Source organism: Budorcas taxicolor, chromosome 16 (assembly GCF_023091745.1).
Source record: "Budorcas taxicolor isolate Tak-1 chromosome 16, Takin1.1, whole genome shotgun sequence".
Lineage (NCBI taxonomy): Eukaryota > Metazoa > Chordata > Mammalia > Artiodactyla > Bovidae > Budorcas > Budorcas taxicolor.
This window is the reverse complement of record NC_068925.1, coordinates 79,325,117-79,397,205: the sequence shown is the minus strand read 5'-3', so window position 1 is coordinate 79,397,205 and position 72,089 is coordinate 79,325,117.

The window sequence follows — 72,089 nt, the reverse complement described above, 5'->3', positions numbered from 1 at the left end:
CAGAAAAAGCCTTTGAGAAAATTCATCACCTATTTATGTTTAAAACTCTTCAAAAAAATGGGCATAGAAGGAACCTACCTCAACATAGTAAAGGCCATATATGATAAGCCTACAGCAAACATTATTCTCAATGATGAAAAACTGAAAGCATTCCCACTGAGATCAGGAACAAGGTAAGGGTGTCCACTTTCACCACTGTTATTCAACATAGTTCTGGAAGTCCTAGCTCCAACAATCACAGAAGGAAAAGAAAAGGAATCCAGATTGGAAAAGAAGTAAAGCTCTCACTGCAGACGACATGATACTGTACCTAGAAAACCCTAAAGATAGTATCAGAAACTTACTAGAGCTAAGCAGTGAATTTAGCGAAGTTGTGGGATACAAAATCAATGCACAGAAATCACTTGCAGCTCTATGTACTAACAATGAAAAAATCATAAAGAGAAATTAAGGAATCAATCCCATTCACCATTACAACAAAAAGAATTAAATATCTAGAAATAAACTTACCTAAGGAGACAAAAGAACTGTCACACAGAAAATATAAGACACTAATGAAAGAAATCAAAGATGACATAAATAGATGGAGAGAGAGTCCATGTTCCTGGGTAGGAAGAATCAATATTGTGAAAATGACTATACTACCAAATGCAATCTACAGATTCAATGTGATCCCTATCAAATTACCAATGGCATTTTTCGCAGAACTAGGACAAAAATTTTCACAATTCATATGGAAACACAGAATACCTTGAATAGCCAGAGCAGTCTTGAAAAGGAAGAATGGAGCTGGAAGAATCAACCTTCCTGACTTCAGATTAGACTACAAAGCTACAATCATCAAAAAAGTATGGTACTTGCACAAAACCAAATATAGACCAATGGAACAACATAGAAAGCCTAGAAATAAACCCATGCACCAATGGGTATGTTATTTTTGACAAAGGAGGCAAGAATATACAATGGGGCAAAGACAGCCTCTTTAATAAATGGTGCTGGGAAAACTGGACAGCTACATGTAAAAGAATGAAATTAGAACACTTCCTAAAACCATATACAAAGATAAACTCAAAATGGATTAAAGACCTAAATGTAAGACCAGAAACTATAAAACTTAGAGGAAAACATAGGCAGAACACTTGATGATATAAATCAAAGCAAGATCCTCTATGACCCACCTCCTAGAGTAAAGGAAGTAAAAACAGAAGTAAACAAGTGGGCCCTGATTAAACTTGAAAGCTTTTGCACAGCAAAGGAAACTGTAAGCAAGGTGAAAAGACAACCCTCAGAATGGGAGAAAATAATAGCAAATGAAACAACTGACAAAGGCTTGATTTCCAAAATATATGAGTGACTCATATAACTTCAATGCCAGAGAAACAAAAAACCTGATCAAAAAGTGGGAAAAAGACCTAAACTGACATCTCTCCAAAGAAGACATACAAAGGGCTAACAAACACATGAAAAGATGCTCAACATCGCTCATTATTGCTACTGCTGCTGCTAAGTCACTTCAGTCGTGTCCGACTCTGTGCGACCCCATAGACGGGCTCCTACCAGGCTCCTCTGTCCCTGGGATTCTCCAGGCAAGAACACTGGAGTGGGTTGCCATTTCCTTCTCCAATGCATGAAAGTGAAAAGTGAAAGTGAAGTCGCTCAGTCGTGTCCTAGTGACCTCATGGACTGCAGCCTACCAGGCTCCTCCGTCCATGGGATTTTCTAGGCAAGAGTACTGGAGTGGGGTGCCATTGCCTTCTCCATCACTCATTATTAGAGAAATGCAAATCAAAACTACAATGAGATATCACCTCACATTGGTCAGAATGGCCATTATAAAAAAGTCTACAAACAATAAATATTGGAGAGGGTGTGGAGAAAAGGGAATGTTCTTGTGCTGTTGGTGGGAATGTAAATTGAAACAGCCACTATGGGAGACAGTATGGAGACTCCTTAAAAAACTAGGAATAAAACCACCATATGACCCAGCAATCCCGCTCCTAGACATATATCCTGAGGAAGCCAGCATTGAAAGGGACACATGTATCCCATTGTTCATTGCAGCACTATTTACAATAGCTAGAACATGGAAGCAACCTAGATGTCCATTGACAGGTGAATGGATGAAGAAGCTGTGGTACACATACACAATGGAATATTACTCAGCCATAAAGAGGAATGCCTTTGAGTCTGTTCTAATGAGGTGGATGAACTTAGAACCTATTATACAGTGTGAAGTGAGTCAGAAAGAGATAAATATTCCATTCTAACACATAAATACAGAATCTAGAAAAATGGTACTGAAGAATTTATTTACAGGGCAGCCATGGGGAAACAGAGAGAAAACAGTTATGGACATGGGGAGGGGGAGAAGAGGGTGAGATGTATGGAGAGAGTAACATGGAAACTTACATGCAGTTCAGTTCAGTTCAGTTCAGTCGCTCAGTCATGTTCGACTCTTTGTGACCCCATGAATCACAGCACGCCAGGCCTCCCTGTCCATCACCATCTCCCGGAGTTCACTCAGACTCACGTCCATTGAGTCCGTGATGCCATCCAGCCATCTCATCCTCCGTCGTCCCCTTCTCCTCCTGCCCCCAATCCCTCCCATCATCAGAGTCTTTTCCAATGAGTCAACTCTTCCCATGAGGTAGCCAAAGTACTGGAGCTTCAGCTTTAGCATCATTCCTTCCAAAGAAATCCCAGGGCTGATCTCCTTCAGAATGGACTGGTTGGATCTCCTTGCAGTCCAAGGGACTCTCAAGAGTCTTCTCCAACACCACAGTTCAAAAGCATCAATTCTTCGGCGTTCAGCCTTCTTCACAGTCCAACTCTCACATCCATACATGATCACAGGAAAAACCATAGCCTTGACTAGACGGACCTTAGTCGGCAAAGTAATGTCTCTGCTTTTGAATATACTATCTAGGTTGGTCATAACTTTTCTTCCAAGGAGTAAGTGTCTTCTAATTTCATGGCTGCAGTCACCATCTGCAGTGATTACCATATGTAAAATAGACAGCCAACCGGAATTTGCTGTCTGGCTCAGGAAACTCAAACAGGGGCTCTGTATCAACCTAGAGGGGTGGTACGGGGAGGGAGGGGGAGGGAGGTTCAAAAGGGAGGGGATATATGTATACCTGTGGCTGATTCATGTTGAGGTTTGGCAGAAAACAAAATTCTTTAAAGCAATTATCTTTCGATTAAAAAATCAATTAAAAAAAAGGAACAGAACACTTAAAGTCCTATAATCTCAAGAAATGGCTCTCAGTGGCTTGGTTTATTGGTTTCTAGGATAGATTCTGTACCTCAGTATCCCTTTAACACTGTTGGAAAGTGGGGATTATGCTTTTAATAACATGTACCATATTTAATTTTTAATAATTCTGAACTCTCTAATGTAAGCTCATCTCTGCAAGAATGACTGAACCCCTTTAACTATCCCACCTCTGGTACTCTGGGATGGTGTACAATTTCAGTCACTATCTTAGGAGGAGCAGCAATTCATATTTCTGTTCTTCCTATCTATATATTATTTCTAATATTCTTCTGAAGTATTACTTGAATATTTTATTTTTTAAGCTTAATTTTTGTTACAGGTGAAAATGATGGTATGAGTGCATTTTTTTGAATCATTGTGCAGACAGAAGATTTATTTAGTAACAAACTATCAGAACCATGAACTCTTCTTAGTCAGGATTCCTTTGTAATTAAAATCAGAATTGCTGCAGAGGTTTTAAACCTCTTTACTGGAGTTCAGGAGATGGTACTGTTGCCTATCTATTGGCCATATAATGTGCTACATTTATGATAAAATATTTGCTCAGTGATGACTGATATGTTGACTATAATATATGTAGATTTGCTTTTAAGTGTGTATTCTATCTGCTTGGTCAGTTTCTTAATATTTAATTATATTGAAAAACAGGCTAAGATAACCTTGACTCCAGATCAGAAGTGAAACAGTGAAACAAAATGGTCTTAGAATTCGGAGGCAGGAGATCTAGCTCTGGAATTTATTTTAACTGTTTACTGTGTTAACTTAGGTGAGTCACTTAATCGCTCCAGGCTTTAAAAAATAGAAATGATATAACATGTCCTTCACAGGGTTAAAATGAGGATCAGATGAGATCAAATAGGTTAACATAGAATTGGGATTCTTAGCGTGTATCCCATCAACGTTCTTTTCTGAAGGTCATAGGAATGGGTCCACAGGTACTGCAAGATGAGCATTCATGCCAGAAAGTTCTTTTAAATTCCACATTAGGGTCATTACATGCACTGTACTTCCTCTCCTTCTATGCTCCTGATGAACTCTTCAGCATATTAAACATGTATCATCTTTGACCCATATGCTGTTGCTAAAAAAACTATATGAAAATATTGGTTGTCATCTGGACGGGCATTGGAGTGTAAAGCCCAAATGAAAATCGGAGCCATGCCCTTTAAAAAATCTATGCAAAATAATGCCATATACCATGTACATACTGGTAACTCATTCCATGAAAATCAGAAAACAGCTGAAATATTTCAAAAAGTGTAACTATAAACATATATAGAAATGGAAGTGTTTTTTTCTTTTTCTTTGGACATGCTCTAAAGATGATTTAGAAAGATAAGTTCTGAGGAAGATGTGATAGGTAGAAAATTACAAAGAGATGTGTAACTGGAATGAGATGCTGAAGTTTTAAAGCATAACAGGGGTTGAGAACCTATAGATTATAGGGTAATTCCAGCCCACCATCTGTATTTTTTGCAGCTGGGAGCTAAGAATGGCATTTATGCTTTTATGCTTTTAAACAGTTGAAAGAATACAAAGAGAGGAATATTTTGTTTCATGTGCAATGTATATGAAATCCAGATTTCAGTGTCCCTAAGTAAAGAAATGTCCCTAAGTAAGGAAATGGCAATCCACTCCAGTATTTTTGCCTAGAAAATCTCATGGACAGAGGAGCCTGGTGGGCTACAGTCCATGGGGTCGCAAAAAGTCAGACACGACTAAGCGACTCATATTAAGTAAAGTTTTATTGGAACCCGGCCATGCTCAGTCTTACCATACTCTCTATGGTGGAGGGGTTACAATGGAGAATGTATTTGGCCCACGTAGCATAAAATATTTGCTATCTGCCACCCCCACCCCTTAAATAGAATCATGATGTATCTTTAAATATTTTTTAAAATTTATTTACTTTTGGCTGTGCTGGGTCTTTGCTGCTGCGTGAAGGCTTTCTCTAGGTGAAGTTCAAAAGCATCAGTTCTTCTATGCTCAACCTTTTTTATGGTCTAATTCCCACATCCATACATGACTACTGGAAAAACCGTAGGGCTTCTTTGTAGCTCAGACGGAATCTGCCTGCAATGCATGAGACCTGGATTCAACCCCCAAGTCAGGAAGATCTCCTGAGGAAGGGAATGGTAACCTCCTCCACTGTTCTTGCCTGGAGAACCCCATGGACAGAGGAGCCTGGTAGGCAACAGTCTGCGGGGTCACAGAGAGTCGGACATGACTGAGTAGCTACCAGTACTACAGCTACGTGACTATGCAGACCTTCGTTGGCAAAGTGATGTCTCTGCTTTTTAATATGCTGTCTAGGTTTGTCACAGCTGTTCTTCCAAGGAACAAATGTCTTTTACTTTCATGGCTGGGCTGCAGTCATCATCCACAGTGATTTTGGAGCCCAAGAAAATAAAGTCTGTCACTGTTTCCATTGTTTCCCCATCTATTTGTCATGAAGTGATGGGATCAGATGCCTTGATCTTAATGTTTTGAATGTCAAGCCAACTTTTTCACTCTCCTCTTTCACTTTCATCAAGAAGCTTTTTAGCTCCTCTTCACTTTCTGCCATAAGGGTGGTGTCATCTGCATATCTGAGGTTATTGATATTTCTCCCAGCAATCTTGATTCCAGCTTGTGCTTCATCCAACCCAGCGTTTCTCATGATGTACTCTGCATAGAAGTTAAATAAGCAGGGTGACAATGTACAGCCTTGACGTACTCCTTTTCCTATTTGGAACCAGTCTGTTGTTCCATGTCCAGTGTTGATTCCTGGAATGCAGAGTTGGATGACATCCTATAAGAAGTTCTTGGACTCAGTGAGATCTAGTTTAAGACATTATTGTTCAGATGCCAATTTTTCTTGTTTTTTTTATAGATATACTTACATAGCTTATTTTGAATTCATACAGCTGTATTTTTAAAATAATGTCTTGATGCAGTCTTCCTTGACATCATCTGTGACCATACAAATATTCGTATTTACATGAATCCAATAATTTAACAATAATGATCATAAGTATTACTTACTTAATAAATGCACGTAAAATAAAGATTGTTTTAGGGAACTGAGTTTAAATATTGAAGATTAGTTTATTCAGCAAAGAATTTACCAGCTTTTCTCTTAATCCATGCAGAAGCTCATCAGAGTACTCTTTTCTTGGTTCACTGCGTGTTTTATTATCCTTTTCTTTTCTCTGTACATGAATCTCCCCTTAGAGGATATACGTTGCTTCTTCTCAATCTGTTTTTTCTACTTCTTGTACCTTATCTGGACTTCCTTTTCTTTACTATTTTCTCTTTTGTTTAACCGAAGTACTTCCTTCCTTTCTGATGAGCTTTTTCTCGCTGTGAATAGAAACTTCAGTGTAAACTAGAAGAATGAGAAATTCACTATCTAAATCCAAAGGACTTTTGTACAGCCTGAGTAATCAATACTGGACAGATGAGGATAAATTAAATAAAAATAAGCTGAGGACACAGCTGTGTATGCAATTCTGTGTCTGAAGAAAAGGATTCTTTCAAGGTTTGTAAAACCAGGCTTGGCAGAGGGAGAAAAATAACCAGAATAGATTTACTGAGGGCAACACTTGGAAAAAAATGATTTGGGTATTGATCATTTTTAATCTTTTGCCTCGAACAACTGGGAGATGTATGATCGTTCGAGCTGCGACGGAAAGCCAGTGTGTTCTTTAACCGGCCCCAATTCACTCCGACATATTTTATATCCCAGGGGATTCGGCCACAAAGTCCATCAGAGGTCAGGAGGCAGTCAGGTCAAATCAACTGTGCAGGCTGCAGACGGGGTCCCCATCACTGATGGTGATTCACCCGCATTGTGGGAGAGGAGAGGAAAGGTTAAAGGGTGTGTTGCCATGAACACGTCTCATCTGTCTTGCAGGGTGCTGGTGATACCCAAACACTGCTTGAAGAGCGAGACGTGCAAATTCAAGTGGGATTTAGAGCCCTTGGGCAGTTCACACGATGTTGTTAATGATGCTTTAGAGGGTGTAAAAAGTACCCTGCTTGGAAGCAGAGATGAGAAAATGCCTTGTTCCTGGACAAACTTGGATAATGTTTCATTGTTGATGAGATGTATGCAAAGTATTATTGTTGCTCAGTTGTGTCCGACTCTGCGATTCCATGGATTATAGCCGCCAGACTACTCTGTCCATGGGATCTTCTGGGCAAGAATACTGGAGTGGGTTGCCATTTCCTTCTCCCTTCCAGACCAAGGGATCGAACCTGAGTCTCCTGGATTAACAGGTGGATTGTTTACCACTGAGCCGCCTGGGAGGTGAAGTCCTGGGAGATTCAGAGTACCTGGGGTAACTCACTTCCTGCCTGCCCCTCCCCCACCCCAGATTCCCTTCGCATTTAGTTCTTTCTGCAGCCAGGAGAGGTAACTAGTACATCTGTCATCTGGATTTGAGGCATAAATTTAGGTCCTAACAAGGAAGAAGAAATTGAATAAAAGGGTCACTTAAATTCAGTTGATTTCTTTATTTTCAAGAAGAGCTCCTGTTTTGAGGATGACTGAAAGTGTGTCAAGTAATATTCTCTGGTGAGCATCCATATAGTACAAGTGCATTCCTGATGCTCTTGGGAGAACTGACTCCAGCTCTTTACAGACCCTGCCCTGCTTTCTCATGCTCTCAGTTGCTTCTTGGTCTGTATTGGTGTGCCTGTCCGGAGGGTTTAATTGAGGTGCAAAGCTCACTTTGACTGCTTTGCAAAATGGGGATGAATTTAAAATACATGGGAAAAAAGATAGCCTCCTATTCTTCCTTTTTCTCTTAGGGTTTTCTTTCCTTAGTTTTTCTCTTGAGTTATATTTTCCACTATAAATTTCTTCCTGGAAAGCGAATAATTTTCAAGAAGATTATGTCTTGGTTAGAGAAAAGAATAGGATGTGAATGGGATTCCTTTTGTTCGGGAGTCCAGATACGACTAATCAAGAAAATGTTGGCCCCACGCAGTCTGTCCTTTCCAGCTCTTTATGTGCTTGTTTTTATTTAAGGACGGATGTGAAGAAACTGCGTCTATAGCAAGGTGGTGGGGTAATTCCCTTGGAGTAGAATTGCTCTGGTGATGGTTTAGATAAACAAGTGGTCTCATGGTACTGTAAATAATAATAAAGCAAAGGCCGCCTACAACGGTTTGCGTGACTCTTTTCAACAGCACACGTCTATGCTGTTGCTACAGACTAGGACTTCTGCTTCTCGGAGACTCTTGGTTCCCCTGTCTTCAAGGCTCCCGGTGACTCTGAAGACACGAAGTGAGGGGTAGGGACATGGCACGTGGCGAGGAACAGACACACAAAAGAAGGAAGCAGTGGAAAGTAATACCAGCTGTGCACAGCAACACAAAACAACCACTCACTGATGCTGAGGCTGAAGCTCCAGTACTTTGGCCACCTGATGCGAAGAACTGACTCATATGAAAAGACCCTGATGCTGGGAAAGATTGAAGGCGGGAAGAGAAGGGGCCGACAGAGGATGAGATGGTTGGATGGCATTACCGATTCAATGGACATGAGTTTGGGTAAACTCTGAGAGTTGGTGATGGACAGGGAGGCCTGGAGTGGTGGGGCGTGCTGGGGGTCCATGGGGTCACAGAGGGTCAGACATGACTGAGTAACTGAACTGAAGAACCAAAACTCTGGGCTTCCGTGGTGGCTCAGTGGTAAGGAATCTGCCTGCCAGTCCAGGAGATGCAGGTTCCATTCCTGGGTCAGGAAGATCCCCTGGAGAAGGAAATGGCAACCCGCTCCAGTATTCTAGCCTGGGGAATCTCATGGACAGAGGAGCCTGGGGGGCTACGGTCCATGGGGTGAAAAAGAGCTGGACATGGCTGAGCACACATTGCACAGAACCAGAACCCGAATTAGGCATTGCTAATAGTCACAGGCCAGGGATAAGGTTTCACTGGTTCCAAAATATAATAATGAATTTTTAAAAAATGAGGTCTGCTTTGATCACTGCACTTATAAACATACTGATAAATAACAAATTAGTAGAATTTCAAAACCACTGCTTGAGGCAATTGTTCTGACTTTGAGCTTGAAGGGCGGGAAACAAATTCATTTCAACTCTCAAATCAGAAAATAGTTTATGTATCTTTGGACAAAAAAGCTTTGAAACTTGCATCTGGCCTAAAATTTCGAGAGCCAAATTTGTGCCTGGTGTGATTTGCAGTGGATGAAACAGTTCTGGCAGTCATTGAATCCTCAGTAGAAATTGTGACTTGCTAGACTTTGAACAAATCAGGGTTGCAGAATAGAGTTTTTGTTAAATAATTTGTTGTTTGAAGAATATATCTAAGATGTCTGTTTTTTAGGAAACCCAAAATAATGGTTTTGGTTAGCCAAAGTGTCTGTTACTACTTATGTCCTTATTTTTGGCAAAACCAAAGGAGAAGAAAGGGCTGCTATGGTCTCTCCTGGGGAATTTAGGCAAATGATTAGAGGGTTAGAGAGAGAGATCTTTCTCAGGAGGGTTGAGCAGAGCGAGAAAGAGATGCTTTCTTAAATTTCTTGCAAGCTCTCTATTTTCACTTTTGGGAAATTTCCACCATAACATTTTTAGAAAACTGTAATTTGGAAGACAGATCCTACTCGTGATTATCTGTCTATCTGTAACTGATGAACTAAAACTCTTCCAGATTGTTGTAACTTGGATGAAGTGGTGGGAATGCCTGAATATCAGTATGGTTTCTTGGGGGAATGTGAAAATATTTCTGAGGAGTCAGGGCTTAGCTGTTAAGAAAGGGTGTCACAGCAGTGCACTGTGACGGTGACATCGCTATTTACAGGATTGAGAAACGCCGCCAGCATTCTGAATGAATGGGGCAGGTGGAACCTGCTACACGTAGGCACCAACACACCATCATTCTTTTCTTCCCTGTCCCTTGGGCGTGTGTGTGAGTGTGAGTGTGTCATGCAGGATCTCCGTTCCCCAACCAGGGATCAAACCCATGCCCCCTGCAGTGAAGCCCTGAGTCCTAACCCCTGAGCCCTTCCCTGTTCTTCCTTATGTCGCCTCATCAGAGGAGGCTCCTCGGACCCCCGCCCTACCTGAAGTAGCCCTGATTCTTCCACTGTCTATCCTCCCATGCTGCGTCATTTTTCTTCAGTGAACTCGCCAACTTCGGATATTTTGTTGTCTGTTTCCCCATTTTGGTTGTAAACTCTGTGCGAACAGGGGCTTTGTCCTGCCCTCAGCTATGTCCCCAGCACCTAGAGCAGCACCTGGCACCTACCAGGACTCAAGAAATATGGATATTTATCAAATAATGTGTAAATAAATTAATTTTATTCTTTTTTGTGAAAACAATATGGTGTGACTTGGTTGCTACTTTCTTGAGAACGTTTGGCCCAGAATAACTTTGAAAATGAAGTGTGAGTTGCTCGGTTGTGTCTGACTCTTTGGGCGTGGACGGTAGCCCGCCAGGCTCCTCCATCCATGGGATTCTCCAGGCAAGAATAGTGGAGTGGACAGCCATGCCCTTCTCCAGGGGATCTTCCCCACCCAAGAATTGAACCTACATCTCCTGCCTTGCAGGTGAATTCTTTACCACCTGAGCCACCAGGGAGACTCAGGATAACTTTGGTTGTTTCCAAATATCAGACTGTTAAAGGCAAAGACGGGATAGTAAAAATTCAACAAGTCCCCTATGTACGAACGTTCAAAGCTGTCAACATGCGTTCACATGTCCAATCATGTGAGCGAGCTCATGAGTCTGGAGTACATTGCCACGAGTGGGCATCCTCTACAAGCGGGCTTGTGTGTGCTTTCCCGTGCAGCACTGGATAGAGAATAGTAGTGTCATATTTGTCTTTCAAGCCCACAATATCCAGAAGCAAGTGTAAAAGCTGCGGTGATGTAGCCGGTATACTTTTCAAGGCGCTGCACTGTAAGATTAAAAACGTTTTCTCTATTTTTTGTGCATTTGTTTTTTAGATATTATTTGTGTAAAAAATAGTATAAACCTATTATAGGACAGTACTGTATAGCCAGTTGTTAGCTGGGTGTCTAGACTAACTTTGTTGGGCTTATGAACAAATTGGGCTTTGCTTTCAAAACAGAATTTGTTCATATGCAGCGGACTTACTGTAAACAGCATGCCACCTGCTTTAAGTGTTCTCGCGTGGAAGTTACCTTTATTATAATTATGCCATGGAAGCAGAGGGACAATGCATGATCAGGAATGGGTTGCAGCTTAAAAAGTGTTCCTTTGATGTTTTAGTTGTGCAACTATCTACTGAATCTAGAAAATTGGCAAGATATTGCATGTGTAAGTCGGAGGAGGCGTCTTTCCTTTCTAATCATATACCTCTTTCTACATAATTATCTCTTTTCATCATCACCCACATAAATCCTCTCTAACAAATCCAGGAAGGTGACGGTCAGGGAATCCATAGCAGGGAACATGATCCTTAAGTCAATAGAGAACTCTCAATTTCTAGTCAAAGGAGGGCCTCGTGTGAGGGTCTTTTCCTCCAATTAGTCCTCACCTTGCTGCTCCTACCTCTACTTTCTTTAACCAGAAACTTCCCTGCCTACCACCATGGCTCATCCTGTGTCCTGCTATGAACAAAAATGAACCCAAATAAGGGCTTCTGGTGCTCTCAGCCCTCAATACTTGACACTGTTCCCCCTCCTCTGCTTCTCAAACCAGCTGGAAGAATAGAGTCGTGGACATGAGGCCTTGCATAGTTGGCTCAGTGGTAAAAAATCCACCCACCAATGCAGGAGAGCAGGTTGGATCCCGGGGTCAAACATCCTGTGGAGGAGGAAGTGGCAACCCACTCCCCTCTTCTTGCCTGGAAAATCCCACGGACAGAGGGATCTGGTGGGCTACTGGCCGTGGGGTAATCGGACACGACGGAGAATGCACACACATAAAAAAGGCTTCGTATCATATTTGGGCTCCTGTCAAGTTATTTAATGACCTAAGCAAACTGGCAGTATCATAAAGAGGAAAGCTTATTTTGATGGGTTTAAATGAACAAGAGAATGTAATAATTGTAAATATATAATGCCCATGACATCAGAATGCCTGAATATATTCAGTTCAGTTCAGTCACTCAGTCGTATCCGACTCTTTGTGACCACATGAATTGCAGCACGCCAGGCCTCCCTGTCCATCACCAACTCCCGGAGTTCACTCAGACTCACGTCCATCAGTGATGCCATCCAGCCATCTCATCCTCTTTTGTCCCTTTCTCCTCCTGCCCTCAATTCCTCCCAGCATCAGAGTCTTTTCCAATGAGTCAGCTCTTCGCATGAGGTGGCCAAAGTACTGGAGTTTCAGCTTTGGCATCATTTCTTCCAAAGAAATCCCAGGGCTGATCTCCTGTAGAATGGACTGGCTGTATCTCCTTGCAGTCCAAGGGACTCTCAAGAGTCTTCTCCAACACCACAGTTCAAAAGCATCAATTCTTCGGCACTCAGCCTTCTTCACAGTCCAACTCTCACATCCATACATGACCACAGGAAAAACCATAGCCTTGACTAGATGGACCTTAGTTGGCAAAGTAATGTCTCTGCTTTTGAATATGCTATCTAGGTTGGTCATAACTTTTCTTCTAAGGAGTAAGTGTCTTTTAATTTCATGGCTGCAGTCACCATCTGCAGTGATTTTGGAGCCCAAAAAAGTAAAGTCTGACCCTGTTTCCACTGTTTCCCCATTTATTTCCCAGGAAGTGATGGGACCAGATGCCATGATCTTCGTTTTCTGAATGTTGAGCTTTAAGCCAACTTTTTCACTCTCCACTTTCACTTTCATCAAGAGGCTTTTTAGCTTCTCTTCAATATATTAAGCAAGTGCTAATAGAACTGAAGGGAGCATTAGACAACAATACAATAACAACATACAAAGATCATTTGCGTGTCTATATACAAACAACGGACTATATGAAAAAAAACTTTAAAAATCCTCCTTTAATAGCACTGTATGTACCCAAAAGAAATAAAAATATGGCTGCACAAGCTCAATTTCAGAAAAATAAATGACCCAATCAAAAAATGGGCCAAAGAACTAAATAGACATTTCTCCAAAGAAGACATACAGATGGCTAATAAACACATGAAAAGATGCTCAACATCACTCATTATCAGAGAAATGCAAATCAAAACCACAATGAGGTACCATTTCACACCAGTCAGAATGGTTGCGATCCAAAAGTCTACAAGCAATAAATGCTGGAGAGGGTGTGGAGAAAAGGGAACCCTCTTACACTCTTGGTGGGAATGCAAACTAGTACAGCCACTATGGAGAACAGTGTGGAGATTCCTTAGAAAACTGGAACTAGAACTGCCTTATGACCCAGCAATCCCACTGCTGGGCATACACACCGAGGAAACCAGAATTGAAAGAGACACATGTACCCCAATGTTCATTGCAGCACTGTTTATAATAGCCAGGACATGGAAGCAACCTAGATGTCCATCAGCAGACGAATGGATGAGAAAGCTGTGGTACATATACACAATGGAGTATTACTCAGCCATCAAAAAGAATACATTTGAATCAGTTCTAATGAGGTGGATGAAACTGGAGCTGATTATACAGAGTGAAGTAAGCCAGAAAGAAAAGCACCAATATAGTATACTAATGCATATATATGGAATTTAGAAAGATGGTAACGATAACCCTGTATGTGAGACAGCAAAAGAGACACAGATGTACAGAACAGTCTTTTGGACTCTGTGGGAGAGGGAGAGGGTGGGATGATCTGGGAGAATGGCATTGAAACATGTATAATATCATATAAGAAACTAATCGCCAGCCTAGGCAGGATACAAGATGCTTGGGGCTGGTGCACTGGGATGACCCAGAGGGATGGTACAGGGAAGGAGGTGGGAGGGGGGTTCAGGATGGGGAACACATGTACACCCATGGTGGATTCATGTTGATGTATGGCAAAACCAATACAATATTGTAAACTAATTAGCCTCCAATTAAAATAAATAAATTTAAATTAAAAAAATATGGCTGCACAGAAACTTGTGCATAAGCCTTTACTGTAGCATTGTCAATAACAGCCAAAGTGGGAACAAGCTAAATGTCTTAGTTGATGAGAAGATAAATGAGATGTGCTGTATCTATGCCATGGAATATTATTCAGCCATAAAAAGGAATAAAGTACTAATACATGTTACAGCTTAGATGAACCCCCAAAACATGGTAAGTGAAAGAAGTCAGTCAAAAGTCCATATGGTATGTGACTCTATCCATGTAGAAATTCAGAGTAGGGAAATCCACGTAGTTAGAAAGTCAAATAGTCATTTCTTAGGTCTAGGGAGGAAGTTAGAATAGGGAACAACAGCTAAAGTGTTTTACTTTGTTTTTTGAGGCAATGAAGATATTCTAAGATTGACTGGGGTAGTAATCACACATATACTGTGAATATACTAAAATCCGCTGAATTATACACTTCAAATTTGTGGCATATGGTATATGAGTTAGATTTCAATAAAGCTGTTAAATAATTCCGAACAAATAAGAGACACATTCTTCTATAGATTGTTGTTCAGTTGCTAAGTCATGTCCAGCTCTTTGCAGCCCCATGGACAGCAGCACGCTAGGCTCCTCTGTCCTCCACTGTCTCCTGGAGCTTGCTCAAACTCATGTCTATGGAGTCGGTGACGCCATCCAACCGTCTCATCTACCGCCTCTTCTTTTGCCCTCAATCTTTCCCAGCATCAAGGTCTTTCCCAATGAGTCAGTTCTTCAAATAGTTCAGTTCTGTTCATTTCAGTCGCTCAGTCGTGTCCGACTCTGTGCGACCCCATAGATGGCTGCTCACCAGGCTCTCTCGTCCCTGGGATTCTCCAGGCAAGAACACTGGAGTGGGTTGCTATTTCCTTCGCCAGTGCATGAAAGTGAAAAGTGAAAGTGAAGTCACTCAGTCGTGCCTAACTCTTTGCGACCCCATGGACTGCAGCCTACGGGAGTGGGTTGCCATTGCCTTCTCTGACATCTGTACATGGCTACTGAAAAAACCATAGCTTTGACTTACAGACCTTTGTCAGCCAAGTGATGTCTCTGCTTTTTAGTAGGCTGTCTAAGTTTGTCACAGCTTTCCTTCCAAGGAGCAAGCGGCTTTTCATTTCATGCCTGCAGTCACTGTGTAGTGATTTTGGAGCCCAAGAAAATAAAATCTGTCACTGTTTCCACCTTTTTCCTTTCTGTTTGCCATGAAGTGATGGGACCAGATGCCATGATCTTAGTTTTTTCAATGATGAGGTGTTTTTTTTCAATTTTTTTTATTATGAAGGTATGATAACACATTCATATTGTAGGAGACTTGGAAAATGCACGGCAAAGTTACATGTAGTTCCACTACATATTACAATTATTTTTAAGTAGATAATTATATTTTTAGTTGGAATTTCAGTATCAAACTCTCAAAAATTATTAAAAGGAATATACTGAAAAGTAAAAAGATACAACGGACCTGAAAAGGACCACGAACCAAATCAACATAATTAAGATTTATACGATTTTCACACAACAGTAGGAAACAAATTCTATTCAAGTTCCCATAGACTACAAACCACCAGACACTGGAACATATCCAGGGACATAAAACAAGGTACAAAAGTTTCATGGTCTAAACTTATTGAAATCATAGAGAGTCTGTTCTCTTACCACTATGAAATTATGTTAGAAATCAATAGCAAAGGTGTTTGAAAATAACCCATGTATTTTCAAGTACAGTGTGACATTTGCTAAGAGATCTTTGACTTAGCCATTGAAAGCCTCGATAAAGTCAGAAGACTGAAAAGACACAGAGGATGACGGCAGAGAAGAAAGCATTTAAATGAAAAATTAATAACATTATACTTACAAAACCCATGTATTTGGAAGTTCCCACTTTTAAATGATGGATGTATCTAAGAAATTATAGCAAGGAAAATTAAAAAATATTTGTAACACAATAAAAATGAACATTTATCAGAGTTTGTTGCATGTAACTGAGGCTGCTCAATGCAACTAAATTTAATGTTAAGTTTTAAGCCAGCTTTTTCATTCTCCTCTTTCATCCTTCACTTTCTGACTTTAGAATGTTATCATCTACATACCTGAGGTTATTGATGTTTCTCCTGGCAGTTTTGATTCCAGCTTGTGATTCCCTGGATAAGCATTGATAATTTATGTTGGATTAAACAGTTAAATGAAGTCAGACCACTTTAAGGTTTTGTTTGCTGTGTACACTTTTTCCTCTCTGTGATTTAAACATGAATCAAAAGTCCCAGGCTTCCTACATTTTTAAAGACAACTTTCTCTTGGCAGTAACCTTCCTAATGTCATGAATTCAGCCTATTGTCTTTCTGTCTATGGTTATCTGAGGTGAACAGACTTCCTTGGAAATGTTAGTAAGCTTTGCCACCAAGAAATCATTTAAATTTTGCTATGTGATCGAGTATTTTCCTAATAAAGCTTATCAATCAAAAAAAAAAAAAAACAAACCCAATCATTAACTAGATGCTACAGAGAGTGGGACCTGGCCTCTTTCAAAGTTTTAACTATTCCAAAGAAATTTCTATTGAAATATGGATTCCCACTAGAAATTAGAATGCCTGTGCTTGATCCTTTTGACAGTAGCAAGCAGTATCTCCCAACACTGTGACAATTCTCATGTCTAAGTTGTGCCTTCCGCTTTGGAGTGCTATGCTCAGTAGAACATGAAGGTGAACATAATGGAAGTTTTTATAGTTGGTGGGAGAATAGGTAGATACTGAGCCATTAGTGACATAATAATAGAGACACGTGCACATGGATTAATAGCATTCAAAAGTGTACATGCAGATGGCTCTAAAGGATCCATATTTTAAAATAAAAGAAAGCAGAGATGGTGTGAGGAAAGGTTTCGTGGAAGTTAGAATGAGGCAGCATTTTGAAAGAAAGAAAAATGCCATTGATCTATCAGAGATTCTTATTTATCTCCATTAAAGTAAGGAGAATTATTTTTCTATGAATGCGGCAATTCAGGTGCCTAGAAAGCTGCCACTTGAGATGTGCACGCGTTTCTCTTTTCGACAAGATGATCTTCATTTCCTAGTTGACTTAAAACCGAGAATCTACATAGCTACGGGTAGAGATGGACAGGTGACTATTTCCTGCAACAGGAGGGGAAAGCAAGCCCACTGATTAATTGCGCCTTCAACTGCATTTATTTGTCATAGTAAATTGTTTATTTTACCTAAGGTGGGATTCTTCAATGAAGGGCAATAATGTCCTTGTGTAACCAATTGTATTTTTTATAATTTCATTGTAGTTTTCTTTTCATTTTTCATAACTGGGATTTAAACATAGCCCACTTTCATATATTTCTATTGCAATCAAGAAATATAGCTTTACTTCAACAATGATGCTTTTCCTGGGAGCAGATTATATTGAAAATTTGCTAACTGTTCTTTTTTTTTTTTCCTTTCCTTGTGGCCTGGGCTTGAACTTCTTAAGTTATCTAGAGATCCAGAGAAAATAATTGAAAATGTAATTTGCTGGGCACAAGTAATGTGCTTTTTCTTTCATGGTTAGTGGACACACTAAGATATTTTTCTTGCTGTTTAAGGTAAAGCTTACTAAATTGATCTCAGTCCTATTTCACTGTTTGCGCTGAACTGTAAAGGCGGGAGCTTGGCTGTGAACTGTGCTTGGCATTGTTAGGAAAGGTGGAGGTTTTGTACCCTAGATGTTCCTTAGACTTTTACAAAGTGGTCTGCTTCATGTAAGCAAGGTTACAAGTTTTGTAACCTTCTATGCAGAATGCCTTTGGTTCAAATTTAGGGAGCTAAGACTGTGTTGTTGAAATACGTAACATAGCTCATGATGATTGTATTTTATAAACCTGGAGGAGTGTGTGTGTGTGAGTCATGTCCTACTCTTTGTGACCCCATGGACTATTTAGCCCACCAGGCTCCTGTCCATGGAATTTTCCAGGCAGAATACTGGAGTGGGGTGCCATTTCCTCCTCCAGGGCATCAAACCCTCATCTCCTGCGTCTCCTGAATGGTCAGGCAGATTCTTTCCCAGTAGCGCCACCAGGGAAGCCCTTGGGCAGAGAGCTCTTTCCTGCAAAAAGCTGCTGACAAGACCCTGCTGTCAGACAGCGTTCTGTTTCTATGCGGCTAGGGGCAAAGGTCCATCTTCTGTAACGTCACGCTGGCATGGGGCACCGTGTTCTCAGGGTGGAAGATGTGGACGTGGGTCTGTAGCATCTCGTCGCTGACAGTCTTAGTTGCCTGCTTACATATACTGTAGAGCGAGCTACAATTATCTTGATGAACGCAAAGATATGGATAGTTATGGGCAACAGTGTTGATCCCTCTCTCTTCCAGTCAGTTCTTGGAACTGTGCCCGCCATAGACTCGGCTCTGCTCGAGGTGAAGCAGCCAGTGTCGCGGCTGCAGCGTGGCCATCAGGCAGTCGGCTCTGTCCTGCACAGGCAGGCACCGCATCTGTGAAACAACTCAGGAGTGCGCATCAGATGCTCAGCGTGGGACTCTGGTCATAATCGTTAGCTGCCTGTACTTGCTCTTCTGTGACTCTGGGCAGCCTTGGAGATCTCAGCTTTTCTACCAGTGAGAGGTAAGGGACACAGAGGGACCCTTGTCCACGGGGAGGAGGCATAGGGTTCCGCTCGGTTTCAACAGAAACTTGAGTCCAGTTTTGTATCCCTCTGATATATGCTGTCTGGGGCTTCCCGGGTGGTGTAATCGTAAGGAACCTGCCTCCGAATACAAGAGACACAAGAGACGTGGGTTTGATCCCTGGGTGGGGAAGATCCCCTGGAGAAGGAAATTGCAACCCACTCCAGTATTCTTGCCTGGGGAATTCCATGGACTGAGGAGCTTGGTGGGCTGCAGTCTATGAGGTCACAAAGAGTCAGACACGACTGAGCACTTATCACTTACTCCCTGTATCACCCTGACAATCCGTTGATATAGAAATTATATTCTAAATGAGATCACATCCTTTATCTTTTTGCTTAAACATAGTTGTCTCTCTTTTGAGCAATTTTCAGTCAGGTTGTCTAAATATGCTTATTGGTCTAAAGGGACTTGGATGGAGTTCAGTTTATCTGTGTTAATAGAGCGCTCCCCACCTCACATACAGTTAATTAGTCTCTAGATTATTGCCAGTCTCACAGTATTATATTTGGGTTGCTATTCTTAAATGCAAAGGTCAGCAATTTTGCTGTTCTGTTCTGTCCAAGAAAGTGTCTGTGTTTCCTTGCTAAACTCTGGCTTTTCAGTGCAAATTTTAGCTCAATTTGATTTCTGTTACTGTCATGAAAGGAGAGCAAAAGTTGCTCTGACAACGCTTCTTGCTGAACAAGGCTGATCTGGGCATTTGGAAAGAAATTTCAAGATGCACCTATACTCAGGAGCGTGAGAATGATCTGATCCTTGAGTGACGGCTGTGTGTGCTCACTTGTGTCTGACTCTTTGTGACCCCATGGACTGCAGCCCACCAGGCTCCTTTGTCCATCCAGGCAAGAATGATGGAATGGGTTGCCATTTCCTTGTCCAGGGGACCATCCTGACGCAGGGATCAAACCTGTGTCTCCTGCGTCTCCTGCACTGGCAGGCAGGTTCTTTACCACTGAGCCACCGGGGAAGCCCATATGAGTGGTGGCTGCTTTACCATTTAAGTAGTGGAGGTCAGCTCACCTGACTTTCACTTTCTATTGATCCTTTCTCTCCTCGGGAGAGCTGAGTTGGTTTTCAGTGGTTGTTGTTCTTGGAGTGCAGAGCCCATGGAGGGAAGGAGGTGGGTATACATGAGGCCATAAGGTCTATATCATTAGGTACCTCATATGAGGGGCTGGCGAACTCTAGGACACACAGATCTTTGTTCTGGGCCAAAGTGCTTCATTTATGATGGAGATTACAGCGAGAACAGGATGAAGTTGTCTAAGGGAAGATGATGTCTCAGGAGACTTTATAGTGGTTTGGCCACAGTTACTGACGTGGCTGGCCCTGCATAGTGAACTGCGGGATGACATTGTCTTTTAACAGACACCAGTCATGTGTGATCTAGGCAGGTCGATTACTCACAAGTCTCTGGCGATCAGTACACCAGGAAAGAGCCAAAGAAAACGCCCAAATGTGCAGACACTTAAGAACCGAAATTGGGTACAAACTAATTTACAGAAATGGAACTGAACCCTTAGGGGAATGAGAACAAGCTGCTACATATTCATTTCCACCTTATTAATTATTTATGCAGGATGGGAGCGTGTCACTTGCAGCAAAATTTTACAAACCAGTAAGTGCAGATATTTAAAACTCCCCTTTCCTGCAGGAAATGGTATATCCTTAAGAGAGAGCGAGGGAAAAAAGGGGATAAATATTGAAGAAGTTTTCCTCTTTTCTTTATACTCATTGCTATTGGCAACTCTGGTTAATCTCAATGCTATATTTGTAGACAAGCCAACCAATCTTGTAGTAAATACAGTGAGAGTCTGCTCATCTCTCATAAATGTGTATGTCTAACTCATTAATACTAATGCAGCTGCTTACCATCATGGAGGCGATAATAGACCCCCATTAAAATCCATTTGTATTCATGAGTTTTTTTTTAAAGGTTACTCTTCAATCATTTCTTTTAAAAATGTGACTCAATGATGTTCTTTGTTTCAAAAATATTTCAAATATAGCTGACTAAATACAATAAGAATCCAATTAAAGTTTATTTGCCACAAATTTCCATGGAAAATTTAACAGTATATCAACCCATCCTGACCAAATCACCTTCCTTTGCTCTATTAATTTGTATACGGTACGTTAACCAGAAAGCATCAGATGATTCCTGGTTTCTGCTTCTGTTGGTCTTTGTAACCTGAACTTGAAAGATTGACAGCTGACAGTCTGCACATAATGAAGTCCGTAAACTAGTAAGCTTCTCGCACTGGAAGGACACCCAATGCCTGATATTCAACCTTGTCAACTGTAGAATACATCTCAATATTAACATCATGCAGGATCTGTAGCATATTGAAGGCTAGGAACCTTTATAAATCTCACACCTAGAAAATAAGTGTTCTTTTTTGTTAAAGAATTTACGTACCATTCAGCACCAATTCTATGGAAACAGTAGGCATGAGCCAGACAGTTATGGGAAGGGAGTCAGTGGAGAAGATAGTTTGTATTTTCAAGCACATTGGTTAATGTGCTAGATAGCATGTTGAAAAACAAAGATATCTCTTTGCCAACAAAGGTCTGTATAGTCAAAGCTATGGCTTTTCTAGCAGTCATGTATGGATATGAGAGTTGGACCCTAAAGGAGGCTGAGAGCCGAAGAATTGATGCTTTTGAACTGTGGTGCTAGAGAAGACTCTTGAGAGTCCCTTGGACTGCAAGGAGATCAAACTAGTCCATCCTAAAGGAAATCAACCCTGAATATTCATTGGAAGAACTGTTGCTGAAGCTGAAGCTCCAATACTTTGGCCACCTGATGGGGAGAGGTGACTCAGTGGAAAAGACCCTGATGCTGGGAAAGACTGAGGGCAGGAGGAGAAGGGGACAAAAGAGGATGAGATGGTTGGATGTCATCACTGACTCAACGGACATGAGTTTGCGCAAACTCCGAAGATGGCGAAGGACAGGGAAGACTGGTGTGCTGCAGTCCATGGGGTCACAAAGAGTTGGATGTGACTTAGTGACTGAGCAGCAACAATATCCTTACAAGAACGGGCCAGGCAATGGGATGGAGAAAGGAGAGGGGTGATGGCTAAGCTAATTTTTATAGCTGCAGTGATTAAGCTTTTCTGGATTTTCCTATGAAAGTGATACTTTATGCTTTTAGAAAAAAATCAACCATAATTTCAGAACTGAAATTAAAGGCAATCTAAACATTCCCAGAAGCAAGACACTTAAAAGAGGTAGCGCATTTCTCAGTAATCCCTCCTCATCCAGAGGACTGAGCTGGACCACTCAATTCACTAACACATTGATGTGTGTTTCCCTCGGGCAGGCCCAGGGCTGAGCCTTGAGGAGAGAAACTCATCTGAATGAGTTAATCCGAGTCCTCAGATTTATAATGTACCTAAACCAGGGGAGCGGTGGCTGTGCGGGTGCAGGAGGGCCTAGAGGAGCCATCCCACGGTGAAGGTCAGGAACGGTGGCAGTAAGGAGATACCCCTCGTCCAAGGTAAGGAGCAGCGGCTGTGCTTTGCTGGAGCAGCCGTGAAGAGATACCCCACGCCCAAGGTAAGAGAGACCCAAGTAAGATGGTAGGTGTTGCAAGAGGGCATCAGAGGGCAGACACACGGAAACCATACTCACAGAAAACTAGTGAATCTAATCACACTAGGACCACAGCCTTGTCTAACTCAATGAAACCAAGCCATGCCCACGGGGCAACCCAAGATGGGAGGGCCATGGTGGAGAGGTCTGACAGAATGTGGTCCACTGGAGAAGGGAATGGCAAGCCACTTCAGTATTCTTACCTTGAGAACCCCATGAACAGTATGAAAAGGCAAAATGATAGGATACCAAAAGAGGAACTCCCCAGGTCAGTAGGTGCCCAATATGCTACTGGAGATCAGTGGAGAAATAACTCCAGAAAGAATGAAGGAATGGAGCCAAAGCAAAAACAATACCCAGCTGTGGATGTGACTGGTGATAGAAGCAAGATCCGATGCTGTAAAGAGCAATATTGCATAGGAACCTGGAATGTCAGGTCCATGAATCAAGGCAGATTGGAAGTGGTCAAACAAGAGATGGCAAGGGTGAACGTCGACATTCTAGGAATCAGTGAACTAAAATGGACTGGAATGGGTGAATTTAACTCAGATGACCGTTATATCTACTACTGCAGGCAGGAATCCCTCAGAAGAAATGGAGTAGCCATCATGGTCAACAAAAGAGTCTGAAATGCAGTACTTGGATGTAATCTCAAAAATGACAGAATGATCTCTATTCGTCTCCAAGGCAAACCATTCAATATCACAGTTATCCAAGTCTATGCCCCAACCAGTAACACTGAAGAAGCTGAATTTCAACGGTTTTATGAAGACCTACAAGACCGTTTAGAACTAACACCCAAAAAAGATGTCCTTTTCATTATAGGGGACTGGAATGCAAAAATAGGAAGTCAGGAAACACCTGGAGTAACAGGCAAATTTGGCCTTGGAATGCGGAATGAAGCAGGCCAAAGACTAACAGAGTTTTGCCAAGAAAATGCACTGGTCATAGCAAACACCCTCTTCCAACAACACAAGAGAAGACTCTACACATGGACATCACCAGATGGTCAACACCGAAATCAGATTGATTATATTCTTTGCAGCCAAAGATGGAGAAGCTCTATACAGTCAACAAAAACCAGACCAGGAGCTGACTGTGGCTCAGATCATGAACTCCTTATTGACAAATTTAGACTCAAATTGAAGAAAGTAGGGAAAACCGCTAGACCATTCATGTATGACCTAAATTAAATCCCTTATGATTATACAGTGGAAGTGGGAAATAGATTTAAGGGCCTAGATCTGATAGAGTGCCTGATGAACTATGGAATGAGGTTCGTGACATTGTATAGGAAACAGGGATCAAGACCATCCCCATGGAAAAGAAATGCAAAAAAGCAAAATGGCTGTCTGGGGAGGCCTTACAAATATGTGTGAAAAGAAGAGAGGCGAAAAGCAAAGGAGAAAAGGAAAGATATAAGCATCTGAATGCAGAGTTCCAAAGAATAGCAAGAGGAGATAAGAAAGCCTTCTTCAGCGATCAATGCAAAGAAATAGAGGAAAAGAACAGAATGGGAAAGACTAGAGATCTCTTCAAGAAAATTAGAGATACCAAGGGAACATTTCATGCAAAGATGGGCTCAATAAAGGACAGAAATGTTATGGACCTAACAGAAGCAGGAGATATTAAGAGGAGGTGGCAAGAATACATGGAAGAACTGTACAAAAAAGATCTTCATGACCCAGATAATCATGATGATGTGATCACTAATCTAGAGCCAGACATCTTGGAATGTGAAGTCAAGTGGGCCTTAGAAAGTATCACTACGAACAAAGCTGGTGGAGGTGATGGAATTCCAGTGGAGCTGTTTCAAATCCTGAAAGATGATGCTGTGAAAGTGCTGCACTCAATATGCCAGCAAATTTGGAAAACCCAGCAGTGGTCACAGGACTGGAAAGGTCAGTGTTCATTCCAATTCCAAAGAAAGGCAATGCCAAAGAATGCTTAAACTACCACACAATTGCACTCATCTCACATGCTAGTAAAGTAATGCTCAAAATTCTCCAAGCCAGGCTTCAGCAATACGTGAACCGTGAACTCCCTGATGTTCAAGCTGGTTTTCGAAAAGGCAGAGGACCCAGAGATCAAATTGCCAACATCTGCTAGATCATGGAGAAAGCAAGAGAGTTTCAGAAAAACATCTATTTCTGCTTTATTGACTATGCCAAAGCCTTTGACAGTGTGGATCACAATAAACTGTGGAAAATTCTGAAAGAGATGGGAATACCAGATCACCTAACCTGCTTCTTGAGAAATCTGTATGCAGGTCAGGAAGCAACAGTTAGAACTGGACATGGAACAACAGACTGGTTCCAAATAGGAAAAGGAGGAAGTCAAGGCTGGATATTGTCACCCTGCTTATTAACTTCTATGCAGAGTACATCATGAGAAACGCTGGACTGGAAGAAACATAAGCTGGAATCAAGATTGCTGGGAGAAATATCAATAACCTCAGATATGCAGATGACACCAGCCTTATGGCAGAAAGTGAAGAGGAACTAAAAAGCCTCTTGATGAAAGTGAAAGAGGAGAGTGAAAAAGGTGGCTTAAAGCTCAACATTCAGAAAACGAAGATCATGGCATCTGGTCCCATCACTTCATGGCAAATAGATGGGCAAACAGTGGAAACAGTGTCAGACTTTATTTTTTTGGGCTCCAAAATCACTGCAGATGGTGACTGCAGCCAGGAAATTTAAAGACGCTTACTCCTTGGAAGAAAAGTTATGACCAACCTAGATAGTATATTCAAAAGCAGAGACATTACTTTGCCAACTAAGGTCTGTCTAGTCAAGGCTATGGTTTTTCCTGTGGTCATGTATGGATGTGACAGTTGGACTGTGAAGAAGGCTGAGCGCCGAAGAATTGATGCTTTTGAACTGTGGTGTTGGAGAAGACTCTTGAGAGTCCCTTGGACTGCAAGGAGATCCAACCAGTCCATTCTGAAGGAGATCAACCCTGGGATTTCCTTGGAAGGAATGATGCTGAAGCTGAAACTCCAGTACTTTGGCCACCTCATGCGAAGAGTTGACTCATTGGAAAAGGCTCTGATGCTGGGAGGGATTGGGGGCAGGAGGAGAAGGGGACGACTGAGGATGAGATGGCTGGATGGCATCACGGACTCGATGGACGTGAGTCTGAGTGAACTCCGGGAGATGGTGATGGACAGGGAGGCCTGGCGTGCTGCGATTCATGGGGTCGCAAAGAGTCGGACATGACTGAGCGACTGAACTGGATAGAACTGAAACCATAGTTGTGGGAAACACACCCAGACTGTACCCAAGGTATATTCCCTGGAACTATGGTTTAGAGTTTAAAAAGGCTAAATCCCACTGGGTTAATAGCAGAGAGCTTTAAGTATATGTCATATGTAAAAGATCCACACTCTCTTCTGGAGCAAGGATTCAGTGAACACAGCTCTAAGAAATAAATACATGCTGTGTAATAACAACCTATTATATTTATATTATCAAAATATCAGTTCAGTCGTGTCCAACTGTTTGCGACCCCATGAATTGCAGCACGCCAGGCCTCCCCGTTCATCACCAATTTCTGGAGTTCACTCAGACTCACGTCCATCAAGTCGGTGATGCCATCCAGCCATCACATCCTTTGTCATTCCCTTCTCCTCCTGCCCCCAATCCCTCCCAGCATCAGAGTCTTTTCCAATGAGTCAACTCTTCGCATGAGGTGGCCAAAGTACTGGAGTTTCAGCTTTAGCATCAGTCTTTCCAAAGAACACCCAGGGTTGATCTCCTTCAGAATGGACTGGTTGGATCTCCTTGCAGTCCAAGGGACTCTCAAGAGTCTTCTCCAACACCACAGTCAAAAGCATCAATTCTTCGGTGCTCAGCTTTTTTTATAGTCCAACTCTCATATCCATACATGACTACTGGAAAAACCATAGCCTTGACTAGACCTTTGTTCATAAAGTAACGTCTCTGCTTTTGAATATTCTATCTAGGTTGGTCATAACTTTCCTTCCAAAGAATAAGCATCTTTTAATTTCATGGCTGCAGTCACCATCTGCAGTGATTTTGGAGCCCAAGAAAATGAAGTCTGACACTGTTTCCACTGTTTCCCCATCTATTTCCCATGAAGTGATGGGACCAGATGCCATGATCTTCGTTTTCTGAATGTTGAGCTTTAAGCCAACATTTTCACTCTCCTCTTTCACTTTCATTAAGAGGGTTCTTAGTTCCTCTTCACTTTCTGCCATAAGGGTGGTGTCATCTGCATATCTGAGGTTATTGATATTTCTCCCAGCAATCTTGATTCCAGCTTATGTTTCTTCCAGTCCAGCGTTTCTCATGATGTACTCTGCATAGAAGTTAATAAGCAGGGTGACAATATCCAGCCTTGACTTCCTCCTTTTCCTATTTGGAACCAGTCTGTTGTTCCATGTCCAGTTCTAACTGTTGCTTCCTGACCTGCATACAGATTTCTCAAGAGGCAGGTCAGGTGGTCTGGTATTCCCATCTCTTGAAGAATTTTCCATAGTTTGTTGTGATCCACACAGTCAAAGGCTTTGGCATAGTCAATAAAGCAGAAATAGATGTTTTTCTGGAACTCTCTTGCTTTTTAGATGATCAGCATATGTTGGCAATTTGATCTCTGCTTCCTCTGCCTTTTCAAAAATCAGGTTGAACATCTGGAAGTTCACAATTCATGTATTGCTGAAGCCTGACTTGGAGAATTTTGAGCATTACTTTACTAGCGTGTGAGATGAGTGCAATTGTGCGGTAGTTTGATCATTCTTTGGCATTGCCTTTCTTTGGGACTGGAATGAAAACTGACCTTTTCCTACACTGGCAAATATTTTTGGATCAGTTTGCTTTAAACACTCTATGTTGTTCATTCTGTTCAGTGTTAAATGTTTAAATACATATATGGAAATTCACTGCAATACACAGAGTACTTAGTGACAGCGAGTTGAATATCCATAATATTAGAGGCTGAGTGTATTACAGTAAGTGGAAAAAATGTGAAGAAGTCAAGTCTCAAATGTAATTTTTCTATAATTAAAAAAATTTATCAAAATATACTTTGATTTACAATGTTGTTAGTGTCAAGTATACAGCAAAGTGATTCAGTTATACACACACACACATACATGCATATTCCTTTTCCGATTATTTTCCATTATGGGCTTCATAAGATATTGAGCATCACTCCTCCTGCTGCACAGTAGGTCCTTGTTGGTTATCTGCTTTACGTGCAGTAGTGTGTGTATGTTAATCCCAACCTCTTATGTTTATCTGTCCCCTCCCCATTCTCCTTTGGTAACCTTTGGTTTTGAAGTCTGTGAGTCTGTTTCTGTTTTGTAAATAAGTTCATTTGTATCACTTTTTTAGATTCCACAGCTAAGTGATATCATATAGTCCTTGTTTTTATCTGAATTAACTTCACTTAGTGTGGTGACCTCTAGGCCCATGCATGCTGCTGCAGATGCTTTTATCTCGTTCTTTGTTATGGCTGAGAGATGTTCCGGTGTATGTATGCACCAGTCTCTCTCCATTCCTCTGCCGATGGACATCTAGGCTGCTTCCATGTCTTGGCTATTGTGCACAGTGCTGCTGTGACCATCGGGGTGCACATATCTTTTCGAATTAGAGTTTTTGTCTTTTCTGGATATATGCCCAGGTGTGGGATTGCTGTAGTTAAGAATGTGGTCCTAACCTCTGTTATTTTTTGGATTTTACAGCGGTTAGGACGTGATGTGGGGACGGTGACTGGTAAGACCAGCTCTTTCCACTGATCTGAGCGTTTACTTGGGCGCTTCCACTGAGTGACCCATTTGCTGGGCTCTGGTCTAGATGATGAGATGAAAAGAAGGGAAGATGTGTACTCTTCTCAGATGGCTTTACAGGTGAGAAGGGAGACAGCTAAGCGCAGACGAGTGCAACAGGCCAATGCTCAGGTAGAAGTGTGCACAGGGTGCAACGGGAGCAGGCTGGGATAGGAACAGTGGTGGTTTCAAGGAGAGATGTCTAGAGCTGTGCTGTCTGAGCTACATCTCAAAAGACGGGAGGCAGAGGGCACAGCTCATTCTAGGGAGGGCACGGCATTCAGGTCTGTGGGTGATCAAGCACCCAAAAAGACCCCATGGAGTGGGTGCAAAACCTCTGTAGAGGCTTATGTGTCCCTTTAAGAAGCTGCATGTTTTATTTGGAAGCTGATGGTAAGTCATTGTTGAGTGTTAAGCATGTAAATCAGGGGCAGGTCATAGAAGCATCACCATGATGGCAATGGGGAGCATGGATCAGAGAGGATGAAACTGGCCTGACAGAGCAGTCAGGAAGCCTTTGCACAAATCTGTGTGAAAAATGAGAAGAGCCTGAACAAAAGCAGTCAATGAGGTGTTGATGAAAAGGCACGTTTGGAAGCTGTTGAGGTGGTTGAAACGTATCGCCTCAAGGGGTGTATTGAATGAAAGGGTCCGGGGACAGGAGAGTTGTCTAGGAAGATTTCTGTGTTTCTGTGTTGAGGCGGATAGAGGTAATAACAAACAGGAGGGGTCTAAGAGGACAAGGAACGAGTTTGGGGGAGATAATGAGTTCAAATTTGGACAATGAGCTTGAGATCTATGTAAGACATTGGACTGAAGATGTCCCTTGATCACTGATTTAGGACACTGAAATTCAGAGCAGGTGTCTGAGCCAGAAATGCACATTTATGAATCCAGTTGACGGACGACTGCTGCTGCTGCTGCTAATTCGCTTCTGCCGTGTCCGACTCTGTGCGACCCCAGAGACGGCAGCCCACCAGGCTCCCCCGTCCCTGGGATTCTGATCATAAATAGGAAAATAAAATTCGGAAGCTTTGTGCACCTTGTTCTGGGCATCTGTTGCTCTAAGCCTGCCCAGGCTCTGTTCACCCTTCTGCATAGCACCTGATATTTGGGGAGAGGGGTCCATTACACGTCTGGATGCTATGACTGGGATGGGCTGACCCCACTTCTGATTTTGAAGAAGGTATGATGGTGTATGTACCCAGGAATGTAAGTGATGAGTAATACGAAAGGGGCATGTTCAACTTTGCCAGGTAAGGTCAGATTGCTTTCCAGGGTGGTCATATCCATTCACACTCAGCCAGCAGTCAGAGATGTTAACTTTTACAGCTGTGCTTACTGAACAGTCCGCATCTTCCCCTCTGGTCTGTATTAACTGCCCTGTCATAAGTCATATTCTAATATGTATGTGCGTCTGCTGCCTGGCTCTCTGTTGTTCCGTTGGTTAAATTATACTTCGGAGATGATTTTAAAGGGGCTTTCCCTGGTGGTTCAGTGGCAAAGAATCTGCCTGCAATGCAGGAGCCGTGGGAATCGTGGGTTCCATTCCTGGGTTGGAAAGATCCCCTGGAGGAGGAACTAGCAACCCATTCCACTATTCTTGCCTGGAGAATCCCATGGACAGAGGAGCTTTATAAGAATTCCTGATACCTGATTTTAAGAAAATTCATCTTTTTATAATTTTGAATATTCATGACATAAATGTTATATTTTTCAATTTGCTTGGCTCTTTTTAAAATGTTTTCACCAACATTTTATAATTTTAACAAGCACAGGCATGTGTTATTAGATTTATTTTTTGGTACTTTAAAAATTCTAAGCATTATCTTCTTTAATGTATGCTTTAAACTGATTTTTGGTGGTCTCTGTAAATTAAATTGACCTCTGTGTATTGATTTTATAACCAGAAAGTTTGTTAAACTTTACTAATTTTAAGTCATAGATTATTTAGATTTTATATGTAGAAACCATTCTCTACAAAATGTCTTTTATGCTTTTCCAGCCATTCAGTATCATGAGTATTGCATATGATTCTTTTGTTTATTTTTTTGATGGGGAATAGGTGAGTATATGCTGTCTATCACTATAATGATTTCCTTTCAAGTTTAGCTTTCTATGAGATTTTCACTTTCTGCTTTAAAAAAATTGTAATTATATACGGAATTTTAGAAAATGCTCTTTATACCCTTATTTAGATGGTCATGACTATAAGTTTTTCTTGTATTTTGTTGAATTACCTTAGTCCATTTTCATTTTATTTAGCCTTTACACTATCCCATACATAGAAGCTTTCAGGTCTTCTATGTCTTTTTGAGTCAGTTTTAGGAATATTTTAAAAACAGGTTCAGTTCTTTAATAGAAAATCATTTAACTTAATTTCAATATATAGTCATTGTTGTCATGTCATGTCCGACTCTTTGTGACTCCATGGACTGCAGCACACCAGGATTCCCTGTCCTTCACTATCTCCCTGAGCTCGCTCAAACTCACGTCCATCGAGTTGGTGACGCCATCCAACCATCTCATTCTCTGTCATCCCCTTCTCCTCCTGCCCTCAGTCTTTCCCAGCATCAGGATCTTTCAATTGAGTCAGCTCTTCTCATCAGGTGGCCAAAGTATTGGAGCTTCAGCTTCAGCATCAGTCCTTCCAAGGAATATTCAGGGTTGACTTACTTTAGGAACTGGTTGGATCTCCTTTCAGTCCAAAGGACTCTCAAGAGTCTTCTCCAACACCACAACTCAAAAGCATCAGTTCTTCTGCACTCTGCCTTCTTTGTCGTCTAACTCTCACATCTGTTCATGACTCCTGGAAAGACCATAGCTTTGACTATGCAGGCCTTTTTTGGCAAAGTGATGTCTTTGCTTTTTAATATGCTTTCTAGGTTGGTCATAACTTTCCTTCCAAGAAGCATTCTTCTTCTCATTTCATGCTGCAATCACCATCCGCGCTGATCTTAGAGCTCAAAAAGAGGAAGTCTGTCACTGCTTCCACCTTTTTCCCTTCTATCTGCCATGAAATGATGGGACTGGATGCCCTGATCTTAGTTTTTTAATACTGAGTTTTAAACCAGCCTTTTCACTCTCCTCATTCACCCTCACCAAGAAGCTCTTCAGTTCCTCTTCACTTTCTGCCATTGGAGTGGTATCATCTGCATATCTGAGCTTGTTGCTGTTTCTCCCGGCAGTCTTGATTCCAGCTTGTAACTTGGTTCCAGCCTGACATTTTGCATGATGTACTCTGCATTGATGTTAAATAAACAGGGTGGCAATATACAGCCTTGATGTATTCCTTTTTCAATTTGGAACCAGTCACTTGTTCCATATAAGGTTCTATCTGCGGCTTCTTGACCTGCCTACAGGTTTCTCAGGAACCAGGTAAGATGGTCTGGCATTCCCATCTCTTTAATAAGAGTTTTCCACAGTTTGTTGTGATCCACAGAGTCAAAGGCTTTAGCTTGATCATTTAAACACAGTAGATGTTTTTCTGGAATTCCCTTGCTTCCTCTGTGATTCAGCAAATGTTGGCAATTTGATCTCTGTTTCCTCTGCCTTTTCTAAACCCAGGTTGTACATCTGAAAATTCTCAATTCAAGTACTGCTGAAGCCTAGCTTGAAGGATTTTGAGCATAACATTACTAGCATAGGAAGTGAGTTCAACTGTCTGGTAGTTTGAATGTTCTTTAGTACTGCTCTTCTTGCGATAGGATACCAATACACTAAAAAAAATAAACATACACTATTCTAAAATGTTACTATTTTTCCTAATTTGACATGCTTTTTCATCATTAAAGTCTCTCTTGATTAATGGAGAGTAAATACTCTGTTGGCTTGATGACATAGGAGATGCAACCCCTCTGTTTCGGAAGGACATTTTCTCCCTCTCCGTTTTCTTTTCGTAAGTATATTTGATTTTCTTTCTCTTTCTTTAAGAAATTTTAAAATTATACAAATTAGGCTTATCTTTAAGTTGAAACATAGTTGATCTGCAACGTTGCTAGTTTCAGATGTACAGCAAAGTGATTCAGTTTTATGTATATTATACACAATATATACATTTTTTCACATTCTTATCCATTATAGGTTATTAAAGGATACTGAATATAGTTCCCTGTGCTATAAGCTCCTTGTTTAATCTGTTCAGTGTGTAGTAGTTTATATCTGTTCATCTTAAACTCTTAATTTACCCCTCCCTGAGGCCCTTCCCCCTTTGGTAACAATAAGTTTGTTTTCTGTGTCTGTGAGTCTATTTCTGTTTTGTAAACAAGTTGATTTGTTAGACTTAACAAATGAATAAGTTTATTTTTTAGACCCCATGTGTAAGTAATATCATAGGATATTTGTCTTTCTCGGTCTTAGTTCACTTACTGGGATAATCTCTAGATCCATCCATGTTGCTGCAAATGACGCTATTTCACCCTTTTATATGGATGAGTCATATCTGGATGAGTCATATCCCATGATATCTGATCTATGTATCTGTGTGTGTGTGTGTGTGTGTATATATGGTCTTCCCTTGTGGCTCAGCTGGTAAAGAATCCGCCTGTAATGTGGAGACCTGGGTTCCGTCCCTGGGTCGGGAAGATCCCCTGGAGGAGGGCATGACAACGCACTCCAGTATTCTTGCCTTGAGGATCCCCATGGACAGAGGAGCCTGGCGGGCTATAGTCCATGGGGTCACAAAGGGTTGTACAGGACTGAGCAACTAAGCACAGCGTGCGCAAACACATACCCACACCCACACCCACACCCACACACACACACACACACACACATTTATACATCACATCTTCCTTACCCCTTCATCCTTCAGTGCACATTTGGGTTGCTTCTATGTCCTGGCTTCCCTGGTGTGTTGTCTTAGTTGCTCAGTCGTGTCCGACTCTTTGTGACCCCACAGACTGTAGCCCACCAGGCTCCTCCATCCATGGGATTTCCCCGGGCAAGAATACTGGAGTGAGTTGCCATTTCCTTCTCCAGAGGATCTTCCCGACCCAGGGATCGAACCCTGGTCTCCTGCATTGCAGGCAGAGTCTTTGTCCTGGCTTCCCTGGTGACTCAGATGGTAAAGAATCCCCCTGCACTACGGGAGACCTGGCTTTGATCCCTGGGTTTGGAAGATTCCCCTGGAAAAAGGAATGGCAACCCACTCCAGTATTCTTGCCTGGAGAATTCTATGGACAGAGGAGCCTGGTGGGCTACAGTCCATGGGGTCACAAAGAGTCGGATACGACTGAGCACCTTTCACTTTCACAAGTCTTGGCTATTGTAAATAGTGATGGTACAAACATTGGGGTGCATATATCTTTTGGGATTAGAGTTCTTTCCAGATATATGCCTAGAAGTGGGATTGCTGGGATCATACGTTAGCTCTAGTTTTAGTATTTTAAGGAATCTCCATACTGTTCTCCATAGTGGCTGCAGGAATTCACATTCCTGCCGACAGGGTAGGAGGGTTCCCTTCTCTCCATTTTGGTGATGGTTATTCTGACTAGTGTGAGGTGATACCTCACTGCAGTTTTAATTTGCATTTCTATGTATAGCAATATTGAGCATCTTTACCTGTGCCTATTGGCTATCTGAATGTCTTCTTTGAAGAAATGTCTGTTTAGATCTTCTGCCCTTTTTCTGACTGGGTTGTTTGCATTTTTTTAAATTGCATCATTTGATCCGTTTGTCCCTTTTGGAAACTGGCCCCTTGTTGATTGGATCATTTTCAGATGTCTCCCCGCATTCTGCAGGCTGTCTTTTCATTCTGTGTATGGTCGTCGCTTTCTTTTTCAAGCCTTTGGTTACTTGAAATGCATTAGTTACTGCTCTAGATAGCAGAAATTAATAAAATGTTATTTCTATTTCAGTATTCCTTTTTCCTTTAGAAAGTTACCATACAGAAGGTTAAGTTTTTAAAATAGATAGCTCAAATCAATAACTCAAGTCCAAGTTTTCAAACTATTAGAGAAGTATTTATCAACTGGTTTCTCAAAATAACTGCACTAGTAAGCATTATTATTATTAGCCCATTTTATAGATGAGAACATTAATGAATAAAGAGTTCAAACAATTTGCCCGAGGACACAGAGCTCATCAGCAGTGCTAAACTTCAAGCTCTAGCTATTTGGTTCAAGAGTACATACTCTTGACCTAATTACCACATTCTACCATTTTAGTAAAGCCAGCAATAATTCCTCAAATAATGGTTCAGCAACTTCTTTTGAAATCCTCCTCAAGCAGATCTTTATCAAAAAGAAAAAATATTAATAACCAAAGAAAAATAAAATTGATGACAAGAACCCTCAATTCTGTTCAATGTTTTAACCAGTAATGGAACCAAAAAGGAATTTCAGAGGGATAAGAGGAGTGGAATTGGTTTTGGACAATTCATATGCTGAAAGATTGGTAACTTACAATTTCAGCATGTTTATAATACTAGTTATAGTACTGCTGAAAGGCAAATATAATTAATGTTTCCAAAAAGAAAAAACATTTGTTTTCAATTTAGCTTTTGATTATACAGCTAATTATGTTTTTACAAAGAAAGAGCATACCCTTACTTCAGCTATGCATTATTTTGAGTGATAAATCAATCTAAAAATCAGACCTTAATGTGATGAGTTCTCTAGTGAAGGCAATGCCTTTGTCTAAACATTTGAATATAAATCACTAAAAAATCCTCATAATTTATTATATTTTGAATTTTTCTTTCCTTGTTATGGACATCAACTGATGTTGTATTTACTTCTAACGTGCACAATTTTAGAAAAATTACTCCTGGAGGCCAAGAAAAATATAAAACTATTATGCTCTAATATACAACATGTGTAAAAACTGGGCAACAATTACATCTACTTATTTGTTTATATATGCATATTTATATTGGTTTACCACATTTTCTAACATTACCCACCCTGTGATGTAAGACTTGGAAAAGCTTTTTTTTTTTTTTTTAAAGCATATGAAGTTTTATCATTGAGGGAAAGATTCATATCTTTGTAAAAACCTTTCACAAGTGAAATAGTGTCTTAAGTAAACACATAATACAAACTCAAGCATTTTCATAAAATAGGTATAATTTATTTGAAGCTCTGTAGTAAATTTATATGTTCAGCAGTAATTTTAGTTTAAATATTCAATATATAATGAACACATTCTCCAAAATATATTATATTTATTCATGGCTTTTCTTTAATTATGAAATATATCATTTTTCAGAAATATAAAGAAGGAAGGTTTATCATTAATACATCATGTTTTTCTGGTTTCTTATTATCAAATGCAGAAGCATATAAAATGAGTGTATTTAGTGTTGTGTTTTGTAATTTCAAGTAATACTCGATTTTATGCAAAAGTAAAGAGTGTAGCATAGTAAAAAGAGGGCCTCCCCGTGGCTCAGTGGTAAAGAATCTGCCCGGGGCTTCCCAGGTGTCTGGAAAGGACCTGCTTACCAGTGCAGAACATCAGAGACATGGGTTCAGTCCCTGGGTCGGGAAGATCCCCTGGAGGAGGAAATGGCAACCAACTCCTGTATTCTTGCCTGAAAAATCCCATGGACAGAGGACAGGATATAGTCCATGGGATCGCAAAGAGCTGGACATGACTGAGTGTTGGAGCACATAACTGATTTACAATGTGTTCATTTCTGCTGTACAGCAAAGTGATTCAGTCATACATATATATGCATCCTTTTTAATATTCTTTTTATGCTCTTAACATTTTATTAGAATCTCAGAGAGCTTTGGGTTCTATCTATTGATGTTTGTCATATTAGAAATTAAATCTAGGAAGTGTTTTAAAATATTAATTCATTAAAACAATGACTATTACATGTTAATGTATATAATTTCTATTGATGAAAAAGCCTCCTAGACTCCTTGATGGCATAGGGTTAATGCTGTGTTGACCTTCAGTCCTTTTGATGGCAAGGAGACCAAACCAGTCAATGCTAAAGGAAACCCACCCTAAGTATTCATTGGAAAGACTGATGCTGAAGCTCAGTACTTTGGCCACCTGATGCGAAGAGCTGGCTCATTGGAAAAGATCCTGATTCTGGGAAACATTGATGTCAAGAGGGAAAGGGAAAGACAGAGGATGAGAGGGTTGGATGGCATCATCGACTCAATGGACATGAGTTTGAACAAGCTCTGGGAGATGGTGAAGGATGGGCAAGCCTGGCGTGCTGCAGTCCATGGAATCACGAAGTCGGACACGACTTAGCAACTGAAAAACAACCACCTTCAGTATAAAGCCGCTGTGCCCTGAATCTCTGCATTAAAACCCCACGAGGGTCCTGAGAGACCCCGATCCCAGCAACTGCTTTGTTGCTGTTGTTCAGTCGCTCAGTTGTGTCCGACTCTTCGCAACCCCATGGAGTGCAGACACTAGACTTCCCTGTCCTTCGCTATCTTCCAGAGCTTGCTCAAACGCACGTCCACTGAGTCGGTGATGCCATCCAACCCTCTCATCCTCTGTCATCCCCTTCTCCTGCCTTCAATCTTTCCCAGCATCAGGGGCTTTTCTAATGGGTTGGCTCTTCACGTCAGGTGGCCAAGCCAACTTCGCTTCAGCTTCAGCATCAGTTCTTTGAATGAATATTCAGGACTGGTTTCCTTCAGGATTGACAGGTTTGATCTCCTTGCAGTCCGAGGGACTCTCAAGGGTCTTCTCCAGCACCACAGTTTGAAAGCATCAATTCTTTGGCACTCAGCCTTCTTTATGGTCCAATTCTAACATCCATTTGTGATTACTGGAAAAACCATAGCTTTTACTATATGGAGCTTTGTTGGCAAAGTAATGTCTCTTCTTTTTAATATTCTAAGTTTTTCTAACTTCATGGCTGCAGTCACCATCCACAGAGACTTTTGAGCCCAAGAAAATAAAATCTGTAACTGATTCCATTCTTTCCCTATCTATTTGCCGTGAAGTGGTGGGACCAGATGCCATGATGTTAGATTTCTGAATGTTGAGTTTTAAGGCAGCTTTTTCACTCTCCTCTTTCAGCTTCATCAAGAGGCTCTTTAGTTCTTTGTTTTCTGCCATAAGGGTGGGGTCACCTGCATATCTGAGGTTATTGCTATTTCTCCCGGCAATCTTGATTACAGTTTGTGCTTCATCCAGCCAGGCACTTCACATGGTGTCCTCTGCTATAAGTTCAATAAGCAGGGAGACAGTACACAGCCTTGACATACTCCTTTCCCAGTTTGGAACCAGTCCATTGTTCCACGTCTGGTTCTAACTGTTGCTTCTTGATGTGCATACAGGTTCTGAAGGAGGCAGGTAAGGTGGTCTGGTATTCCCATCTCTTGAAGAATTTCCATGGTTTGTTGTGATCCACACAGTCAAAGGCTTTAGTGTAGTCAATGAAGCATAATTAGATGTTTTTCTGGAATTCTCTAGCTTTTTCTGTGATTCAGCGAATGTTGGCAATTTGATCTCTGGTTTCTCTGCCTTTGCTAAATCCAGTTTGTACTTCTGGAAGTTCTCAGTTCACATATTGTTGAGGCCTGGCTTGAAGGATTTTGAGCATTACTTTACTAGCCTGTGAAATGGGTGCAATTGTATGGTAGTCTGAACATTCTTTGGCGTTGCCCTTCTTTGGGATTGGAATGAACACTGACCCTTTTCCAGTTCTGTGGCCAATGCTGAGTTTTCCAAATTTGCTGGCATATTGAGTGCAGCACTTTCACAGCATCATCTTTTAGGATTTGAAATAGCTCAACTGGAATTCCATCACCTCCACTAGCTTTGTTCACAGTGATGCTGCCTAAGGCCTACTTGACTCCTCATTCCAGAATGTCTGGCTCTAGGTGAGTGATCACACCATTGTGGTTATCTGGGTCATGAAAATCTTTTTTGTACAGTTCTTCTGTGTATTCTTGCCACCTCTTCTTAATATCTTCTGCTTCTGTTAGGTCCATATCATTTCTGTCCTTTATTGTGCCATCTTTGCAGGAAATGTACCCTTGGTATCTCTAATTTTCATGAAGAGATCTGTAGTCTTTCCCATTCTGTTGTTTTTCTCTATTTCTTTGCATTGATCACTTAGGAAGGCTTTCTTATCTCTCCTTGCTATTCTTTGGAACTCTGCATTCAAATGGGTATATCTTTCTTTTTCTCCTTTGCCTTTCGCTTCTCTTCTTCTCTCAGTTATTTGTAAGGCTTCTTCAGACAACCATTTTACCTTTTTGCAATTCTTTTTCTTGGGGGTGGTTTTGGTTACCACCTCCTGTACAATGCCATGAAGCTCCATCCATAGTTCTTCAGGCACTCTGCACATCAAATCTGATCCCTTGAATCTATTTGTCACTTCCACTGTATAATCATAAGGGATTTGATTTAGGTCAAGCCTGAATGGCCTAGTGGTTTTCCTTACTTTCTTCAGCTTAAGTCTGAAATTTGCAATAAGTTGATCGTCTGAGCCACAGCCAGCTACCAGTCTTGTTTTTACTGACTGTACAGAGCTTCTCCATCTTTGGCTGAAAAGAATATAATCAATCTGGTTTTGGTGTTCACCATCTGGTGTTTTCCATGTTTAGAGTCATCTCTTGTGTTGTTGGAAGAGGGTGTTTGCTATGATCAGTGCATTCTTTAGCCAAATCTCTGTTAGCGTTTGCCCTACTTCATTTTGTACTCCAAGGCCAAACTTGCCTACTACTCCAGGTATCTCTTGACTTCCTACTTTTGCATGCCAGGCCCCTATAATGAAAAGGACATCTTTTTATCGTGTTAGTTCTAGAAGATCTTGTAGGTCTTCACAGAACCGTTCAGCTTCTTTAGCATTACTGCTCAGGGGATAGACTTGGATTACTGTGATATTGAATGGTTTGCCTTGGAAATGAGATCTTTTCCAGAGAATGATCAGAGATTCTCTGTCAGAGAATCATTCTGTCATTTTTGAGACTGCACGCAAGTACTGCATTTCAGACTCTTTTGTTGACTATCAGGGCTACTCCATTTCTTCTAAGGGATTCTTTCACACAGTAGTAGATATAATGGTCATCTGACTTAACTTCTCCCATTCCAGTCCATCTTAGTTCACTGATTCTTAAAATGTCAATGTTCACTCTTGCCATCTCCTGTTTGACCACTTCCAATTTACCTTGATTCATGGACCCAACATTCCAGTTCCTAAGCAACTGCTTAATGTAATGGTAAATGGTAGTTTCTTCAGCCAACTGAGTGGGCGATTTTTTTCTTTTTACTTTTTAAAATTTTTATGTGTTTTTAATCTATCTTTTTTGATGTATGGTTGATTTGCAATATTCTAAGAGATTCAGGTATAAAGCATAGTGATTCAGTTATATATATATATATATATTTTTTTTTTCTTCTTCAGGTTCTTTTCCTTTATGTTATTACAAAATATTAAACAAACTTCCCTGTGTTATGTGGTAGGTCCTTGTTGATATTCCTTTGCCAACCTTACTTTGCCAACAAAGGTCTGTCTAGTCAAGGCTATGGTTTTTCCAGTGGTCATGTATGAACTCCAGGAGATGGTGAGAGTTGGACTGTGAAGAGAGCTGAGCGCTAAAGAACTGATGCTCGTGAACTGTGGTGTTGGAGAAGACTCTTCAGAGTCCCTTGGACTGCAAGGAGATCCAACCAGTCCATTCTGAAGGAGATCAGCCCTGGGATTTCTTTGGAAGGACTGATGCTAAAGCTGAAACTCCAGTACTTTGGCCACCTCATGTGAAGAGTTGACTCATTGGAAAAGACTCTGATGCTGAGAGGGATTGGGGGCAGGAGGAGAAGGGGACAACAGAGGATGAGATGGCTGGATGGCATCACGGACTCGATGGACGTGAGTCTGAGTGAACTCCGGGAGCTGGCGATAGACAGGGAGGCCCGGCATGCTGCGATTCATGGGGTCACAAAGAGTCAGACACGACTGAGCGACTGAACTGAACTGAACTGTTGATATTTACTCAATATATGGTGGTGTGTATATGTTAATCCTGAACTCCTAATTTATTCCTACCCCACCTCCCACTTTTTATCATTTTTTTTAAACTTTTTATTTTGTATTGAAGTGTTAACAATGTTGTGAGTTTCAGATGGACAGCAAAGGGACTCAGCCATACATAATGTATCCATTCTCCCCTAAACTGCCCTCCCATCCAGGCTGCCATAAAACACTGAGAGATTTCCCTGTGGTGTACAGTTCAGTTCAGTTCAGTCGCTCAGTTGTGTCCGACTCTTTGCAACCCCATGAACTGCAGCACACCAGGCCTCCCTGTCCATCACCATCTCCCGGAGTTCACTCAGACTTGCCTCTATCGAGTCTGTGATGCCACCCAGCCATCTCATTCTCTGTCGTCCCCTTCTCCTCTTGCCCCCAGTCCCTCCCAGCATCAGAGTCCTTTCCAGTGAGTCAACTCTTCACATCAGGTGGCCAAAGTACTGGAGTTTCAGCTTTAGCATCATTCCTTCCAAAGAAATCCCAGGGCTGATCTCCTTCAGAATGGACTGGTTGGATCTCCTTGCAGTCCAAGGGACTCTCAAGACTCTGCTCCAACACCACAGTTCAAAAGCAACAATTTTTTGGTGCTCAGCTTTCTTCACAGTCCAACTCTCACATCCATACATGACCACTGGAAAAACCATAGCCTTGACTAGACAGACCTCAGTTAGCAAAGTAATGTCTCTGCTTTTCAACATGCTATCTAGGTTAGTCATAACTTTTCTCCCAAGGAGTAGGTGTCTTTTAATTTCATGGCTGCAGTCACCATCTGCAGTGATTTTGGAGCCCCCCAAAATAAAGTCTGACACTGTTTCCACTGTTTCCCCGTCTATTTCCCATGTAGTGATGGGACCAGATGCCATGATCTTCGTTTTCTGAATGTTGAGCTTTAAGCCAACTTTATCACTCTCCTCTTTCACTTTCATCAAGAGGCTTTTTGGTTCCTCTTCTCTTTCTGCCATAACGGTGGTGTCATCTGCATATCTGAGGTTATTGATATTTCTCCCAGCAACCTTGATTCCAGCTTGTGCTTCTTCCAGCTCAGCGTTTCTCATGATGTACTCTGCATAGAAGTTATATAAGCAGGGTGACAATATCCAGCCTTGACGTCCTCCTTTTCCTATTTGGAACCAGTCTGTTGTTCCATGCCCAGTTCTAACTGTTGCTTCCTGGCCTGCACACAGATTTCTCAAGAGGCAGGTCAGGTGGTCTGGTATTCCCATCTAGGCCCTTATTTGTCATCCATCTTTAAACATAGCAGTGTGTACGTCTGGATCCCAGACTCCCTAGCTCTCTCTTCCCCCCCATCCTCTCTCTGCTGGCAATGATAGGTTCATTTTCTGAGTCTGTAAATCTATGTCCGATTTGTAAATAAATTCACGTGCATCTCTTCCTTTTACATTTTGCATGTAAGTGCTATTATGTGATATTTTTCCTTCTCTGACTTACTTCACTCGGTATCATAATCTCAACGTTCATCCATGATGATGCAAATGACATTATTTAATTCTTTTTTTATGACTAATACTCCATTGTATATACATGCCACATCTTCTTTATCTATTCCTCTGTCGATGAGTTAGGTAATTTGATTGTGTTTCTTTTTAAGCTTCTGTAAAGTCTTGTCTTCATTCTTCTAGCCAAAATTTGAGGGGCTTATTTGAACCTTGCAAAATATAAAGCATTAAAAATTACAGCAGTGTGCCATACAGAAAAGGTTCTTAAGTGGGAAACAGAACCCTGAGAGTTTTCACTCTAATCTTCATTTTGGCCCTTGTTCACTGTGGAATTGAGATCTCCTTAATCTCTCTGAGGTTCAGCTTTCTCATGTCTGAAATAGGAATAGTGATACCCAGAAGACTACTTATTCCAGAGGACTGAGAGCAAAACTACCATAAACTGTAGAGATACACTCTGTAAAATGTTTTACAAAATGCTCGATATCTTGTCATGTTGCAGTAATGAGCTTGAAGAGCTGGCCCGCTAGCTCTGGGCACGAGCTCTAGCCCACCAGCCCTTGGAGTTCTCTGTGCTTCCCAGAGCCGGGGACTGCAACTGGAGTCCAGGCGGGAGGAGGCATGGAAATGCGGTGGCACCAACCATTCTGCTGCACAGATTAGGGTTATGCCTTAAGCTTTTTTATTTTTCACTTGAAGAAGGGGAGATGCTGATTTCGAACACTGAAAACCTCTCATTCTAGTCCAGACCTTCATTTTTCTAGCTGAAGAGACTGATAAAGTTATTTTCCCCTGAGCTCAGCTTAGCGTGGTGTTAGACCAGAAAAACAGCCTGATGTTTAATGTGTGGTATACATTCAATATGCTTAACCTTATTTCAAAATCCACACAAAGTTTAGTTATCTTTGGCTTTTAGTCTGGAGTGCTGCTTTTCTGTTGCAGCCAGGTACAGAAATCAGCCAGATATAGACCCACAGTACAGACGCTGCAAAGTCTGCCAAAACCATATACTTTCATCTTGGAGCTAAAGAATATTTATACATACTAATTCATGAATGTTAGTTACATGAAGACCTTAGAAACATTATTGACTTAGAGAAAGTTAAAATATATTGAAATGAGGTATCTCTTAATATGGGGCATCAGGGAAAAATCAAGGAAAGGAGAAAAATCAGATGTTCCATGTTGAAGTCTAACCCAGTTCCTGGACAAGCCTCCTCCAGCCTTCCGGGTGTCATGTTTGTATGATGTCCAATAGCCAGTGTTCCTAAGTATCAAGATATTTGTGTGGAGCTAAGACGTTTAGGGGAATATTTTTGGTTTGTTTCGACTTTTCTTCAGGTAATCTGCTGTATGTGTGCAGATAATGAATTACCGTTCTTGAAACAAATTTTGTTGAACTCAAAAAGCTGCACAATAACTTCCTTTTCTATGAAACCAGAATATTAAATATACTCTGGCCTGGAGGACCACTCTGGCCTCTTCTTGGGTCCGAAGGTATCCTGAAGCCACTGTCTGGTTTGTTCCTCCTGGACTAATGGTGAGCACTCAGGAGCAAGTAGCCTGCAGCGCCCATGCCCGTCCTGCAGAGGTCGCTCTCACCAGGCTGACCGTTCATAGACCTGGTCAGGTGTCTGCGTCTCTTGTCGCCTTACCACGCTGTGGGGAAGCGCCCCCTCCCCTGTAGGCTGGACTTTAGACTCTGGGAGAGGACTCCTAACTCCTGGGCTGAGGGTCCTTCCAATTTTTTTTTCTTTTTGTTAAAAGAAAATTCAATTTTTAAATTTAAATATTTTAGTACTTACACATGGCCTTTATTTTATACAGTTTACTGAAGTATAGTGGATTTAGCATGTTGGTTAATTTCTACTGTACAGCCAAGTGATGCAGTTATACATTCTTCTTCATATTCTTTTCCACTACGGTTCGTCACAGGAAACTGAATGTAATTCTCAGTTTCTTGATAATGGAAGCATTCACCTTTGCTATGTTATAATCAGGGACAGTGATACTAGAGCACTCAAAGGAAATGCTTTTAAGCAGATTATTCAAAGAAAATATCAAAGAATTTATTCAAAAGGATAAGGTCCTACTGTATAACGCAGGGAGCTATATTCAAATCCTGTGATAAACCATAAAGGAAAAGAATGTGAAAAAGTGTATATATATATATATATATATACTTTATATGCATATATATATATTGACATATGACACTAAGTCATTTGAGAAAATGAGAAAAAATTAGCACAGCATTATAAATAAATACAGCTGTAAATAAATACATTTTATTTACTTCAATAAAATTAAAGGACTTCTTCTTAGGGCTTCCCTTGTGGCTTAGATGGTAAAGTGTCTGCCTACAATGTGGGAGACCCGGGTGCAGTCCCTGGCTGGGGAAGATCCTCTGGAGAAGGCAATGGCGCCCCACTCCAGTACTCTTGCCTGGATAAGCCCATGCATGGAAGTGCCCGGTGGGCTACAGTCCATGGGGTCGCCAAGAGTCGGACACAACTGAGCGACTTCACTTCACTTCACTTCATAGTCTATAGAATAGTTGAAAACAATGTTTGAATTTCCTGAAAAATGTTTGGTATGGCCTTAAATACATAGTCTTGAATTACAGAAGGGTGGAAACATAACGATCTTATGCAGCGATGTTTACACTTCAGGTTTACAAAGTAAACAGGGGAGCAATAAAATAATGGGTGAGTAGGTGCGACATATTCACACAGACAATACACTTCCTTCCAAGTGGCTCTTTCTTTTAGAAAATAATCTGTACTGGATGTTGAGCCCTTTTTAAAACAGAAAAAGTATGTCTCATTTTACACACTCTCTGTTTGTAATTATAATTTGACAAAAGAAATAACCATATTACCTATTTTATTTGCCAGAACCTTATCTAGCACCACCTGTTGGGCCCAAGGCACTCAAATCCTGACATATTGCAGAGTAAAGAATTATTTAGCTGGCATGCTAACTAGCATCGATGCCAACAAAAGCACGATATAGCCTTTATACTCAGAATAAAACAAAAATACATTAAGCTACCAACTGTAAAGGTTTAGGAAAGCCACATTTAATTATTTACAAGCAGATCCTTCTAACAAAGAAATACAGTAAAAATGGTCTTGGAATTAACAGGTCAACTTTGCATGGTCCACACTAGTGACGATCGCAAGCTTAAACTGGACAGAGTTTCGTGGTACAGTTGATTTCTATGAAACATGACAAGCGGTGCTGGGCTTGTGCTCAGGGACTGATGGGTTCAATCCTGTAATGTTTGCAGGGTGAGGAAATAGCCCAGCACATTGCCGTGCTGGCAAAACCAAGAGTCACAGTTAGTCACTAGGTTGGGAATGGAGAGTTCATGACAAACAAGTGATGAGGAGGATATTGCCTTTGAAAGGTCACGTGCCTTTGACTGTTTGCCACACTGGCTGAAAGTCAATGCTGAAACGTGTAGTCAAGATGGGAAGGATGGTATAGGTGCCTGCCCTATTTTGAGACAGAGAATTTAAAAAACCATGAGTAGAAACGCGATGTAAAATGTTTGACAGTATTGATGACTATACCTGCTCACTGCTGAGTCCTTACTTTGTCAGCATTCCTTCAGTTTCCTGTGGAAGAACCTGAAGAGAAGGTGTTTTTATTTTATTTTACAGGTGAGGATTTTGAGGCTTAGAGAGGTTAATGAACTTGACTGCATTTATTTGTAAATTGCCCCAAGTCTGTCTGATCCCAGAGCAAGTGTTCTGAATCTCTCTACAACAGGTAACTATATGAAGTTTCTCTTCCCCTAAAGATGATTTGTACATTTGTGGATTCCACTGCTCAGGTGAGCCACTGGACCGGAGGAGAGTTCCGTGACCGAGATGTAACTGAGCATGTGACTTCACTACACCAAACGTAACTGTCTGATGGACAGAGGGGTTCGTAGAAAGGCAGCGATGTACAGAGAGGTTAAAAGGAAAAGCAGTGATATACAGATTAGTAAATCGTGTTCAGGTTAGTGCAGGAGAGCTGTTCTAGTTCCGCAAGGCTAAGATTGATTCCTGGGGTAAGAGTATTCCCAGGCCAGTTCACAAAGGCCTCCTTCACGGATGGCAGTTTAACTCCCATGTTCTGACTCTGAGCTCTTCAAGCGCCTTCTGACCTGTGATTTAGTCTCTGCAGGGAATCAGTTCACCAGGAAGAGAGACACCCTGAGCTAATGACCAAAGGCTGGGAACTTGGTGTGACTTCCTCCGCTCTAAGCTGACAGTTGGCACGCTGTTGTGAAACAGACTTCTTCAATTTTCGTTTGTGTGAATAAATTTCTTACAGTTTAACTAGCAAAAGATGGTTTCTGAGTCCGCATGCTGAGGACAAGGCCTTGGAAGCCACTGTCTCCGCTGAGGGAGTGCCTGCCTGGGGACACCTGAGTCTGCTTGTACAGGGCTCCTGATGGCAGCCAAGTGTGTTAGCTGCTCAGTCGTGTCCGACTTTTTGCGATCCCATGGACTGTAGGCCACCAGGCTCCACAGTCCATGGGATTCTCCAGGCAAAAATACTGGAGTGGGCTGCTGTTTCCTCCTCCAGGGATCTTTCTCATCCAGGGATTGAATCTGTGTCTCCTACGCTGCAAGCAGATTCTCTGCCATCCGAGCCCCAGGGAACAAAGGCTTTATCCTTCTCAGTTCCTGCCCCTGACTTCTGTGGATGCAGACAGTCACACAGGAGGGTGCAACAATCAGTCTAATTAAAAGCTCTCTGCTTCTCTGTTTAATAATATGTCCTTACTAAGTTTTGGTTACTGTAGCTACAAATAGTTTATATATATATATACACAGTTCAGCTGTCCTTCACTGTCTGGTCTAAAGCTAGTTTCACAGACAAATCAACTGCCAATGTCAAAGTCTCATTTCCAGTTGGTGGGACCCTAAGCTAGAATGTTGGAAATTGTGTTCAGTTGTAACAATGATACACCTATTGGGATAGGTGATTTTGGAAAATATGTCCTGAGAAACTTAAAAAAAAATTTGATGTCGTTAACTTCTACAAATTTTGTGAGTGACTAAGCTGATTGTCAAATAGTTTACGTAATCTTTCTGTGTTCTAATGGGCCCAATGCCTGGCTTAATGCTCTGCTGTCATTGTCTTAAAATTTTTTTTAACAATTGCTGAACAAATTATATATAATTTAAATTTAGTTTGCAGTTGTTCCCACTCAGCTAATAATTGGCAAAGCCTCCATTTACCTGTATTCAAAGTTCCTACTTGAAATAATGCTGTTTTTGAGTAAAAAGCACAATTTTTGAAAGGGTGAGTTTGAAAAGTACTCAATAGCATTTAAAAATCATGTATAGTCTAGGTCAATTGTCTTCAAAATAACTCTCCCAGGCCAAAATATTGTTAACAAGATGGAAAGAACTTCTAGGTTTGGATGGCTGTTTATAAGTGAGCCTTCAGGAGGAATGCTCCTGAGTTTGGCTTAAAACTCAACATTCAGAAAATGAAGATCATGGCATCCGATCCCATCACTTCATGGCAAATAGATGGGGAAACAATGGAAAGAATGACTTTTTTTTTTTTCTTTGGCTCCAAAAATCACTGCAGATGGTAACTGCAGTCATGTAGGTAAAAGACGCTCGCTCCTCAGAAGAAAAGTTATGACCAATCTAGACAGCATATTAAAAAGCAGAGAGGTTACTTTGCCGACAAAGTTCCGTCTAGTCGTAGCTATGGTTTTTCCAGTGGTCATGTGTGGTGTGAGAGTTAGATTGAAAAAGCTGAGCGCCGAAGAATTGATGCTTTTGAGCTGCGGTGAACCTGGTGTGACTTCCACTGTTCTAAATCAACAGTTGGCGCGCTGTCGTGAAGCAGACTTCTTGAATTTTAGTTTGTGTGAATAAATCTCTTACAGTTTAACTAGCAAAAGATAGTTTCTGAATCTGAAATGCTGAGGACAAGGTCTTGGAACCCACTATCTCCACCGAGGGAGTACCTACCTGGGGACACCCTGAGTCTTCTTGTTGTATAGGGCCCCTCTGATGGGAACAAAGTGTGTTAGTTGCTCAATTGTGTCTGACTTTTTGCGATCCTATGGACTGTAGGCCACCACGGAGAAGACTTTTGAGAGTCCCTTGGACTGCAGGCAATCCTAAAGGAAATCAGTCCTGAATATTCATTGGAAGGACTGATGCTGAAGCTGAAACTCCAATACCTGAAGCAAAGAACTGACTCACTGGAAAAGACCCTGAAGCTGGGAAAGATCAAAGGCACAAAGAGAAGCAGATGACAGAGGATGAGATGGTTGGATGGCATCACCAACTTGATGGACATGAGTTTGAGCAAGCTCTGGGAGTTGGTGATGGACAGGGAAGCCTGGCGTGCTGCAGTCCATGGGGTCACAAAGAATTGGATGCAACTGAGTGACTGAACTGAACTGGTTCAGGAGGATTCTGGGTTTTTTAGCAGTAGCATCTTTAACAGATGGAGCTGTCATCAATTCAGATGTGGAAAACTGTAGGTGGAGTGGGTCTGGCAATGCATGAATTGATATGTCCATTGAATAAACAAGCAGAAATGTCAGGTGGGCAATTGAATAACAAATCTGGCATTTGGGAGAAGGTCAGGGTTGGAGATAGGAATTTGGGAGTTAGTGGCACATAGATGGTATTTAGATACATAGATAGGCTTATCCCTTGGACTGCAGGGATATCCAGCCAGTGCATCTTAAAGGAAATCAGTCCTGAATATTCATTGAAAGGACTGATGCTGAAGCTGAAACTCTGATACTTTGGCCACCTGATGCAAAGAATTGACTTATTTGAAAAGATCCTGATGCTGGAAAAGACTGAAGGTGGGAGGAGAAGGGGATGACAGAGGATGAGATGGTTGGATGGCATCACCAACTCAATCGACATGAGTCTGAGTAAACTCCAGGAGTTTGTGATGGACAGGGAGGCCTGGCATGCTGCAGTCCATCGGGTTACAAAGAGTCGGACACGACTGAGTGACTGAACTGAACATAGACAGGCTTATCTATAAGCATATAGATACATAGATAAGCATATAGATAGGTTTCCCTGGTAGCTCAGATGGTAAAAATCCACCTACAAGGCAGGAGACCCCAGTTTGATTCCTGGGTCAGGAAGATCCCCTGGAGAAGGGATGGCTACCACTCCAGTATTCTTGGGCTTCCCTGGTGGCTCAGCTGGTAAAGACTCCGCCTGCAATGCAGAAGACCCCAGTTTGATTCCTGGGTTGGGAAGATACGCTGGAGAAGGGCATGGCTACCCACTCCAGTATTCTTGCCTGGAGAATTCCATGGACAGAGGAGCCTGGTGGGCTACAGTCCATGGGGTCACAAAGGGTCAGATATGACTGAGCTGCTAACACTTTTGTTTTTCAGGGGAGGAACTAGTGAAGGAGACCAAGAAAGAGCAACCTTGAGATAGAAAAGGTCCAGGGAACGCTGGTGTCCTGGAACCGCAGGCAGAAGGGAGGGAGCGCAGTGGTGTCACGTGTCGCCGCTGAGTCTGCAGACGAGACCGAGAGAGGCACTGGGGCCTGGCGTGTGGAGGTGACAGGGACTTTGATAAGAGCCGTGGGACTGACGCTGACACACTCGCTATCAGTTGGGCTGAGGGGGGAGGATTTAAGAGAGGATGGAGGAGAGAAACTGGAGCTGGTATCTGCAGGCCACTCCTGGAGGGGTTTCACTCTAAAGGGGAAAAAGAGATGTGAGGTGGCCGCTGGTGGGGGAAACGGAAGGTGGTTCCCAATGAGATAAATAGAAAGGCTATTTTGATTGTGATGAGAAGACCCAGCAGAAAGCAAGAGATGATGGCATGGAAGAGGGTGTGGAGACTGCTGCAGGGGTGAACTTGAGGGGTGGCGGGGCTGGGGTCTGGGCGCCAGCGCAGAGACTGGCCCTAGAGGAGCAGCCACACATACTTTACAGACGAAGAAACGGTCTGGACTCACTGAACGTGGAGAAAGAAGAGCAGACTGTGTTATTAATTACATAGAAAATACACACTATACCATGATATTTTATAGTAGTAAATAATCTTATTTCTAAATAATCTTCTTCTTCTAAATATTCTGGATCTCATGGTATCGTTTGCTTTGTGCTTAGATGGATCAGTATAGGAGTGTCATATACAAGTTTCCTTATATCTTACTATAAACAATGGTACAAGTGGACATTGAAATATATGTAATGCCGTATTGGCCAAAGTGATCCAATTTTATAAACTCATCCCCATTTTAATTAAACTCTTTCTTCTCTTACTTGGGAATGCTATAGATGAAATATCCTTTGAAAATATAATAACGTTTCTGTAAAGACTTTGCTTTGGAAAATAACAGAATGTATCTGTAAAATGTATTTTACCTCAGTTTGTTGCAATAGAAAATTATGAACGAGTCTGTTTATTCAGTGAGCATTCATTTTTCTTTCACGGCCAGGTACTAGTTTTATTTGCTAAATGGCTTGGTGGAGTAGACTTCTTTTAACACTTTCAAAGCATCAGGCTCCTTTGTTTTCCAACGACAGCTCTAATTATATAGCGTGGATAATGCAGCTTCTGTTGGGTAAGTGGCTTCTTAGTAGTTGAAACTGAAAACATTTACTTATAAAATCAAATAATGAATTTTTGAAAGTGCAGAAATTGAATTTAGGAGCTAAGGTCAGCAGCTGTACCCTAACATCCGAGTCACCATCCTAGTGATTCTGTGTTTTGTTTTGGTTGAACTGTTACAAGAAAATCTGTGAGTCATACAGAGACGTAGCCCTTAAGCAGCTCACTTTATGATCTCAGGATGGTTAAAAGAATATTAAACACTTTAAGTATTAAGGATGAATCAAACTTCTAAGAAAGAATCACTAATAATTTCTAACAACTGATTCAATTCCTTGTAATAATATAGATATTTGGAACACAGAACTTGTAATGGGCCCCTGTATTAATTGTAGTAGCGTATGGTCATCGCAAGACTGGCTCTGCATTAACTCTTTGCTTCACAGAAGGCTACTATCACGATGGACTGGTGTGTCCAGCACCTTCTCAGCTTTGCTCGGCATTTGATTGATTGTAACACCTGTGTCGTGTTTGTGGCATGTATGGAAGCAGGCGCATATCTGAACTCAACCGAAGATCAGTACAGAAAAAACATCCTAGTCATCAGCACATTTAGAAAAAGTTTAAATGGATGCATAAGATCACGGAGAGAATTTATTTAAGGGCACAGACCCAGGGGGTGCGACTGTACGGTTAGTGGATGTGGTCCTCAGCACGTGAAAGTTTGATTTTTAAGACTTAAAAATGAAACTTGTACCTAACGTTTGCAAAACCCCTAAAAAAACATGTCTTTGGAACACTAAAGTTCCAGAGAACAGAATTTGAAAACCACTCAGGTTACAGAAAAGAGCAAGATGTAACAGCCTAATAGCCGTCTAGGAATCCCTACTTTTTCAAGTACTAGCTAAGTGAGTTTGGGTGTGTGATGTCATTTTGCTGAGCCTTAGTTTTCTCATATGTGAAATAGGGTTTATGACCCTTATGACACCTAGTTTTCTTTTACTAAGACTAAATCCTTTGTGATATGTCAAAATACTAAGCCTTTAGTGTAATATTTGACATAGAGAAAGATGCATCAGATGCTATTTACATCTAAACCTAATATGAGAAGTAGCTTCTAAATCCTTAGGATAATAGAAGGGAAAGATCCAGCTGTAGTTTGAGGGAGAGAGGCAGATCATGGTTTGATTTAAGAGAAAAAAGTGATTTGATCACAAAGAGAGAGATTTCCTAAAACGGAGAATAATAAAAGCATGGAATAAAAGGCTTGCCTTTGGAACTGAATGGAAATGTTTGTCACACCAGCTCAGATGCTCTGATGTTAAATAATGTGCATTCAGTTTTACAAACCAGACATTCTGTTTTTAGAATGAAAACATTTTAATTTATTGTTCTCTTCACTTTCCAGGAAGTATTATATTCCACAAAGTGGTCAACAGAGGATACAACTGTAGAAAAAATACGGTTTCTCTGATCAGCAACTGAGCCTGGTGCTCCGAGGGTTCAGCGGGTCTTAGAAGAGCTGTCTTCTGGTGGACCCGGGCCAATTCAGTATTCTCAAGTTGGGGCTGAATCCCCAGGACTCTCTCTTTCTGTAGATAAGGCAAATCTACCCCTCACTGCAGGTCCAGATGAATCAACATCCCCTGAATGAACTTTGCTTCACATGTAAGAAAGAGCCAGAAATATCCATGGTTTAGTGATTTTTAATCATTTAAATCCATGGGCCAAATCAGTGGTATGAAAGATGACACGTTAGTGGTTTTGAAACTTGGCTGCATACCAGCATCACCAAGGGAGCTTGTTTATAGAACAGATTCTGAGGGTTCACCCCCAGCATGCTGACTCGGGTGCCACTCTTGACTTTGCTTTTAGAGAAAGGTAGAACTTACATTGTAAACTGTGAATCGCTCAGGCGTGTCTGACTCTTTGCATCCCTGTGAGCTGTAGCCCACCAGGCTCCTCTGTCCATGGGATTCTCCAGGCAAGAATACTGGAGTGGGTAGCCATACCCTTCGCCAGGGGATCTTCCCTGACCCGGGGATTGAACTTGGGTCTTTTGCAGTGCACACAGATTCTTTACCACCCGAACCACTTACAGTAAGTTAAAGAACTTACTCTACGTGAGATCAACATATACAAAAGAGTGCTTGACTTCAGCTGCAAGGCAAATGTATTAATTCTACGGGTCCACAGGAGAATGTGGGCTTAGAATGTATTTTAGTTTATCCAAGTCCTCACCTTGTCTACACTTTGCTCGAGCTTGTTGGCAGCCCTACATGGCTACCCCCATTGAATGGATTAACCTCCTCCGGTTTTTTAGGGCTCTTTTTATTTCCCTGCAAGAGCCCATAACCTTTTGTTTCTTCATTGCTCCTAAAAACCCGGCTTCCCTCGATTCATGTCCTAGACTTCCTGTAACAGCTTCTGGGTTTTCAGGTAAAGATGGGACATTGAAGGATCAACCCTAGATTCTGCTGATAAAGAGAATCTTCAAGAAAATTTGCCCTTATCCTTCTGTCACAACTGAGGTCTCTTCACTTATCCCTTGAATCTTATTAGGTTAAAAATCTTGGGTCACATCAGTCAATATCTAGTTCTCTTCCACTAACATCAACTGAGGGACTGATCACACACACACAATATTTATATATCTGCTGCCCTGGAGGAGGGAGGGCAAGAATAAAATAATCTTGTTCCATTTTGATACACATTTGTCCTGAAATTGCTTTTAATTTTTATTATTTTTACATTTTTTGAAATTGTGAAGTCTTTCAAATGTAAGAGAAGTATCAGGCAGTCATTTAATAAATAGCTATGTATCCACCATGCAGAATTAGTAGATATCAACATTTTGCTGTAGGTGATTTTTTCTATATGGTTGGTGGCAGTGTAAAAGTCTGCTGCTGCTGCTAAGTCGCTTCAGTCGTGTCCGACTCTGTGCGACCCCATAGACAGCAGCCCACCAGGCTTCCCCGTCCCTGGGATTCTCCAGGCAAGACCACTGGAGTGGGTTGCCATTTCCTTCTCCAATGCATGAAAGTGAAAAGTGAAAGTGAAGTCGCTCAAGTGGAGTGCCATTGCCTTCTCCGCTTCTAAAGCTAATTACATTAAATCCTGCAATTTAGCAATTCTGCTCCTGGGTATATACCCAACATCCCATCTCCTGTCACCCCCTTCTCCTTATGCCTTCAATCTTTCCCAGCATCAGAGTCTTTTCCAATATGTCAGCTCTTCACATTACGTGGCCAAAGTATTGGAGCTTCATATACAGCATTGGTCCTTCTGATGAATATGTGGGGTTGATTTTCTTTAGGATTTACTGGTTTGATCTCGTTACAGTCCAAGGGACTCTCATAAGTCTTCTCCAACACCACAATTCAAAAGCATCAATTCTTTGGCCCTCAACTTTCATTATGGTCCAATTCTCATATCTCTACATGACTACTGGAAAAACCATAGCTTTGACTATATGGACCTTTGTTGGCAAAGTAATGTCTCTGTTTTTTAATACACTGTCTAGGTATGTCATAGCTTTTCTTCCAAGGAGCAAGCATCTTTTAATATCATGGCCGAGGTCACAGTCTGCAGTGATCTTGGAGCCCAAGAAAATAAAATCTGCTAATGTTTCCACTTTCCCCACATCTATTTGCCGTGAAGTGATGGGACCCGATGCCATGATCTCTGTTTTTCAAATGTTGAGGAAGCCAGCCTTTTGGCTCTCCTCTTTCACCCTCATCAAGAGGCTCTTTAGTACCCCTTCACTTTCTGCCATTAGAATAGTATCAAATGCATGTCTGAAGTTGTTAATATTTCTCCTGGCAGTCTTGATTCCAGCTTGTGATTCATACACCCTGGCGTTTCACATGATGTACTGTACATAGAAGTTAAATAGGCCAGGTGACAATATACAGCCTTGATGTACTCCTTTCCTAAATTTGCCTTGATGTACTTCTTACCCAATTTTGAACCAGTCAGTTGTTCCTTTCCAGTTCTAACTGTTTGTTCTTGACCTGCATACAGATATCTCAAGAGACAGGTAAAGTAGTCTGGTATTCCCATCTCTTTAAGAATTTTCCACAGTTTATTGTGATCCACACAGTCAAAAGCTTTGGCGTAGTCAATGAAGCAGAAGTAGACGTTTTTCTGGAATTCTCTTGCTTTTTTTCTATGATTCAATGGATGTTGGCAACTTGATCTCTGGTTCCTTTGCCTTTTCTAAATCCAGCTTGCACATCTGGAAGTTCTTGGTTCACATACTGCTGAAGACTGGCTTGCAGGATTTTGAGCATAACCTTGCTAGTGTTTGAGATGAGTGCACCGTACGGCACTTTGAACATTCTTTGGCGTTGCCCTTCTTTAAGATTGGAATGAACCTGACCTTTTCAAGTCCTACGGCTGGGAAGTTCAGTTCAGTTCAGTCGCTCAGTCGTGTCTGACTCTTTGTGACCCCATGAATCGCAGCATGCCAGGCCTCCCGTCCATCACCAACTCCCGGAGATGTGAAGTAGGTAGACATATTCATGCTGTTTCTTATATATGTGGGTAATTTATACTATTTCTTAATTTTTGAAAAATTCTGAGTCAGTATACCTTCAGTCCTTGCCTCTTTTATATTCTCTTAAATCACTGCAGATGGTGATTGCAGCCATGAAATTAAAAGACGCTTACTCCTTGGAAGAAAAGTTGTGACCAACCTAGATAGCATATTCAAAAGCAGAGACATTGCTTTGCCGATTAAGGTCCATCTAGTCAAGGCTATGGTTTTTCCAGTAGTCACATATGGATGTGAGAGTCGGACTGTGAAGAAGACTGAGCGCCAAAGAATTGATGCTTTTGAACTGTAGTGTTGGAGAAGACTCTTGAGAGTCCCTTGAACTGCAAGGAGACCCAACTAGTCCATTCTGAAGGAGATCAACCCTGGGATTTCTTTGGAAGGAATGATGCTAAAGCTGAAACTCCAGTACTTTGGCCACCTCATGTGAAGAGTTGACTCATTGGAAAAGACTCTGATGCTGGGAGGGATTGAGGGCAGGAGGAAAAGGGGACGACCGAGGATGAGATGGCTGGATGGCATCACCGACTCGATGGATGTGAGTCTGAGTGAACTCCTGGTGTTGGTGATGGACAGGGAGGCCTGGCGTGCTGCGATGTATGGGGTCGCAAAGAGTCGGACGGCACTGAGCAACTGAACTGAACTGAATTCAGTCTACCTGGAACTCGTGAAAGGTAAGGTAGAACTTTCTGTTTTATTTTGCATGTCTTAAACCTCATTTTATCTTTTCTTACTTAAAGATCTCTGGATAAATTCCTCTAAATCTGTCTACTAGTTTACTAATTTTCTCTTCTTGTATCTGATTGACTTTATACTTACAGAGTTTTCAATTTCATTGATTATATTTTATATCCAGAAGTGTATTTTATTCTTTTCCACAATATTCTTTTCCTTAATGTCTTGTGGTTTTACGTCCTTTCCCTTTCTTTAACTAATAATTATTATGAGTTGAATTGTGTTCCGCCTCACCCTGAAGAAATCATATGTTGAAGACCTAATTCCAAGTACCTCAAATAGGGTCTTGAAGTAGGGTCTCCAGTTAAAATGAGGTCATACGCTATGTGATGAGTTGTTTCAGGCGTGTTTGACTCTTTGTGACCCCATGGACTGTAGCCCGCCAGGCTCCTCTGTCCATGGGATTCTCCAGGCAAGAAAGCTGCAGTGGGTTGCCATTTTCTCCTCCCGGGGATCTTCCTGATCCCAGGGATCAAACCTGCAGATCTCACCTCTCCTGCATCGGCAGATGGGCTCTTTATCACTAGCGCCCACTGGGAAGGTCATTTGGGGGAGGTCACATGAGGCGAGTCCTAATTCAATGTGATTGGTGTCCTTATATGAAGATTAAGAAACAGACTCTTTCCTACAGCTACGTGAAGGCTTTGTGAAGACACGGAGAGAACACGGCCATCTCTACGCCGAGGAGAGAAGGCTCAGAGGAAACTAACCTTGCCGACACTTTGGTCTTAGACTTAAAGCCTTCAGACTCTGGGAAAATAAGTTTCTGTTTAAGCCACCCAGGCTTTGGTTTTGCTATGGCAGTCCTAAAAAACCAATGCAATTATTTAAAATTTTTGGCTTATCTTTTGAACTTTCTGTTATTTCTGATAACTTTCACTATTGATGTATTGTTTTTTCATATTTTACTTCATTTTATTTTGTTTGAATCATGAGCTCATCTTTATATCAGTTTATTTTCTTCCTGTGGGAATTGTGTGTCACCTAGGCAATGGTCCTATGTCTCTGGAGTAAACTGGATTTGCTTTGTCCAGTACTCCAGGGTTCTCAATGGATCAGGGACGTTTCTTAACGTCACTTTCTCTACTTTGGGGCTCTTAGACTTTGTAGGTTTATAAATCTGGATCCGCATGACGTGCATAGTGGCACTGGTCAAGGGAGCTGGCATGGCAATTTCTAGGGAGAATTCCTCCACCCCCCTCTCCTTCCCCAAACCCAGGCAGAGATGAGCTTCTTTGTCTCTTTGTGCTGGTGGTAAACTTTTTCTAGCTCCCTTTTCCCCCAGAGTGTGGTGCTAGTGGTAGAGAATCCACCTACCAATGCAGGAGACACAAGAGATGCTAGTTCGATTCCTGGGTCAGGAAGATCCCCGGGAGGAGGAAATGGCTATCCACTTCAGTATTCTTGCCTGGAGAATCCCATGGACAGGGGAGCCTGGCGGGCTACAGTCCATGGGGTTGCAGAGTCAGACACCACTGAAATGACTTAAACACAGAGTGTTCAGGATTTTTATTCTGTTTGGGGTTCTGATTTCTAACTCTGCTCCAGCTGGTTCTGAGGGGGTGCGTTTGCTCCCTTGAGGTGAATATTACAGTCTCTCTCTCTCTGCTCCCGGCTCCGCCCCAGGCAGGTACCGAGAAAACCTAGGTGCTCACTCTTTGAGGTTCCTGCTTCAATTCAGGCAGCTGGATATTTCCTTTTCTTTTCTGGAGGTCTCAAATATGCATTACAATCGTTAACTATTTTTTGTAATTTATGAATATAGTGAGAGAAGTTTAGATTAAATTATTCTGCCTCTTGATGAACCAGAAGTCTCTCTTCTTCTAGTTCCAGTGATTTAAACATTTTAGCCATAAGGGCTTCTCTTCATTTAAAGTTTGTGGTCTTCAGGGCAAACAGAATAACTCAAGACTTTCAATTTCATCCCTTTTCGTACTTTTCTTACCTGGCATGATGCTTACAATCCATGCTCAATCCCATGTTAGTAAGGGAGAATGATTTTACATTGAAGTATTCCATAGTTTTGCCCCTTTCCTATGTTATGCAAGATAAATTTGGACCATTTTATCTTTGTGTTGTGTTGGGATTCCCTTATAGCTCAGTTGGTAAAGAATCTTCCTGCAGTGCCGGAGACCTGGGTTTGATCCCTGGGTTGTTATGCAAGATAAATTTGGACCATTTTATCTTTGTAGGGGTAACCAAAAGCTGCTGAGTCCCATATATGCCACATTTAATATCTTCAGAATAATATACTAGCCTCTGTAGTTAAAAACGCCTAGAATTATAGCTTTCAAGCTCCTAGTACTTTATATGTTTATATACTCAAAAACTTTCAATTCTTATTTTCATTTATTCTATTTAAATCATTTCTTCTTTCACTTACTAATGTTCCTAACTTTCTGCCCTGGTGCATTTTATTTCCCCCCGTTAATCACTTTTGTAACATCATCAAAGCCAGTGCCATTTCAGAAAGTCATCTGTAAATGTTTACTCCTTCCAAATAATTAGCATGCTACATAAAACAGGACTTACCCCCGGCCTTCTGTCATCCCATTAACTATCTTCTCTCAGTTCATGGCATTGATATTTTTCATTGCTTGCTATTTCAGTGTCAGTGACAGGCTATCTAACCAAATCGTTCACAAAACATCTTAGAGGGCCTAGTAATGCAGTGATCCTAGTTAATTCCTAAAACTCAGTACCTTACCCCTGTTGAGTTTGTTATTTACTGATATTGGATTTCCCCAACTTAAAGTCTATGAATGTTTGGTAAGTTTTGTATTTTATAATTTCACTGCATTTTCCAGTTCCTCATCTGTTCCCTTTAAAAAAATTAATTTATTTTTTATTGAAGGATAATTGCTTTACAGAATTTTGCTATTTTCTGTCAAACCTCAACATGAATCACCCATATATACATATATACCTTCCCTTTTGAACCTCCCTCCCATCTCCCTCCCCACCCCACCCCTCTAGGTTGACACAGAGCCCCTGTTTGAGTTCCCTGAGCCACACAGCAAATTCCCGTGGCTCTCTGTTTTACATATGGTAATATAAGTGTCCATGTTACTCTTTCCACACATCTCACCCTCTCCGCCCCCGCCATGTCCAAAAGCCTACTCTCTATATATGTTTCTCCACTGTCGCCCGGTAAGTAAATTCCTCAGTACCATTTTTCTAGATTCTGTATATATGTGTTAGAATACGGTATTTATCTTTCTCTTTCTGACTCACTTCACTCAGTATAATAGGTTCTAGGTTCATCCACCCCATCAGAACTGACTCAAATGTGTTCCTTTATATGGCTGAGTAATATTCCATTATGAATATATATCACAACTTCTTTATCCATTCATCTGTTCATGGACATCTAGGTTGCTTCCACGTTCTAGCAATTGTGATTAGTGCTGCAATGAACAATGGGATACATGTGTCTCTTTCAATTTTGGTTTCCTCAGGGTATATGCCTAGGAGTGGGATTGCTGGGTCATATGGTGGTTTTATTCCCAGATTTTTAAGGAATCTCCATACGAGATGGAGTGGCTGTATCAATTTACATTCCTACCAACAGTGCAAGAGCGTTCCCTTTTCTCCACACCCTCTCCAGCATTTATTGTTTGTAGACTTTTTGATGATGGCCATTTTGACCAGTGTGAGGTGATATCTCATTGTAGTTTTGATTTGTATTTCTCTAATAATGAGCGATGTTGAGGATCTTTTCATGTGTTAGCCATCTGTATGTCGTTTTTGGAGAAATGTCTGTTTAGGTCTTTTCCCACTTTTTGATTAGGCTGTTTGTTTTTCTGACATTGAGTTGTATGAACTGCTTGTATATTTTGGAAACTAATCCTTTGTCAGTTGTTTCATTTGCTATTATTTTCTCCCATTCTGAGGGTTGTCTTTTCACCTTGCTAATAGTTTCCTTTGCTGTGCAAAAGCTTTTAAGTTTAATCAGGTCCCACTTGTTTAGTTTGGTTTTATTTTTCCATTACTCTAGGAGGTGGGTCACAGAGGATCTTGCTTTGATTTATGTCATTGAGTGTTCTGCCTACGTTTTCCTCTAAGAATTTTATAGTTTCTGGTCTTACATTTAGGTCTTTAATCCATTTTGAGTTTATCTTTATGTATGGTGTTAGGAAGTGTTCTAATTTCATTGTTTTACATGTAGCTGTCCAGTTTTCCCAGCACCATGTATTGAAGAGGCTGTATTTGCCCCATTGTATATTCTTGCCTCCTTTGTCAAAAATAAGGTCCCCACAGGTGCATGGGTTTATCTCTGGGCTTTCTCTCTTGTTCCACTGGTTTATATGTCTGTTTTTGTGCCAGCACCATACTGTCTTGATGACTGTAGCATTGTAGTCTAATCTGAAGTCAGGAAGGTTGATTCCTCCAGCTCCATTCTTTTCTCAAGACTGTTCTGGCTATTTGGGGTCTCTTGTGTTTCCATATGAATTGTGAAATTTTTTGTCCAGGTTCTGTGGAAAATGCTGTTGGTAATTTGGTAGGGATCTCATTAAATCTGTAGATTGCACTTGGTAGTATAGTCATTTTCACAATATTGGTTCTTCCTACCCAGGAACATGGACTATCTCTCCGTCTGTTTATATCATTGATTTCTTTCATTAACGTCTTATAATTTTCTGTGTACAGTTCTTTTGTCTCCTTCAGTTCAGTTCAGTCACTCAGTCATGTCCGACTCTTTGCGACCCCATGAATTGCAGCACGCCAGGCCTCCCTGTCCATCACCATCTCCTGGAGTTCACTCAGACTCACATCCATCAAGTCAGTGATGCCATCCAGCCATCTCATCCTCGGTCGTCCCCTTCTCCTCCTGCCCCCAATCCCTCCCAGCATCAGAGTCTTTTCCAATGAGTCAACTCTTCGCATCAGGTGGCCAAAGTACTGGAGTTTCAGCTTTAGCATCAGTCCTTCCAAAGAAATCCCAGGGCTGATCTCCTTCAGAATGGACTGGTTGGGTCTCCTTGCAGTCCAAGGGACTCTCAAGAGTCTTCTCCAACACCACAGTTCAAAAGCATCAATTCTTTGGCACTCAGCCTTCTTCACAGTCCAACTCTCACATCCATACATGACCACAGGAAAAACCATAGCCTTGACTAGACAGACCTTAGTTGGCAAAGTAATGTCTCTTCTTTTGAATATGCTATCTAGGTTGGTCATAACTTTTCTTCCAAGGAGTAAGCGTCTTTTAATTTCATGGCTGCAATCACCATCTGCAGTGATTTTGGAGCCCCCAGAAATAAAGTCTGACACTGTTTCCACTGTTCTCCCACCTATTTCCCATGTAGTGATGGGACCAGATGCCATGATCTTCGTTTTCTGAATGTTGTCTCCTTAGGTAAGTTTATTCCCAGATATTTAATTCTTTCTGTTGCAATGGTGAATGGGATTGCCTCTTTAATTTCTCTTTCTGAATTTTTCATTGTTAGTATATAGAAATGCAAATGATTTCTGTGCATTGATTTTTTATCATGCAACTTTGCCAAATTCACTGCTTAGCACTAGTAATTTTCTGATACTGTCTTTAGGGTTTTCTATGTACAGTATCACGTCATCTGCAGTGAGAGCTTTACTTCTTTTCCAATCTGGATTCCTTTTATTTCTTTTCCTTCTCTGATTGTTGGAGCTAGGACTTCCAGAACTATGTTGAATAACAGTGGTGAAAGTGGACACCCTTACCTTGTTCCTGATCTCAGGGGGAATGCTTTCAGTTTCTCACCATTGAGAATAATGCTTGCTGTAGGCTTATCATATATGGCCTTTATTATTTTGAGGTAGGTTCCTTCTACGCCCATTTCTTGAAGAGTTTTAATCATAAATAGGTGCTGAATTTTCTCAAAGGCTTTTTCTGCATCTGTTGAGATTATCATATGGTCTTTATCTTTCAATTTGTTAATATGGTGTATCACATTGATTGATTTCCATATACTGAAGAATCCTTGCATCCCTGGGATAAGCCCAACTTGATCATGGTGTATGAGCTTTTTGATGTGTTGCTGAATTCTGTTTGCGAAAATTTTGTTGAGGATTTTTGCATCTATGTTCATCAGTGATATTTACTTGTAGTTTTCTTTTTTTGTGTTGTCTTTGTCTGGTTTTGGTATCAGGGTGATGTTGGCCTCAGAATGACTTTGGAAGTGTTTCTTCCTCTGCAGTTTTTTGTAAGAGTTTTAGAAGGATAGGCATTAGCTCTTCTCCAAGTGTTTGATAGAAATCTTCTGTGAAGCCATCTGGTCCTGGGCTTTTGTTTTTTTGTGAGGGTTTTTTCTTTTTCTTTTTTTTTTTTTTTTTAACCACAGCTTCAATTTTGATGCTTGTAATTGGGTTGTTCATAATTTCTATTTCTTCCTGGTTCAGTCTTGGAAGATTGAGCTTTACTAAGAATCTGTCCATTTCCTCAAGGTTATCTATTTTATTGCCATATAGTTGTTCATAATAGTCTCTTCCCTGGTGGCTCAGATGGTAAACCATCTGTCTGCAATGCGGGAGACCCAGGTTTGATCCCTGGGTCAGGAAGATCCCCTGGAGAAGGAAATGGCAATCCACTCCAGTACTATTGCCTGGAAAATCCCATGGGCAGAGGAGCCTGGTAGGCCACAGTCCATGGGGTCGCACAGAGTCAGACACGCCTGAGCGACCTCACTTTGCTCTAATGGTCTCTTATAATCCTGTGTGTCTCTGCGCTGTCTGTCGTAGCCTCTCCTTTCTCGTTTCTAATTTTGTTGATTTGATTCTTCTCTCTTTTTCTCTTGAGGACTCTGGCTAAGGGTTTATCAATTTTGTTTATCTTCTCAAAGATAAGCAACTAATTAGCTTTTAGTTTTATTAATCTTTACTGTTATTTCTTTCATTTCTTTTTCATTTATTTCTGCTCGGATCTTTATGATTTCTTTCCTTCTAATAATTTTGGTTTTTTTTTTTTGTTATTCTTTTTCCAGTTGCTTTAGGGGTAAAGTTAGGTTGCCTATTTGATGTTTTTCTTGTTTCTTGAGGTAGGTTTGTGTTGCTGTAAACATCCCTCTTAGACCTGCTTTTGCTGCATACCATGGGTTTTGAGTTGTCATGTTTTCTAGAAATTTTGTTGTCATTTGCTTCTAGAAATTTTTTGAATTCCCTTTTGATTTCCTCAGTAACCTGTTGGTTATTTAGAAAGGTGTTTAATCTCCATGTGTTTGTGTTTCTTATAGTTTTTTTCTTGTAATTGGTATCTAGTCTCATAGCATTGTAGTCAGAGAAGATGCGTGATACAGTTTCAATTTCCTTAAATTTACTGAGGTTTGATTTGTGACCCATGATGTGGTCTATCCTGGAGAATGTTCCATGCGCACTTGAGAAGAAAGTGTATTCTTCTGCATTTGGATGGAAAGTCCTGAAGATATCACTGAAATCCATCTCATCTAGTGTATCACTTAAGACTTGTGTTTCCTGATTAATTTTGTTTTGATGGTCTCTCCATTGGTGTGAGAGGGTGTTAAAATCTCCTGCTTTTTTTTGTATTACTGTCAATTTCCCCGTTTATGTCTCTCAGTGTCTGTCTTGTGTATTGAGGTGCTCCTATGTTGGGTGCATAGATATTTACAACTGTTATGTATTCCTCTTGGATTGATCTCTTGATCATTATGTAGTATCCTTCCTTATCTCTTGTACTCTTCTTTATTTTAAGGTCTATTTTGTCTGATATGAGGATTGCTACTCCAGCTTTCTTTTACTTCCCATTTGCATGCAGTATATTTTTCTATCCTCTCATTTTCAGTCTACATGTGTCTTGAAGTCTAAAGTGGGTTTCTCATAGACAGCATATATGTGGGTCGTGTTTTTGTATCCATTCAGCCAGTCTGTGTCTTTTGGTTGGAGCAATTAATCCATTTACATTTAAAGTAATTATTGATATATATGTTCTATTACCATTTTTCAGTTGTTTGGGGTTGGTTTTGTAGAGCTTTTTTTCTTCTCTTGTATTTCTTGGCTATATAAGTCCCTTTAACATTTGTTGTAAAGCTGGTTTGGTGGTACTGAATTCTCTTTAACTTTTGCTTGTCTGAAAAGCTTTTTATTTCTCCATCCATCTTGAATGAGATCCTTGCTGGGTACAGTAATCTTGGTTGTAGATTTTTCCTTTGCAGTACTTTAAGAATATTCTGCCATTCCCTTCTGGCCTGCTGAGTTTCTGCTGAAAGATCAGCTGTTAAATGTGTGGGGTTTCCCTTGTATGTTACTTGTTGCTTCTCCCTTGCTGCTTTTAATATTCTTTCTTTGTGTTTAGTCTTTGTTAGTTTGATTAGAATATGTCTTGGCGCATTTCTCCTTGGGTGCATCCTGTCTGGGACTCTTTGTGCCCCTTGGACTTGATTGGCTGTTTCCTTTCCCATGTTGGGGAAATTTTCAACTATAATCTCTTCAAAAATTTTCTCTTACCCTTTCTTTGTTCTCTTCTTCTTCTGGGATCCATATAATTTGAATGTTGGTGTGTTTGATACTGTCCCAGAGGTCTCTGAGACTGTCCTCAGCTCTTTTCATTCTTCTTACTCTGCTCTTCAGAAGTTACTTCCACCATTTTATCTTCCAGCTCACTGACTCATTCTTCTGCTTCAGATATTCTGCTATTTATTCCTTCAAGAGTATTTTCAATTGCAGCAGTTGTGTTGTATGTCTCTGTACGCTTATTATTTAATTCTTCTAGGTCTTTGTTAATTGATTCTTGCATTTTCTCCATTTTATTTTCAAGGTTTTTGATCATCTTTACTATCATCATTCTGAATTCTCTTTCGGGTAATTTTCCTATTTCCTCTTCATTTATTTGGGCTTCTGGGTTTCTAGCTTGTTCCTTCATTCGTGCAACATTTCTCTGCATTTTCTTTTTATTTTTTTTAAAGTTATTGTGTTTGAGGTCTCCTTTTCCCACACTTCAAGGAAAGCTGAATTCTTTGCTGAAGAAGGTTGAATTCTTTCTTCCTTTTGGTTTCTGCCCTCCTAAGGTTGGTCCAGTGGTTTGTGTGAGCTTCGTATAGGGTGAGATATGTGCTGAGTTTTTGTTTGTTTTTCCTCTGATGGGCAAGGCTGAGTGAGGTGGTACTCCTGTCCGCTGATGAATGGGTTTGTATTTTTGTTTTGTTGTTTAGATGAGGTGTCCTGCACAGGGTACTACTGGTGGTTGGGTGATGCTAGGTCTTATATTCAAGCGGTTTCCTTTGAGTTCTCATTATTTGATATTCCCTAGGATTAGTTATCTGGTAGTCTAGGGTCTTGCAGTCGGTGCTCCCACTTCAAAGGCTCAGGGTTTGATCTCTAATTGGGAATAAAGATTCTGCAAGTGATTTGTTATGGCATTAAGGAAGAGTAAAACAAGTATCCAAAAATGAGAAACCAAAGATGAACCCCAGACAAATGACAGCTATAAACTCAGGCGAATCATAATTAAAACAATGGAATATACGCATATACAGATACACCCACGGGCAAAGCGAAAACAGTCCAACAAAAAAAGGACAGTAGATGGATCCAGTGAACAAAGGAAATCAAACATTACATTTACCAGTTACGAACAAAACTAACTTAAGCACAAACTGGAAAACAAAACTAAAGCAAGGTGCCAATTGGGTAATAAAGCAGTGAAAGTGAAACTAACAAATATTTTGAGAGGAAAGTAGAGAGAAAAAGAAGGAAAGAGTAGTTACACAAAGTTAAATAGAAGTAGATAAAGAAGATTTACATACATTAGAGGTTAACTGCGAGGGGAAAAGAGCAGTGGAAAAGCAAGCAAAGGAATAAATGTAGAAAAAGAATAATAGGTTTAAAAAATTAAAAATAAAAAAGAGAAAAGAAAAAAAGTGAGCAAAACTCCACAGAACTGCAAAAGCCCAATGTAGAGGCAGAGGTTTATGACAACAATAAAAAATGTGACTGAAGAAAAAAACAAACAAACAAACAGCTCCAAAGCTTAATTGGATTTGTTAGTGCCAATAAAATTGATGACCACAACAGAAGAGAGAAAATTGAAAAAAATCCAAAGGAATCCACAGAGCAAGTCAAAAAATAAGAATAATGTTTTCCTGAGTCACTGCTGTCAGAGTCCTTTCCCTCGCTGGGAGCCAGCCCACCTCGCCTCCCTAGGATGCCCTACAGCACTGTGCTGAGCTCTGGACCTGCTGAGGGGGCAGCTCAGGTTCTGATCTGGTCCTACTCCTGTGTGTTCTGGCCTCCAATGTCCACAGCCATCAGAACTAGTGTGCTTTCTTTTGTGGGAGCTCTCAGTGGCCTTTTATATGTTCCGCAGACACAGAGTCTGCTTAGTCGATCCTGTGGATTTAATCTGCAGCTTGTACAGCTGATGGGAAGGTTTTGGGTGTTCTTCCTTAGCTACACTGTCCCGGGGTTTCAATTGTGGTTTTATTTACACCTCTATGTGTGGGTCATCCACTGGGGTTTAGCTGGTGAGGCTGCCCTGGAGGACTTGGGCTTGAGGCGAGGGCAGCAGGAAATACAGTGCTCTAGACAGGCATGGCAACAGTATTGGCCAACACGCTCCGGTGTTCTTGCCTGGAGAGCCCCCCTGCCAGACAGAGAAGCCTGGCAGGCCAGTCTGCAGAGTCGCAAAGAGTCCGACAGGATCGAAGAGGCCCTGTGTGCATAGACGCAAAGACTTTGGTTTTTCTGGCCATGGCAGCTCTGCCCCAGGGAGGGCTGAGTGTGATCGGGGTGCAGCTGCTTGGCTTGCAGGCCCTGAGAGCTCCGAGTGTGCAGGGACAGGGACTGTCTCCAGGGCAGGAGTCACGGCCCGATCAGAGTCTTTTTTCTGAGCCTCTTGTAGCTGGCAATCGGAAGGCCTCTTTGCCAGTCTTTATCTGTAGCCCCACCCAATCAGGCACTTAGAGGGCTCCCTTGCCTGCGGTCCTTCTCTGTTGTTCGGGGCATCAGTCACACAGAGGGTGCCCCTGGGTGGGGTCCTACTCTGTAGTTCAGTGCGACAGGTGTTTGATGGGCCAGGCTCTCTACTGTTCAGCTGCTGATGCTGGCGTGTGGGTAGAGAGGCTATGGTGATGGCTCCACCCTCTTCGTGTGACTCAGCAGTGTTGCCTTGCTTCTATGGCTGCCTGGCTTTCCTCCCCAAGCATTTCCCACCACAATCTACTCCCTCATATCCCCTTGATTCGTCTCTCCGCAGTCAACAGCAGCCCTCGCCCTGAGATCGCTCCACAATCCCCAAACTCCAGCTCCTCACCTCAGTGTCTTGCAGACGACCCGTGTCCCTGCCCGGGGTGTGTATGGCTGCCACAAGGACTGTCAGGCTGCCGCAGGTCAGCTTTTCACTCTTGGCCTTAGATATCTCCAGTCTGACTCAGACAGTTGTCCTGCTGTGGGGACGGGACCCCTGCTTCAGTCCCCCCACCCGCCGAGGGCAGGTCCAGCTCTACTGGCACTCCTGTCCCACCCCCCCCCCCCCACCCCCAGTCCCTTCGTCCTACCGGGTTTTGCCTGGTTCTACGAATTCTTTTCCTCTGGACAGGTCCTCCCGTCCGCTCTCAGCCGGCGGTGTGCATGCACGTCTGTGTCTGAAGGTGTGTTCCTGGTGTATCCGTGGAGAGAGGTGCCCCACGCCCGCCTACTCCTCTGCCATCCTGTTCTGTTCTGCTCCCCTCTTTTTTTTTTTTGTACCGTGGTTTTCAGTAATGGTCTGATTCCTTTTGGAGAGTCTAAAAGAGCAAGGGCAGGCAAATTATATCCATGAAAGCTAATGAGAGTTCTCCAAAAGCAATATGAAAATGTTTAGTGAGGTTTTATGGCCAATATAAAAGTAAAGTGCATAGATCAATGGCCCTTGTACAAATCATCTATGCCCATTTAGGTGTGGCTTAGATATACACATTGGGGTGACTTATATATCAAAACACTGAATGCTGAGACTTGTACCTTGTAGTATAATTCATTCACTCCACTCTACTCCAGATCACTTCTGGTGCTGTATTAGCTAATGGCCTTGTGATACACACAACAGAAAGAACTTCCATTCCAGCTGCTGACTGGGTCCTATGCTGGGGATTCAAGGATGGCTGAGACATAGCCGAGGTGGCCCAACAATTAATTCTCAGTCCCCATCTTTCCTGGCTGCTTGGCACCCTGTCACAAAGACCACACCTTCCACCTAGGTATGCTTTCAAGACTGACTTTTGCACACCACACTTTCCTTTTTGTTGCTCTTTTTTTTTTAAAAATGTAGTTGATTCACAATTGTGTTTCTGGTGTGCAGCATAGGTGATTGTAAGATATTAAAGGTAGTCCCTTGTATTATACTGCTGCTGCTGCTGCTGCTGAGTCGCTTCAGTCGTGTCCGACTCTGTGCGACCCCATAGACGGCAGCCCACCAGGCTTCTCTGTCCCTGGAATTCTCCAGGCAAGAACGCTGGAGTGGGTTACCATTTCCTTCTCTAATGCACGCTTGCATGCTACGTCCCTTCAGTCGTGCCCGACTCTGCGATCCTATGGACAGCAGCCCACCAGGCTCCTCGGCCCCTCGTATTATACAGTAGGACTTTATTGTTTATCTATTTTACACATATTAATTGTGTCTGATAATCCCAAATTTCTAACTTGTCCCTCCCTCACCTTTTTCCTTTTGATAATCATAAGTTTGTTTTCTATGTCTGAGTCTCCATGTCTGTTTTATAAGTAAGCTCATTTTTATCATATTTTATATTCCACATATAAGTGATATTTGTTTTTGTCTGACTTATTTCACTTAGTGTAATCTCTAGGTTCAGCCATGCTGCTGAAATGGCATTGTTTCATTCTTTATTATGGCTGAGCAGAATCTGTATACACATACAGTATATAAGGCTTCCTCTTCTATTAGCTTCTGCACACACCCAGGCTCCTGCCCCATTCAGTCTGCAGGCCCTGGCTCTCTTAATGACCCATCCTGCCCCACGCCAGGACACCAACAAGAGACATTTGAAACTGGCTTTAGAAAAATGTCTGATCCGCTCCCACAAGGAGAACTAAAACCGAGGAGCGACTGAGAGAAAAGGTTATCCAGAGGAGTTAAAAACGTCCATCTAGAAATATACTCAGACTTGGCCAAGGAGCCATGAATTCCCTAAACATTCTCTTTCCCTACACAATTATCACTGGCACTCCCCCAATTATCAAAGTATTAGATCTTAATACAATTTTTTTTCTTTCCTTTAGATAGGCTAGGATAGGAATTCATTTGGGTAAAGACTTCGAGATGAACTCATTACAAATCTTATTTTTCTTTCTGTATTTTAAAAAATGCAGTTGTTTACTTTTACTTACCAAGTTTGTTCTTTCAGGGACTCATTCATGGATGGCTCCAATCATCTAGATGTTTCACTATAATGAAAAAATGTGGATTATTCTTATGGGAAAGTCTTATGGGCATTACACTGAGCTACAATTCAAAGTTCAAGATCACTTCTCTGCTTTTTATTAACTCTGCTCTCAACAATGTGTTTTAACCCCACTTTCCCATAGATAAAGTGGAAAAAGTACTGGCTAACCTGGACGCTGAAAGAATAATTTAGAAATGGCTCAAAAATATGGTTTGCTGCATAAAATTAACATTTAAAACATTATTAAATAAAAAGAGATGGACATTTTTTAACAAATCTACTTTTCACTTGGTCTGTCAAAAATTGCCATTTCTCATACTGACAAATAACCTCATTTAAAAAAATACGCTGGAATTGCTGCAAGTTCACCGTGGAGCAGTTGTGTGATAAAATTGAGTATAAATACAAGCATGTTTTCAATTTGGAGCTGGCCTGGAAAATGACATTAGTGACACTTCCACTGGCCTGAAATATTTTGTCAACTTTAGGTAGAGCTGAATTTTACAGAGTCTGCCAAGAAATACAAGGGAAGGGCAATTAATAGAATTGCAAATCCAAAGTAATTTGCTAATTTTAGTGTCAAAGTAAATTTCTCAATTTCCTTACTAAGAAAAAAATATTTTAAAGGAACTGTAATAAAGCTCACAGGAAGATTACAGAGTATACGGAAAAGTCGTCTGTGGGACGATACTCTTCTAATGAACTAACTGCTTTGGGGCATTATTGGGGAATTTTGTGAATGTGAAGCTTATGTCCCTTTAGTTATCACAGAGAGGTTGGACTGTCTTGCCATAGTCCTATTCCAGACCTCAGCAAAGGGCTATATTAAAACATCTTGTTAGTGATTTCTATGTCTTTTATAAATATATATTTTGGGTTAGGGAGAGTATAATGTTAGGAAAACTAAATTGGCTATTTCATGGTGGATTTCATAGGTCTGTTGTTATATTTTGCAGTGTGTGGACGAGTCAGAATTGGGCTAATATGGAGAAGTCTGTTTGTCACCATCCAGAGGAAAAAAGAATCTCTACTTCTTAAGATATTTTTTATTGAAGAGTTGACATACAATGTTGTGCCAGTCTCTCCTGTACAGAAAGATGACTCGGTTGTACAGATATAGACATTCTTTTCTTAAATGCTTTTCTCCGTTGTCGTTTATCACAGGATATTGACTGTGGTTCCCTTCCCCAGCAGCAGAACCTTGTTGTTTAACCATCCTATAGGTAAGAGTTTCTGATAATCCCAGACTCCTGTCCTTCCCTCACCCACCCCCACTCTCTTAGTGACCACAAGTCTGTTCTCTGTGTCTGGAGTCTGTTTCTGTTCCATAGATGAAGTCCGTTTGTGCCATGTGTTGGATTAGCATGTCGTGTGACAGCAGATGTGAGCACAGGGCGTTTGTCCTTCTCTGTCCTTCACTTAGTACGGTGATCTCTGGTTGCGCCCCTGTTGCTGCAAATGGACAGTATCATTCTTTACTATGGCTGAGTACTACTGCACTGTGTATGTGTATCATATCACATCTACTTTGTCCATTGCTCTGTTGACGAGCATTTAGGTTGCTTCCATGTCTTCGTGAATAGTGCTGCAGTGAGCATCACTCATTTCAGTCGCTCAGTCGTGTCCAACTCTTCACGACCCCATGGCCTACAGCACGCCAGGCATCCCTGTCCGTCACCAACTCCTGGAGCTCGCTCAAACTCATGTCTATTGAGTCAGTGATGTCATCCAACCATCTCATCCTCTGTCGTCCCCTTCTCCCCCTGCCTTCAGTCTCTCCCAGAATCAGGGTCTTTTCCAATGAGTCAGTTCTTCACATCAGGTGGCCAAAGTACTGGAGTTTCAGCTTCAGCATCAGTCCTTCCAATGAAACTTCAGGACTGATTTCCTTTAGGGTGGACTAGTTGGATCACCTTGCAGTCCAAGGGACTCTCAAGAGTCTTCTCCAACACCACAGTTCAAAAGCATCAATTCTTTGGCACTCAGCTTTCTTTATAGTCCACCTCTCACATCCATACATGACCACTGGAAAAACTATAGCCTTGACTAGATGGACCTTTGTTGGTAAAGTAATGTCTCTGCTTTTTAATATGCTGTCTAGGTTGGTTATAGCTTTTCTTTCAAGGAGCAAGTCTTTTAATTTCATGGCTGCAGTCACCATCTGCAGTGATTTTGGAGCCCCGCCCAATAAAGTCTGTCACTGTTTCCACTGTTTCCCCATCTAGTTGCCATGAAGTGATGGGACCGGATGCCATGATCTTCATTTTCTTAATGTTGAGTTTTAAGCCAACCTTTTCATGCTTCTCTTTCACTTTCAACAAGAAGCTCTTGAGTTCGTTGCTTTCTGCCATAAGGGTGGTGTCATCTGCATATCTGAGGTTATTGATATTTCTCCTGGCAATCTTGATTTCATCTTGTCCTTCATCCATCCTGGTATTTCGCATGATGTACTCTGCATATAAGTTAAATAAGCAGGGTGACAGTATCCAGCTTTGACGTACTCCTTTCCCAATTTGGAACTAGTCTGTTGTTCCATGTAGAGTTCTAACTGTTGCTTCTTGACATGTGTACAGATTTCTCAGGAGGCAGGTCTGATATTCCCATCTCTTGAAGTATTTTCCACAGTTTGTTGTGATCCATATAGTCAAAGGCTCTCGTGTAGTCAATAAAGAAGAAGTAGATGTTTTTCTGGAACTCTCTTGCTTTCTTATGATCCAGCAAATGTTGGCAACTTGATCTCTGCTTCCCCTGCCTTTTGTAAATCCTTTTGAACATCTGGAAGTTCACGGTTCACGTACTGTTGAAGCCTGGCTTGGAGAATTTTGAGTATTACTTGCGTGTGAGATGAGTGCAATTGTGCAGTAGTTTGAGCATTCTTTGGCATTGCCTTACTTGGGATTGGAATGAAAACTGACCTTTTCCAGTCCTGTGGCATAGGGGTGAATGAATTATAGTTTTTCTGGATATATGCCCAGGAGTGGGATGTTGGATCATATGGTAATTCTATTTTTAATTCAGAAACTATTTTATTCATTCATCTAGAGAGAATCAGTCCTTGAGGGATTAACTCATGCTATGCTAGTAGATAGAAAATTGCTAGAAAAGCTAATAGACTGATATCCTTTCTGGTT